Raw genomic sequence first — 72,089 nt, 5'->3', positions numbered from 1 at the left:
TAGCCGGCCCCCATGACATACGTATCCCTAAACTCATCCAACCCCTTTAGCATGGTCTTTTGGGTGGAAAGGGAGATGTGTGAGAAGTAGGGGGTGTAATCATCTTGAAGAGAAGAGGACGCCTCACCTTGACCCCTTTCAGGGGAAGCGGCCCCCTTGTCAGGCTTTTCAGACGGCCCCTGTTCAGATTTAGAGCCGTCTGAGGAAGAATTTGAGGATGAAAGGGAAAAATATTGGGAAGAGTCCTGGTCAGATTCAGCCTCATGCTGACCAGGCGGTAAGTCCAAGATAGAATCATCCGGAGTACTCGGGGTTCCAGGCCTGTCATAATAAACCTCGTTTCGAGGTACCCTGATAGAGTCATCCCCCTCATCCCTCCTTGCGGTTCTTTTCGTTATGGCCATAGTGTCCTGCAAAGACACAGAGTCGGTCGGATTCGGGGACGAAGGAAGGGTGGGGCAAACGGCACCCCTAGTCCTAGATTCAGCCGTCCCTGGTGACCGGCTAATAACTACTCTTGGCCGTGTCGAATGTGTTTGAGAAACCATTTTATTGAAAAAAACAAACATAGGCGGAAAAATTTTAAAAGAACAAACAAAAGAAAGTCAGACGGTTACCTTTAGAAAGGTACGGTTGACTTGGAAACGAGCCGGTTGGTGCAGTCGGACAGTAACAAACAGCAGAGTACACACTTTTTTGTGAAAAATTCTCTAGAAAATCCTCTCAAATTTCAACGCAAGATGCGTGAAAAATGAGGGTGGACTTTCCTTTTATAGAGGGGTAATTTTTTAGGGGTTGCCTTGATATTACCCCAGAGGGTGAACAGTAACTTCACTTCGCCAAATGAGACGCTGACATATGTCACAGACGCCCCGTGGCGTGCCACGTCACCTCTGTGACAGGGGCAAATGTTTTGGGTAAAATTACCCTGCCACATAGCGGCCTGAGAGCGCGACACGTGTCTACCCATTATTAGGACACTTGTCCTTGCCATGTAGGTCTATGCAAAGGCCAATTAAGAAGTGACACGTGGACACCACTGTCACCCCAAGGAATGACGGCTTTCAAAGCCCAATTCCCCATGACTTGTCATAACCCACCAAATCTAGGTCACATGACCTAGAGTAAGGGAACATTTTCCCATGACCCTATAAATAGGGAGAGATTCCCCATTTTGGGGACTAGTTGATTCAATCATTTATTACATCACCTGCATTCTCTCAAACATCAGAGAAAGCACCTGATCTCGGGATCTATAAAGATCTCACCTTTATTTCTGCACCTTTTTACTCTCCTACACGTTCTAACTTGACCGTCGGAGGCGGAACTCCAACCAAGAGGAGTTTCCGTTGTTTTGCAGGTACAGGCCGCGCCGGACCAATCTTCGAGCTGTAACTCTCCCGAGGGACTAAAAATACCCAAAACAAGGCCATTGCAATATACAAAAATTTCTGAGCGCATACAACCTTATCAGGTAGAAAATATCAACTAAAAATCACCAACATTCACCAATTGCAAACACTCATTAACAGAGTACTAGCCTAGCAAAGGACATGGAAGATTTATGCAAAAACAATTACAATGATAGAATGTAGAAGATTTAAACACAAAATTAAGAAAAGATGTTCAACAGAATAGTACCGGAGCCAATTCGACTGCAGAAAAGGGGTGATTGTTAATGATGTTTATCAACTCATCTTTAGGTAGCTGATACTCTTTAAATTTCTCTATAAGATCATTGATACTTTCTCTAGTCTGATCACAAGCAGCACTCTCAACCAAATAATCATAAACCTAATCACAAATTGTAAAAACAAACATCAACTGTAGGTATAATTGTCTCCATGTCACGAAATCAAAAACACGTCATTCTGCTTACAAAAAAAGGAAACGAACAAAGCTAAAGTATCAACCTTGAATTTACACGATTTTAACAAACCCATGACCCGGGTAGGTTCCTTGGCAGCCCCTCTCGTATGTAATAAATCAAGTACTTCGAAATTAGTAAGAATGCCAGCATTGCAGAGGTTGCGTAAAACAAAACCTAACATGAAGAGGCCACTGCAGTATACAAAAATTTCTGAGCGCATGTAACCTTATCAGGTAGAAAACATCAACTAAAAATCACCAACATTCACCAATTGTAGATTAAAGCACCAAAGAATGCAGAAAGAAAGAACCTTGCATAGAGAATCAACAACCAATGCCCAAATTCTCAATTCATTAAACAGATTAACAGAGATTATATACCAACAACCCATAAATTACCACTAAAAATGAACGAATTAGGGATAAATTGATCGATTTCGGGAAAGAAATCGAAGAACCCTAGAATTAATCAACTTGCCATATCAGGTTTCTTAATTCTCTCTATAAACAAAAAAAAATTACAAAAAAATTCGGCAATCAGGTATTAATCGACAAAGATGAACTAAATTCACTACTATTTGCATGTATTACTCGTTTCAACTAAAGAACATATGTTTTTTTAGATTTATTATTCGTTTAGTCATACAAAAGATAACCGAACCATATAAATGCCAAAAATTCATCAAATACAAAATGCATGTAGAAAAAAATAAAGCAAATTAGAATTCACAAGAACAAATTCAAGAATTTAAACAATTAGATGCCCAGAAATCAATTCAAGAAAGGAAAAAACAATTGAAGGATTTCTTACCTCACGATCTAATATAGTTGAAGTTTTTGGCAAAAATATCCTAAATTATCTAAGAATTGTTCATCAGTGGTTAGGTTTAGAGATCTTCACTTGTTGTTAAGGGGAAGATTGATGGAGGAGAGGAGAGAGGGCCTTAGTTTGAAATGAGAGAAAGAGGTGAATGACGGGGAGGAGAGGAGAGGAGAGAGAGAGGTAGTGAGGGATTGATGAGAGAGAGAGAGAGGTGAATGACGGCTGTGAAACCCTAAAAAGCCAAGTATTGGGCTCCTCTCATCAGTTGGGCCAAGTTTAGGCATTTGTATCGGGCACAATACGCCTGTTACGTGTAATATAGTATTCGTAGCGGGCAAAATAGTGTCCATTACGAATACTTATTTATTCGTAACGGGCACTGAATTGTCCGTTACGAATACTTATTTATTCGTAACGGGCACTAATTTGTCCGTTACGAATACATATGTATTCGTTACGGACATTATTTTGCCCGTTACGAATAAATAAGTATTCGTAACAGAAACTATTTTTCCCGTTACGAATATCTTAATTATAACGGGCAAAGCTTTGCCCGTTACAAATAGCCTGTTACGAATGAGATTTTTTCCACTAGTGATTCCATTTCTTCATCAACCACTTTGAGCCTCGTCTAACGTTTAGCTTTCATTTCTTCAACCCACATTCACTTAACCCTGGGATTGGAATATGTGTAATTGTATAACATTCAAAAAGCAAGTAAAAAAAAAAAAAGCAGCAAAGCAACAATAAAACAATGTCTAAAGGCAAATGTTCCAATGTCTTTGATATGAACACGTCTCAAATTGCATCTCTCATCGAGTGCTTGGTACCGTGCCTGAGAAACATAAATGTTAAGTGACTGATGGACCGCATGATCTAAGATTGCCTACATTGATTCAGAAGAATAAAAAAAAAGAAATTCAAAACAAAAAAAAAATGAAAATAAACTTGCAAAATTCAAAATTTTCAAATTCACAATTACACATCTTGGGGGCTTCTCTCGGGTCTTGAGCCTTTTACCCCTTTCTTCCTTAAACCTTCAGCTTAACCACCTTACAACCCTTGAAAGACCTCTTTGAGGAGTACACACACTTGTGAAAAGTTCGGTTAGAGCTACGTTCGGCCTGATTCCTTACGGATACGTAGGCAACCTCACATTGAGGTGCGGCCACATTCATATGCATGATCGAGTCAAATAATATCCAATGCTTAATCCTATGACCCTATCCATTTATAGCTAGACTTGGGGGCTTGAACCCACATTGTTTAGCCTACCTATCCTAAAGAGTCACCATCTTGACTCTTCTCACATCTATTCCCCTCACCATAGCCATTGCAACCTCACCTAGTATCACTTTCACACACGTCTTTCACACATACATAGCCATATCAGCTTTCCCTTAGGAACCTTTTATCATGAAATCTTGTTTCCCTACCGTGCATGCTTCATCATTTTCAAGACAACATTCATTAGAAGAAACGTTGTATACTTGCTTAGCTTCCTGACCTGAGCAATGTTCATTGTTTCATGCATCGCATAATGTGTTGAGCAACATTTATATATCAATGATTTGTAATCATACAAAGCATATCGTTCTTAGCTCCTTGACCTAAGCAACGTTCATTATGCAATAATCACTTCATAGCTTCAAGACCTAAGTGACGTTCAAGATCGTTTCTTTACACCATATATGATGCTTAGCTCCATGACCTAAGTTCATCTATCGTGTCACATGATGTAATTGTCCTTAGCCTCCTAGCCTAAGAACATGCATCATGCATAAATTATTTTCAAGACAAGCAATTCAATCCATACGATTCATTTCGTCTTGCTTAAAGAGGAAGTTCAAAACTTCTTCCCTTTTTCATTATTTTCTTTTGAGGAAGTTTAAAAACTTTTTCAAAATTTTTATCGAGGGAAGTTCGAAAACAAAACTTCATTTTTCACGTCTTTCTTTTTTAGGAGAAAGTCAGTACCTTCCACTCGTTTCATGACAAAAATGACGGAAAATTTTTGCTTTTGCATTTTCTGTTGCTTATGTGTGCACACACACTCAAACTATACGCACATAACCACAAGCTATACACATGTCATGTCGTGTCAAGTCAAAGCTTGGTCAAGTTAGTTGGTCAAGTCAATCATAATCTATACGAGTCCCTTGGCAAATCTACAGCCCACGTCTGGGGACAAGCGGACCATCTACAGCCCACGTCCGAGGACAAGTGGACCATCTATAGCCCACGTCCAGGGACAAGCGGACCACTTACAGCCCACGTTCGGGGACAAGCGGACCATCTACAGCCCATGTCCGGGGACAAGCGGACCATCTACATCCCACGTCCGGGGACAAGCGGACCATTTACAGCCCACGTCCGGGGACAAGCGGACCATTTACAGCCCATGTCAGGGGACAAGCAGACCATTTCCAGCCCATATTTGGGGACAAACGAACCATTTCCAGCCCACATTCAAGGACAAGCGAACCAACTACAACCCACATTCGGGACAATCGAACCTACCAAAATCAGACAAGTCTTTCCTTAAGCATGGAAAGTGTTATCTGGTGGATTTCTTCAAGCATAGAAACCTGCCAAAATCATCTGTCAACTTTCCTCAAGCATGGAGAGCATTGTCGGTGGATTTCTTCACGCATAGAAAAACACCAAATTCATGTGTCGACTTTCCTCAAGCATGGAAAGTACCATCCGGTAGGTTTCTTCAGGCTTAGAAAGCTACCAAACTCGTCAGTCGTCTTTCCTCGGGTATGGAAAGCATTTCAACAAACGTCATTTGCTGGATTCCTTCAAGCATAGGAAGCTCTCAAGCTCATTTGCCACCGATACACTAGTGTTAGATAAGCATTCTATCCCTTTACTCTTTTATCTGTAGAACTAACATTTTTCTACAGGTATCGGCGTATACAGAGTGATTTAGTATCGTCGAACGTCTTAAATCATTCTCCGTCCCTATTAACCACTTTGACTATCGTTTTCGAAACAAACGTTTCTACAAATTCAATCAAAGTGGGGGCTTCTGTAGACACCTAAAAATGTCTCCCCAAAACCAAACCCGATGATGAACACCTTTCACCGCCATTATTGGCCAGGTTGAGTATTTAATCTTTTGAGTTCTTAAATCCATGTTCTATCCAATATATTTCATGAACCAATCCAATTTCTAGCTCATTTCCCTAAACCATAACCTATTTTCCACTTTTCGTGTCCACATCGCAAAACCGAGAGAAAATGATTTTATGGATATATAATTTTGATCCAATTATTATTTTGTTAGATAGGCTTTGAAATAAGCCTTCCAACCATATATCATAAGCCCAATTCCGATTTAAAACGAAGAAGATATGATGAAAACACTAAACTCGGCACAAAATCGACACCCTTCTACTAAAACGGTCATATCTTCAAATATAAAAATTATTTTGACCTGATTTCAATTGGGTTAGAAATTAGACTTGATAAGGTTTCTAATTTTATATTATATGCCTTATTTTGAGTTACGGATCGAAAGTTATGACTATGTTAAAAACAGGTAAAAAACTGGAACTACGCAAATAGCATAACTTCCGCGTCGCGGGAGAGAGTGACGTTGCACGGGGCTTTGTACCGTATCACGGAAGTTTGTACCGTGACACGGTGCTTTTCTGCACCATTTCCGCATGCTTATTCCACCGTTACACGGTGTATTTTACCGAGCCGCGGTGGACTTTGCCGTGTCACGGTGAGCATTTCCTTGTCGCGGTATTCTTTGCCGTGTCGCGGTACAACGGATTTTCTCGTGTCTTTTCCGCGTAAACCCTTCACGTGTTGTCACTTCCTGCAGGTCAAATATGTCTCGCGTCACACTAATTTCCCCCGTAACACGGTAGAATCTGCCGTGTCGCGGTAGAATCTACCGTGTAGCGATAACCTTTTTTAAGGTTTTTATCCTCTTTTTAGGGTTCCGTATTTCCCGTGTTTTATCCGCGTTATTTTTTCACGCGCAAACCCCCCGCGTCACACAAGTTTCCCCCGTGTCACGGTAGGGTTTTTATCCATTTTTTAGGGTTCCGTGTGTTCCCTACTCATTTTCCCTATAAATACCCCCTCCTCTCTATAGTTCGGGGCACCAATAATCATTCTCTCTCACCTTACACCAAATATAATTCTCTTCTCCCTCTTTAACCTAATTTCTAGCCTCCTTATTCATCCATAATAATTCCCCTAAGCGCTCCAAGGAGTCCATACTTAACTCGAGGTTCCGTCCTTAAACCAAGGCGTGAATGGTACAAATAATTGAGGGTTTGGACCTAAACAACTCTACTTAAACGCGGAAAGTGAGTAATTAATCACTTAATTACTCTTATTATTATTCTTATTGCTAGTATCATGATTAAGATTATTATTTGATTTGACTAACACTATTATTGTTGAATTGCTTCCAATATTGATGTTATTCTATTATATTTATTGATCACCATATTGCATGTTCAAAAGGGAATATGTAATTGAAAATCACGCCTAATAAGATAATTTGGACAACCGGTTTAGGTTCCTTTAATCTTGTTATTTAATTCAAGTGATCATTAATATTTTAGAATAATGTGTGTAGGGAATAATTCAAGCGTTAACCCCCTAGCTTGAACCCCACTGTGATCATACACTAAAGTACGGTGGCGTCCAAAAGGGAAGAAGATAGAGCAAAAGAGTCGCCAACAAGTTTTAGGAACTTGTAAACCGCTCACATGGTGAAGGTTACACCCCTTAACGATCCAAGAAGTCGTCAACTCCATAAGGTTTTGAACCAAATAAGGGTTCGGGGATGAAGGTACAAATCCAACCTAAAAGAGATTGAACCTGCCCTAATAATAGGCCTCTACTTTATTCAGATCGTATTCATGTGCACTTTTTGACTAACATGCAATCAATAGGATTAACCCTAAACCTGTTTATCTATGTTGGTTGAATTTAATGCACAAATATGCTATTATTGGCGATCACTTGAATTATAATCAAATTAACCCTAAACAAGATTATTAATTATCTTATTAAGCGTGATTACAAGTACAAATTCCCTTTAAGCATGCATAAAAGGTGTGATCAAGCAATAAAAATAAATATTCAAGCAACATAATAATAAAAATAAAACTATAGTCATAACAATCATAATCAAAATAATCAAAGTATAATCATCATAAATTATAACAATCATATTAATAATAATAATCATGTTAAAGCATAGCAAGATCCTAGGCATGATACTAACAAGATTAATAACAAACCCTAACATGTCACTAAACATTAAAAATCAAATCTTTAACCCTAACATGATACTAACAATCATAAATATTAGGAAGAACATAGGAAGCATCATACTTTTAATCATACTTGATATTAAAGTTACGCTAGACATGATACTAGGAATCGTAATAACAATCTAAACATGATTTCTACATAATAAAATCAATAAAAAACCATTAAAGTACTTACTTTGATGCCTCGTACCTCTTTCTAATAACAAAATACACATGTTAGTAACTTCAAGGAAAATAATAAACAAAACAATTAAATTAAATAATGGAAATAGAGATTTGGGACCGAACCCTTAGAAATTAAACCTTTCACGTCTAGGGCGAAGGCAACTTCGAATATGGCTAGGTGTTTCTAGATCTTGCAAATGCGGAATTTTGTATTTAAAAAGCTAGTTTAGAAAAAGAGAGAGAGAGAGTAATCAAGAGAATCTTGATGAGAGTTGGTGAATGATTATTGAAGAGAAAACTGGTTGTAGGTGAATGAAAACGGAGTTTTTACGACGTTATTTATAAAAAAAAATCAGCCAAAAAGATAAAATTATCAAAACAGAGTCTGGCGCACAAAAAAACGAACCAGCGCAAACGCTGGCTGTTGGCGCCAAGCGCCAATACAAGCGCTAGGCGCCATTGCTGGCGCCAGGCGCTACAGCTGGCGTTTGGCACTGATTCAGAAAATCACGCGTTTTCTTAAAATCAGATAAAAATTGCCGTACAGGAGGATAAAATCGTATTTTCCTCAAAATTGCTCTCTGATTTTAATTAAAACTCTGAAAAATCAACAAAAGTCAACTTATCAATGCTAATTGAATTAGGAATGAAAAAAACCTTCTAGAAGAATCTAGAAGACTAAAACCATTCCTAATTGCATTAGGAATGATAAATCTATATTAGGCCCTCCCCTAGTCATTGGGCCGCATATAAGGCTCAAAACGGGCCCAGTTGAGTAAATTGGCCATAACTTCCTCAATATTCATCGGAATTGGGCTTATAATATGTCGTTGGAAAGCTCTTGTCAAGCCCCATCCAACTACACTACTATTGGACCATATCATGGACCAACCAAACTGGATTGGATGTTTTCTTAAAATAAGTTTTCAAAAACAGAGAGAAGAGAAAAGAAATTAAAATTATCCGCAACACAAAACTTTCCACACTTTCACTTCATTCGATTATGATTCGACGTGAAAGGTAATCATCAATAAGTTTGTAGAAACGCGAGTTTCGAAAACAAAAGTCAAAGTAGCGATAGGGGCGGAGAATGATTCTGAACGTTCTGCGATCCTAAATCACTCTTGTAACGCAAATACCTGCAAACTAGCATTAGTTAAACAGATAAAAGAGTCAAGAAACACGTATCTTGCACCGTCGAGCACACGTCTTTGAAAGTAATCGATTTGCTGCTGCTTTACTGTTTCGATGACCTCCTGCCAAGAGAATGTCATCCCGCTTGAAAACCGCTACGCTTGTAACTGCTTCCAATATAGAAGACTGCTTCGCCTGAAACGATCCTCCTCCGCTATGATAATACTCCACATCCAAGGGAATACTATCGAAGATTGCTTCACTTGAAACAATCCTCAATTGTTTGTGACAACTCTCCATAATCTAGGGAACGCCACCTTGTTGTTTCGATGTTCACTCGTCTCTGAACAAAGAGCTTCTTTTTTTTGGATATGTTCACGCGTCTCTGAACAAAGAGCTTCTTTTATTTCTTTAATATGAATTTCTTAATGATGTGTCCACACGTCTCTGAACGAAGAGCTTGATAATAGGATGCCCACGCGTCTCTGAGCAAAAGAGCTTGATAATAGGATGCCCACGCGTCTCTGATCAAAAGAGCTTGATAATAGGAAATGTTCACGCGTCTCTAGAGAAAAGATCTTTGATAGAAGTGTCCACGCGTCTCTGAACGAAGAGCTTGATAATAGGATGCCCACGCATCTCTGAGCAAAAGAGCTTTGATGGAATAAATGTTCACGCGTCTCTGAACAAAAGAGCTTGAAAAATAATATTCCGAAGAAAAATTTCTGAAGACCAACGTTTGCCGATCTCTAAAGCTCGCTTGAACTTTGCTTCCGCTAAAACCAGTACGTCGGTGTCTCCATGATTAGGCGCTTTAAGCTAAGTGAGACGATCTTTCGTCAGGTCGATCACTTAGACTGTAATCAAACCGACTACTTAATCATGTCAAATTGCTTATAGGGGCTAACTGGCGTACCAAGAAACACTACAAGAATCAGGTCGAATTCCGACGGATTAGTTCCGACGGACAGGTAATTCCGTCGGAAATACCAAAATTTCCGACGGATTTTTATTCCGTCGGATATTTCCGACGAATTTAAAATTTTCGTCGCCAATCCGTCGGAATATATGTACTTTCCGACGGAATTTTCCGTCGAAAATTACTATTTCCGACGGAATTTTCCGTCGAAAATTACTATTTCCGACGGATTTTTCAGGCGGAATATAATTTATAAAAAAAAAAACAAACAGCCCATTTAAAAGTAAACCCTAAAGCCCATTTTCCTCCTTCCCCTTTTAATCTTTCCGCCTCTCTTAGCTTTCTCCTTATTCCCCTTTCTCTTTCTCTCTCTTTCCCCTTTTTCTCTCCTCTTTCTCCTTATTCCCCTTTCTCTCTCCTCTTCTCTTCCAGATCTTCTACTCTATTTCTCTTCCTTCTCTTCTCTTCTTTCCCTTGTTTCTTACCACCGCAACAAAAACCACCACCAGCCTTAAAATGCAGGAGAGCACCCTTCACTAACCAAGCTTTTTTGGATTTCAAAATCATCTCAGCTAGGTGATTTCAAAGTCGCGTTTGGTTACATCGCCACGGATTCCTCGATCAAGCTTGCATCTGCCCAACAACAACCACCGCAAACAACAGCAACCGTCCCAGCAACACCACCGCAAAAAAAAACCCACCGTCGCGAGCATTTAACGTTTTTTTTGTAGATCTAGTTTTAACTTAAACTAAATTTTAGATCTTGTTTTAATTTTGATTAAATTTTAGATCTTGTTTTATTTTTGAACATTTATGATTATAGTTAATTATTTATGTAAATGTTAGTTTATGAATTATTAAATAATTGTAATTATCATAGTTAATTGTCAGTTATTCTTTTTATTGAAATTTCTATCAAATATGTGGATTTTTTGTGGGTTTTTTTTCGCTTTTTTGTATTTTTTTTCTTATTTATTATTGTTTATTATTTTGGTGTTGTGGGTGGGCGACTGGGCGGATTAAAGTGGTGGTGTGAGGTGGTAGGGCGTGTTATGGTGAAGTGCATGTGTGGGGCTGGTGGCGGTGGTGCCACCAAATTTTTTTTTTATTTTTTTAAATGCATTTTCCGACGGAAATTCCGTCGTAACTTTCCGACGACCGGTAATTCCGTCGGGAATTTACGACGGATTTTTCCGGACCAGAAAACCTCTCCCGACACACTGATTTCCGTCGTAATTTCTGTCGGAAAGGTGGTTCTGACGGAAATTCCGTCGGAAAAGGTCCTATTTCCTACGAATTGTTTTCCGACAACCGCTTCCGACGGAATTCCGTCGGAAACGGTTTTTCCGACGGAAAACAGGGTGTTTCCGACGGAATTTTTCCGTCGGAATTTAGCTTTTTTCTAGTAATGGAACCCGAAATTGTTGTATGAGGTCGAAATCACCTTTCTGAGAGGCTTCGAGCTCTGTAGCTGCTGAAATATCTCTGGCGCCAAGAATTGACTCTGTCGCCAGACACTGGGGTCTAGCGCCAGGCGCTTAAAACTGTTGCCAGACGCTAGATATTTTCGTCTGGCGCTGGGGTAGGGTCTTCCCTATTCTGCTGCACCTGTATTTATTTTTGAAAATAGAACTTTGCTAATCTCTTTAATTATCTTAGGGTTGACCTAAGGTTTAACGTCGCTTAACTCATTGACTTGACACGACTCAAGGTATAAACTTGACTCGTTATGATTGACTCGAGGTTGACTCGACTCGAAGTGAAAGAACACGTGTGACTCATGACCCGTGTGTGCATTGTATTATGATTGTGCGACACGAAAATGCAAAAAAGCAAAAAATTTCCGTCATTCTTGTGGAGGGTACCGACTTTCTCCCGAAAAAAAAAGACGCGAAAAAAGAATCGACGGTTTTGAAGGTGCATGTTGAATGAGCTTTGTCAAATGTTGTTTCTCACAGTACAAGGATTGTAACATCTTAGACTATCCTAGTTGACTTGATAATGAAAGTACTTAGGTAGCTTAGGCACGGAGGCTAAGCACTTCATACTTCGATGCAATGATGATTATGATTGATGAGTGATGTGACAAGGCATGCTTCAGCGTTATGTTAAGATTTCATGACAAAGGGTTCCTAAGGGAAGTATATTTGGTCATGTATCTGTGCAGTGTGTGAAAGTGACACTAAAGCTAGGCCGCAAGAGCTAAGTGTGTGGAAAGATATTATTTGTTAAAAGAGTCAAATGGTGGTGACTCTTAGGCTAGGTAAGCTAATAATGTAGGGATCAAGCCCCCAAGTCTAGCTCTAAATGAAAAGGGATGAGCATAGGAAATCCCTTGATATGGTGTAAGTGTGTGATTGTGAATATGAATGCATTTTTATTACGGCCGCACTCGATGTGAGGTTGCCTACGTATCCTTTAGGAATCAGGCCGAACGTAGCTCTAGCCGAACCTCGCACAAGTATGTGTATACTTCAAAAAAGTCTTTTTAAGGGTTGTAACGTGGTTAGGCTAAAGGTTATAGAAGAAGGGGATAAAGGCTCAAGACCCTAGATAAGCCCCCAAGGTGTGCAACCTTGCTTTTGAAATCTTTATATTTTTATGCTTGAGTTTCTATTCTTTTTTAGCTCTTTCTTTTGCTTTATTTATTTTGTTTTAATAAGTGTGGGCAATCCCGATCATGCGGTCTATCACTCACTTGGCCTTCATGTTTCTCAGGCACGGTACCGAGCACTCGATAAGAGACGCAATCTGAGACGTGTTCATATCAAAGATATTTTCATATCAAAGACATTGGAACACTTGTCCTTTTGTACACATTTATTTTTTTGCTTTTGCTTATTTTTGCTATTTTAATTTTTTTGAATTCACTCAAGCCTTTTTGAAATTGCATAAGTTACACACCATCCCATCCCAAGGTTAGGTAGATGTAGGTTGAAGAAAGAAGGGTCCATCATTAGACGAGGCTCAAAGTGGTTTATGAAGAAATGATTGTAAATTTGAAAGGTGAAAGGATATATGATGTGGTTACAAGGGGTGCTCAAATCATTGGTATACCTTGTGCTTAGTTCGACATGGATTTTTTTTTTTAATGCAATATAATGAAATGATCATATATAAGGAAATAAATGCTCATTTTATTAAAAGAAAATGTATAATGATCCTACAAAATAGATTTAAGGAGAATAAAAAGGTGCCTATGCTAGACTTATTGGGGAAAGGGTAAGTAAAAAAGAAATAGAAAAAAAGGGGTCACGAAATCTTGTCGTTGAAGCTCGCCTCTTGTCTTTTGTTGTTTCCTTTATCATCACTCGCTCTTCTTATTGACTGGAGGTATGGGAAGCTTGTTATTATCAATCAAATGTTGGATAGCCTCCTTTAGCTTCCAATAGCTCTCAGTAGCATGACCCCTACCTTTATGGTACTTGCAGTGTTCGTTTGGATTGCAACTAGGCACTCTCTTCCCAGGCAGGGGGATCTTGAAGAGGTCCAATAGGAGTAATGATTCCCTTGGCACGGAGTCAATCGAAAGCATCATCGTAGCTAATTCCAATAGGGGTAAATTCCCTTTTTGGTTGCTTTCAATTACCCATGGCTAGGATCTCACTAAGGTCGAAAGTACCAACACTATTACTAGAGTAGGTGTTTTCGGAAGAAGAAGGATAGTCGTTCTTCTTCCCTTTACAGCCACTATTACTATCGTTACTAATCTTGGCCTTCTTGTCGCATGGAGGAACATGAAGGAGATTTAAAACAATGGAGTCTTGAACACGATCCTTGAGGGCGAGACACTTTTCGGTAGTGTGACCGCGACCTTTATGGTATCGACAATAGGAATTTGGATCCCAATTGGGAAAACGTTTTTCAGATGGAGGGTCTTGACTGGGGCCAATGGAGTGAATATGACCTTGATCATGAAGACAGTCAAAAGCTTCATTGTAAGTTGTTCCTATTGGTTAGTATTCTTCAATGGTCCGTTTTTCCCGTGGCTTAGGAGCATTGAGTTCTTCATTTAACTCTTGGTGAGAATTTTGTTCGATGACCATCACCCGATTTGCTAATCCTTCTACCACATTCAAGAGCATGGCAACGACATCTTGCAATTTTCGAACGTCCTCTTTTAGACTTGATGAGTCTTCCCTGGTATTATTTAAGAAAAGACTGCCATCCTCCCTAATCATGGCCACTTCATCGAGAGAGGTCATATAAGTTGTCTCGATCATGGGCTCTCCTACAGGTGTGATAAGAAGTGATGTATCGAAGGATGCTTGGTCATCTTCGATGGCTAGAATCTCGGAAGTTTCATTGTTATCGATTAGATCTTGAATAGCTTCTTTGAGTTTCCAACACTCCTCAGACCTTTCCTTGGTGATATTTGCAGTGCTTATTAGGGTCCCACTTAGGTGGCCTGGCTTCTGGAACTGGATCTTTGATGGGCTCTATGGGCATGACTAGTCCTTTGTGGTGTAACTTCTCGAAAGCTATTTCAAAACTCATACCAAGTGGAGTGAACACCCTTTTTTATCTTTGGATTCGTGGTTTAGAGGCGTTCATGGCATGTACCTCATTAATGGGAGAGGAAGAAGAAGGATGGTCGTTCTTCTTTCCTCTCGCACTATTATCTTTCAGAAGGTCATCTTCAATGTCAATGCCTATATTATAGACAGCCTTGAAAGTATTCAAGTTGTGTTGGTACTTTAAGTGCTTTGAATACTTCCCTTGGAGGTTCTTGATAAACATCCTCACAGATTCTTTTTTGGTAGGAGCCTTGACCATATTAGCGGAAGTTTCCCTCCATTTATTGAAGAAAGACGTGAACCCTTCGTTTTCTTTTTGTTTTAACATCTCGAGTTGTCTACAGTCTTTTTCATCTTGGATGTTGCACTTATATCTATCTATGAAAGCGTTTGTTACCGACTCCCAAGAAGAGGTTTTTTCTTTCTTGAGAGAAAAGAACCATTGTTGACAAACGGTTTCGAGAGATAGTAGGAACAGAGAGGGGAAAACCTTCTTATCGATACCCTTAATGCTCATTATAGTTTCAAAAGCTCTTAGATGAAAGTAAGAGTTATCTGTTGCCTTGAATTTTGGGATGTCAGTGATGTCGAACTTATGCGGAAGAAATTCCTTGTCCAGCGAGACCCCTTGTGAACTCATGCCCTGAAATTTATAGTCACTAGATAGCTTTCTCAAACTTTCTTGCATGAGTTTCATTTGTTGTTGCTTCAAAGGGGCATCAATTTTGAAGGTTAAAGCCTTTAACACCTCAATCACATCATTCAATTAATTCCTAAGTTCATTAACTTCCTCTTGAGTTGCCATTATCTTTTTAGCCTTTCTCTTTTGACGAATCGGTTTATCAAAAAGTAAGACTTGAATAAAGAGGTTATCCTTGACTAATCGCCCTTCTCTCCTCAACCAAGTACTGTGGAAAGGGAAATTAGGGATATTCATTGTTAATTGTTTGACTCAAACTTTATTCAACATGCAATGGATAGAAGAAGTGAAGAAAAATAGGAATAGAACGTGAAGAAAAATGATGTAGATGGAGGGATATGAAGAATTAGGAATAGAATGTACCCCCAACTCAAATGAAGGAAAAGACCGACTCATGCATGAACCTAAAACATGGTCATGGTGACATATACTCGAAGTGTGTGCTACGACTAGTGAGTGTAGGTGATATGTTAAGACTCGTGGCTAGACTATGTGACTGGAATCAATTAGTGACTTAACCAAGTACTATTGACAGAGAAAATTAACCGAATTAATTAGCAAACTGGTTAATTAGACACTAGATGATGACTCGATCAATAATCCGAACTGTCGGCAAAACGACAGGACTAACGCCGCGCTGTGTAGTGTAGCGCCAAACGACAGAGCTGTCGCCAGGCGCCACACTCCACAAAGTGGCGCTACAGTCCAGACTTTGGCGCCAATGCTGGAGCTTCAATCTAGGACTGTTTTCGGTGTTATTAATCAACAGGGGTATGCCTAAAGCCACACTAGGTCAATTCTGATTAAAATATTAGACTTTATTGACTCTAATTAATTAATTAATTAGGCAAAGTTCTTTAAGTCATTAATTTATTCAATCTCAACACAAGTCAAACAAATGGTTAAGAAAACATAGAATATATGAACAACAAATAATGCACAATTAGTCAAGTAGGCACAATATGATGCAATGAGTTTGCAACCTAACCATGGCTCTAGTTCTATAAAGTTTGGGATATGGTTTAGTCAAAGAGGGTCCATGGTTAATTGTCCGGATGCACCGCGCTGAAGCCTAACCGTGAAGGGTTGGCGCGAGTGGATGGGACATCGCGAGTTTTAGAAAAACTCGCTTCCATGGTCTGGTGAATTCAACATTCTCGGATGTACCCTTTGTTGCTCAGAGCGTTCAATCAGGTAGATGGAGCGTGAATTCCCAGAGGGTTATGTCCATATGTATAACACATATGGGTTTTAAAAAAGTGAGAAAAAATTCAATCAGGAAGTAGGATCGAGCAAACAATACGAAAAACTGGTCGAAATTAGAACGCATATTTCTGGCTCGGTATTGGAAGAATTTGGCGCCAGAAAACCGATACTAGTGCCAGTTTTTAGCTATAGCGCCTGGCGCCAATGCTGGCATCTGGCGCTACAGTTAAAAATCTGGCGCTAATGCTTTGGCCCCTGGCGCTAATTCCTACATGCCTCAGCAGCAATCTGTGCTCGATAAAATTTTCCAGTTTTGCGCAGTGTTATTTCAGTCCTAGCTGTGAAAGATATTTCTCAAATTTCCTACGTGTAAATTCCTATGTTTTTAACTCATTACGGATGGTCTTTCCAATGAGATCTTTTTTATGCTTATGACAATAATGTTAATCAAAATTACGCACATGAAATACTTAGAACGTTTCGAGTCTCATCCACTCATTCTAAATCATTGCCGAAACAAATTCAGGAATTAAAATAGAAATCCTCCCCAGCGGAGTCGCCAAAAAACTGTAGGGAATAATTTGAAGCGTTAACCCCCTAGCTTGAACCCCACTGTGATCATACACTAAAGTACGGTGGCGTCTAAAAGGAAAGAAGATAGAGCAAAAGAGTCGCCAACAAGTTTTAGGAACTTGTAAACCGTTCACAGGGTGAAGGTTACACCGCTTAACGATCGAAGAGATCGTCAACTCCATAAGGTCATGACCAAATAAGGGTTCGGGGATGAAGGTACAAATTCAACCTAAAAGAGATTGAACCTGCCCTAATAATAGGCCTCTACATTATTCAGATCGTATTCATGTGCGCTTTCTTACTAACATGCAATCAATAGGATTAACCCTAAACCTGTTTATCTATGTTGGTTGAATCTAATGCACAAATAAGCTATTATTGGCGATCACTTGAATTATAATCAAATTAACCCTAAACAAGATTATTAATTATCTTATTAAGCGTGATTACAAGTACAAATTCCCTTTAAGCATGCATAAAAGGTGTGATCAAGCAATAAAAATAAATAATCATGCAACATAATAATAAAAAAAAATATATATAGTCATAACAATCATAATCAAAATATAATCATCATAAATTATAACAATCATATTAATAATAATAATCATGTTAAAGCATAGCAAGATCCTAGGCATGATACTAACAAGATTAATAACAAATCCTAACATGTCACTAAACATTAAAAATCAAATCTTTAACCCTAACATGATACTAACAATCATAAATATTAGGAAGAACATAGGAAGTATCATACTTTTAATCATACTTGATATTAAAGTTACCCTAGACATGATACTAGGAATCATAATAACAATCTAAACATGATTTCTACATAATAACATCAATAAAAAAAACCATTAAAGTACTTACTTTGATGCCTCGTACCTCTTTCTAATAACAAAATACACACGTTAGTAACTTCAAGGAAAATAATAAACAAAACAATTAAATTAAATAATGGAAATAGAGATTTGGGACCGAACCCTCAGAAATTAAACCTTTCACGTCTAGGGCGAAGGCAACTTCGAATATGGCTAGGTGTTTCTAGATCTTGCGAATGCGGAATTTTGTATTTAAAAAGCTAGTTTAGAAAAAGAGAGAGAGAGAGAGTAATCAAGAGAATCTTGATGAGAGTTGGTGAATGATTATAGAAGGGAAAACTGGTTTTAGGTGAATGAAAACGGAGTTTTTACGACGTTATTTATAAAGAAAATCAGCCAAAAAGATAAAATTATCAAAACAAAGTCTGGCGCACAAAAAAACGAACCAGCGCCAACGCTGGCTGTTGGCGCCAGGCGCTAAAGCGTAGTGCCAAGCGCTACAGCTGGCGTTTGGCGCTGATTCAGAAAATCACACGTTTTCTTAAAATCAGATAAAAATTGTCGTACAGGAGGATAAAATCATATTTTCCTCAAAAATGCTCTTTGATTATAATTAAAACTCTGAAAAGTCAACAAAAGTCAATTTATCAATGCTAATTGAATTGGGAATGAAAAGAACCTTCTAGAAGAATCTAGAAGACTAAAACCATTCCTAATTGCATTAGGAATGATAAATCTATATTAGGCCCTCCCCTAGATCATTGGGCCGCATATAAGGCTCAAAACGGGCCTAGTTCAGTAAATTGGCCATAACTTCCTCAATATTCATCGGAATTTGGCTTATAATATATCGTTGGAAAGCTCTTGTCAAGCCCCATACAACTACTTTACTATTGGACCCATATCATGGACCAACCAAACTGGATTGGATGTTTTCTTAAAATAAGTTTTCAAAAACTGAGAGAAGAGAAAAGAAATTAAAACTATCCGCAACACTAAACTTTCCACACTTTCACTTCATTCGATTATGATTCGACGTGAAAGGTACTCATCACTGGGTTTGGTTTTTGGGGAGACACAAATGGGTGTCTAAAATGTGTTGCATTAATATTAAACCAATTTAGCCTAATAATAGTTTGGAGCAAATTGAATCTTTGTTTGAATGCCTTTGAGATCGCAGGAATCATTTTTCACTATAAGAATCGAGTAGAGGCCAATATGGGCGAATGTGACTCCATGACTCACTTCGTACTATCATCCTCGATCCTCCTTTCGTTGTTTCGAACCATATGGAGTTAGTAATCTCATGGATTATGAATGGGGTGTAACCTTCACGGGTCAATCGTTGTTGCCTATCGTTGTCCCTTTTTGTGGTTGCCTTATAATGATCCATGAACGGTTTACAGGTTCCTTAAAAACTTGTTGGCGGCTCCCTACTTTCCTTGTCCCTAATCGTGTCCCTTATCGTATATGTCAATTCCCACTTCCTATGAGTGTCAAACATATTCACACATGCTTTAATGTAGGCGCACTTCGAGCGACGCCTACACGTACGAGGCAGCTTCGAACCATTTGCTGAAATAGTCGATTGCTAAAAGGATAAATTCATGCCTTCCTTGTCCTGGTGGCGTTATCTTTCCAATGATGTCGATACCCCAAGTAGAGAAAGGCCATGGAGAAGTATATGTGTATAGAAGCAAAGGTGGAACGTGCTGTAAATTTGCATAGACTTGACATTTGACAATCTCTCTCCATGGTAGTCTAATAATAACCTTGTCGTTGAATCTTCTGGACTAACATCTTAGCATTCATATGCGTTCCACATATGCTTGCATGAAGATTTTCCATGGTTTTGTGTGCTTCTTTCTTGGCTATGCATAAGAGATTTCTCCCTAGTGAAGTCCTCTTGTGGAGTTCTCCCCTGATGAGCACATACTGTGAGGCCAGGAGCCTCAAAGCACGGCGTGCCCTTTTATCAGTATTAGGAGGGTATTCTCCTTTTGTCACGTAGTTAAGGATATTTGTATACCATGACTCTTCATCTTCTTCTTGTGATTCTTGTTCATCATCAAGTGCGTGAACATAAGCAGGCTCATATCTTCTTTCCATGGTCAACGACATTCTGATTGTATCCGTTGGAATTTGCACCATTGATGCTAATTTAGCCAGTGTGTCGGCAAACTGGTTTTCTTCTCTAGGCAAGTACGTATATTCCACTTCATCTATTTGCTCCTTGAGAGTTTCTAGATGAGCTTGATACGTAGCGAGACTTTCACTTTTCACCTTTCATCTCTTGGAGATCTGGTTAATGATTAGTGATGAATCACCGTAGATTCTGAGCTTCTTAATTCCCAAGGCCACAGCTGTTTCTAATCCCAAAATGCATGCCTCATACTCCGCAGCGTTGTTGGTGACATCAAAATAGAGCTTCATGGAAATTGGGATATGCTCTTCATTGGGTGATACGAGCAAGACCCCTACACCACAACCTTTTTGGTTTGAAGCTCCGTCGAAATAGAGCGTCCAGCTATCATCTTCGGTCATGAGTAAATCTTTGTCAGGGAAATCGTACTCATCTTCTTCTTTCTCAACTTCTAAGAAGTCAGAAACTGCAGAACCTTTGATGGCTTTTTGTGGTACAAATTTCAAGTCAAACTGAGCAAGGTTGACTATCCACCTTGATAATTTTCCATTGAGTGTTGCTTTTTTGAACAAGTACTTGAGAGGATCCATCTTGGAAACGACATGCACTATATGAGTGAGCATGTAATGTTTTAGTTTTCTGTGCGGCCCACACAAGTACGAGGCACAACTTTTCAAGCGGTGTGTATCGTGTCTCAAATCCTTGAAGCTTCTTGATCAAATAGTAAATTTCATTCTCCTTGCTTTCGATATATTGTGCTAGCATTTCCCCCATCGTTTCTCTTGTGACCGTAAGGTAAAGTCGAAGAGGAAAGTCAGGCATTGCTGGTGCTAGCACGGGTGGATTTTCCAGCTACTCTTTGATTATGTCGAAAGCTTTTTGGCAATCATCATCCCATGTGACTGGGACATTTTTCTTAAGCTTCTTTAATATAGGTTCACATATCGCCGTGAGTTTTTATATGAACCTGCTTATATATTGCAGCCTTCCAATGAAGCCTCGAATTTCTTTCTCATTCTTTAGTGAAGGCATGGCCATGATCACTTTGACTTTTGTGGTATCAATTTCAATCCCCCGAGAATAGATCACATATCCAAGTAGTTTGCCTGACGTGACCCCAACTGCACACTTTGCTGGATTTAATCTCATGTTGTACTTGCGGAGTCTTTCAAAGAACTTGCAAAGTGCAATGATGTGGACTGGGCAATCTTTTGACTAACGATCATATCATCGACATAGACCTCCACCTCTTTGTGCATCATATCATGTAACAATGTTGTGGCTGCTATTTGGTAGGTGGCACCCGTGTTTTTCAACCCGAATGGCATTACCGTATAGCAATATGTACCCCATTGTGTGATGAATGTGGTTTTCTCTATATCTTCCTCGGCCATTAATACTTGATTATATTCGGCGTAGCCGTCCATGAACGATAGGAGTGCATGGTTTGATGTGTTATCGACCAGAATGTCAATGTGAGGTAGAGGGAACCCATCTTTCGGGCTTGCCTTATTGAGGTCCCTATAATCAAAACACATTATGACCCTTTCATCCTTCTTTGGAACTGGAACCACATTTGCTATCCACTCTGGATACTTGGATACGTTGATAAAACCTGCAGCCAATTGCTTTCTGGTTTCTTCTTTGATTTTGAGGGCCACATCCGGTTTCGTACGACGCAGTTTTTATTTGACGGGCTTCATACCTGGAATGAGTGGTATCGTATGCAGAGCTATATCCCTGCCAATTCCTGACATATCTTGGTATGACCAAGCAAATACATCAACAAATTCACTAAGCAAGTTAATTAGCTCTTTGTGTTTGTCTTGACTTAGTGTTAATCCAATTTTTACTTCTTTGATAGTCGTGTCATTGAAAATATTGTTGTTTTATTTTCGTATTCCTCCATTGCTTTTATTACTTCTTTGTCATTTTTATCATTAGCAAAGCAATATTGATCAGGGTTAGGGGAATGACACGCATCGTAAGCAAAGGTATTCATTTTATTGAATTCATTGGTCATTACATCAAGGAGGGCAAGGTCAGCAGCGACCTCGCCGGAATTATTTGGGACAGAAAGAGAAGACTCAATAAGAGACTCAGGATTGGACTCTATAGCGGAAAGAGGGTTGGCCTCAGATCCTAAAGACTCGTCTACAGACTTAGACTCAAACTCGGACTCGGACCCAGACGACTCAGATTCGTCAAACATAGGACCTTCTCCAGCGGTTATCTCCATTTTCTCTCCGCTTGGCGTAGTGATATTCACCGTCTTGCGCCATCCCTTTGAAACATTATCAGCTTGGACAATTAACTTAGAGGGGTCAAAATCCTTGCTTGATATAACAGCTTGAATGAGCTTGGAATCATCATTGCAGACAGGCTTGGATTCATTCTTTTCTAGTCCAAAAGGAAGGTTAATGTTCAGATCATCAAAGCTTGGACTAGCTGGTTTCTCAGTTGTGAAGAGTTCTTTGCCTTCATCGACGAAGTCACAATCAAGGAACATCTCGAACCCTGGCTCACGCCTCCCATCGTGGGTGAAAGGCTCAGGGAATTCATAACATGGGAAGTCTTCCCCTTCTTTGATATATTGGTCATTGAGGGTGAATGGATATGGATCCATGGCCATTTCCGTCTTCATGATTCGAGCATTATTGCGAGCCTTGATTTTCAAGAGGGCTTGTTTCCCATCTTCTTTTGTTGTCTTGAATCCCAAGCCAAAGGTATCTTTCTTAATTGCACCAGGATGGCCCTAAAGTTCAGCCATTTTCTTTTTGAGTCCGAGGGTTATTCTAGGGAAATGCCCTTGCTTCTTCATAATGGCATTAACATTGGTATTTGAATAAGGATCGAAGTCGAGATGACACTTCTCCTCTTCTTCGATCATGAGAACATCATCAAGCGAAAACCCCCAAAGATCTTCATCTTCTTCGTCATGTTCGACATGGATGATGGGAGTATCGATAACTTGAATGCGCGTGGGGGAGGCATCAATGGTAATTGGAACCCCTCCAACTATGGATTTCACTTTTTGGTGCAACGACGATAGGATCGCCTTTAGCTCATAAAGCCAAGGACGTCCTAACAACAGATTGAAAAAAGCCTTAATGTCCACCGCCTGAAACTTGGTGGGACATTCAACGGCTCCAGTAGTTATGTTTAGCATGATAGTACCCACGGATTGACGGCGAGTATTATCATAAGCACAAATCCCTTGAGTAGAAGGAATCAATTCTTCATTTTTTATGACCAACTTCTTTGCAGTGCAGAGTGGGCATACATTGATTGCAGAGCCATTATCAACCAGGCTCATAAGAACATTTATCTGCCTACATACCACAGTGAGGTGTAAGTCCTTGTTATGTTGGTCCCCTTCCGGAGGCAGATCTTTGTCAGAGAAGGAAATTAGATTTCTAGTACTTGGCAATTCAGTAGTGAGAAAGTTGACCAGTCCTTGAGGATTCATATCATCATCAACTCTTATCTTCACCAAAGCATTCATCATAGCCTTTCGATGCTCATGAGAGGTGACTAAAAGTTTCAATACCTTCATTTCCACCTTGGTCTTTTGTAATTGTTTGACCACCTCGCTGTTCAAAGGGTCGATGGGATCAACTATTGGTTGTGATTGCGGTGGAGGTGGAGGTGGACTAGGCTGTTGCAACCGTCCACTTCTGGTGAGAACCTTGACCTCAAGGTCTCCCCAAACATCTTCACTTGTTCCAAGAGACGAACAAGTTATATCTTTGAGATAGACGTCTTCATCGTCACTATCCCAAATTCCATTTATTTCTTCATAGCTCGAGACAAATACAACTTTCGGTAAAGGTTCATTCATAGGTTGAATGAGTATTAACGGATCAAAGGAGACTTCATCTCCCATGATAGCCAAAGCATCAAAAAGAGGACCTGTTTGAATGTTAGGCTTCTTGCTCCCTGGAGGGACAGGAAGTTGATTAGCGTCAATCAGGTCTTGGATCGCAACTTTCAACCTCCAACACTTCTCAGTATTATGACCCTTGACTTGATGAAACTTGCAATGAGCATTGGGGTCATAGCTAGAAGTTCTGTTCTCTGGTCGGGGTTCTGGAAAAGGTCCAATTGGCATGATCAATCCTTGACTATGCAAGCGATCAAAAGCAGCATCATAAGTCATTCCCAAAGGCGTGTAAACCCTCCTTTGCCTTTGGAATCTTCGAGGAGGAGCATTAAGGGTCAGCACATCATTGATATTGACATTGTTGGTAGCATTATTGGGCTTAGAAGACGAAGAAGAAGGAGTGTCGTTCTTCTTGTTTTTCCAAGTGTTGTTATTATTGTTGGTACCAGCAGTCTTCATCAGTTAATCTTTGATATTCATTCCAATATCGTATACAGCTTCGAAGGTACTCAAAGGCAGAAACTTCAAATGTTGCTTGTACTTATGAGTCAAATTTGCAATAAACAGGCGAACCATCTCTTTTTCCTTGGGAGGATCCACCAAGAGCGCAGTTGTTTCCCTCCACCTGCTTAAGTAAGAAGTGAAGCCTTCATTCTCCTTCTGTTTAATAATGGAGAGTTCACGTTTAAAAGTCTTGGCTTGGATGTTACACTTGTAACGATTCATAAAGCTTTCAGTAACGTCCTCCCAGGTCGCAACATGTTTGGATTCCAGAGAGTAGAACCACTGTTGACAGGCATGCTCCAAGGAAAGAGGGAACACAGTAGGGAAGAGTGTTACATCTACTCCCTTAAGAGCCATGGTCGCAGAAAAGGCTTTCAAGTGGAAAAGCGGATTATCAGTAGGCTTGAACTTGGGAATGTTAGCGGTGGAAAATTTCTCGGGAAGTTTGTCCCTTATGGACGAAGAGGTGACAGGTTGTTCCATATAAGTGAACTCTTCAGAGATCTTACTCATCTGTTCCTTGATCTTGTCCATTGCAGCGGCAGTGACATTGTTTTGATTGTCTTTCTCTACCGTGTTGACCCTAGTGGTGAGTGTTTGCATCATGTTAGACAACATCTCAATTGTCTTGTTGATGTTCTCGATATCTTCCTTAGTAGCCATAGGTTGAAAGTAGACTGGAGATGGATCTTGTGGAGATGATTGTGGTGGTTTCCTTGTACGCCTCTTTGGTATAAGAGGTTGTTGAGGTATTGACTCGAACCATAACAATCTACCCCTGCTTCTTGACCAAGTGCTGTGACACCGAAACAAACACACCTTTAATGACCAAACTTAACCTTAACCCATCCGGAAATATAAAAAAAATATTTTGAAATTTGAAATTCTCATTTTTTATTTTTTTTAAAAAAATATATATGGGAGGATACCATCCGACTTACTCCGAAAAAAAAAACCGACACAAAAAAAAGACACAAGACTACCCTAAAATACGGTCATGAAATGGTGCACGACTAACGGAAAAAGTGTGTGAACACGACATGTGAGTGATTAAGTGAAGGTTATGGACACGTGTTATGACCGTACAGCTAGATGGGACACCAAACCAGACATACAAACCACATAAGCATGCACGAAGACCAAAAAAAACTGACTGGACAAACCTCCTGGGCACCGTGTCACGGTGCTGACTGTCGTGACACGGTACAGAGCACCGTCAGACGGAGCAATGCACCGTGCCATGGCATTGCACACCGTGGCGCGGCAGACCTACCGTGACACGGTGTGCAATTCCAATCCTAAATTTTCATATTTTACAGATTTTAATCAGTTTTAGTCCGTACTAATTACTATGTGGAAATAAAAACCCTCGGTCATGGGTTAAAAAAACAGAGCAAACACATGAGTATTAGCACCAAACAAACCATGTAGCATTTAGTCACAATGATGTAAAAAAAGAGTTTGCAACCTAAGGTCAAGATCTATGTTCAACTATTGGTCAAGCTTTGGGTGTTAAAAGGGTACCATGGTTAAGATTTTGGACGCGTTAGCAAGGCAGCCTCCCTTAAGGGTGTATGCCAACGAGCGGCTCCGCGAGTTCGTGCTGAAATCGAACTCAACTCCATGGTTTGGGTGGATTTAATAACTCGGATGAACCCTTATTGCCATGAGCGTTTTTAGGTTGATAGAGCTTAAATCCCCCGGGGCTAAGACGCATGTAGAACACATACGTTTTTTTCAGAAAAATCGAAGGAAGTTGACTGTGAGAAGAGAAAACAAGCCACCAGACTGATTTTAGGACTGCCGTGACACGACAGATAGCATCGTGCCACGGTGCAGCCCACCGTCAGACGGTGAACTGCACCGTGACACGGAAGATTCTGACGTGGCACGGCAATCAGAAGATCTGAGTGGTGCCCTGTTTTCCTTCGTACGCAATCAAGTTATTCAATTTTTCCTACGAGACAGACCTAAATGCGACGTTAAAACGTCTATGCTTATGCAAAAATGCCAAATTAATCACAGGAATATTTTTCAAGAATCTTTCAAGTCTCATCCACTCATCTTAATTAAATATCGATCACTCAAATCGATAAATAACCAAGAATCCTCCCAAGTGGAGTCGCCAACTTATAGGCGTCGTTTGAAGTGCGCCTACATTAAGCATGTTGTGAATATGCTTAACACTCTTAGGAAGTGGGAATTGACGTATAAAATTAGGGACAAGGAAAGTAGGGAGCCGCCAACAAGTTTTTACGGAACTTGTAAACCGTTCACGGATCATTATAAGGCAACCACGAGAAAGGGACAACGATAGGCAACAACGATTGACCCGTGAAGGTTACACCCCATTCATAATCCATGAGATTACTAACTCCATATGGTTCAGAACCACGAAAGGAGGATCGGGGATGATGGTACGAAGAGAGTCATGGAGTCACATTCGTCTGTATTGGCCTCTACTCGATTCTTATAGTGAAAAATGATTCATGCGATCTCAAAGGCATACAAATAGAGATTCAATTTGCTCCAAACTATTATTAAGCTAAATTGGTTTAATATTAATGCAACACATAATTCTAAAATATTGTGATCACTTGAATTAATAACCAGATTAAAAAGGAACCTAAACCGGTTGTCCAATTATCTTATTAGGCGTGATTTTCAATTACATATTCCCTTTAAACATGCAATATGGTGATCAATAATAATAATAGAATTGACATTAACATTGGAAGCAATTTAACAATAATTCCAACAATATAAATCGTTAGAAAAATAATAGAATAAACGTCTATTTCACCAGATGCCACTGAGCAATTTAAAAATTCACCAAATGCCATTGGACTTTTCAAAATTCACCAAATGCCACTGAGTTTTAAAAAAATTCACAAAGTGTCATTATTGTCTAATGGAGTTAACTACGTTAATAACTAGGGCTTAATCATGACACATGTGGACACGTGTCAGTCAGCTATTGGTTTAAAAAAAGTAGCTAAAAATAAAATTAAAAAAAAATAAAAAAACTCTAAATCTTAACCCAAACCAGCCCCCACTACCATAACCACCACCCAAAGCCAACCGACAGCCTAAATCCAACCACCGGAATCCCCTAACCTCCCGTCTGAATCCGCCGGAACCCCCTAACCTCCCTCTTGAACCAATTGACCCCACCAAAACCACTGACTCCACTTAATCCCCCTTTCCTCCTCCCAATAAACCACCCCAGCCACCGCAAGTCCACAACCGTTTCACGCAATGCCCAGTTGCCCACAATTTCGCCTGACGACTCCAGCACCTTAATGACGACCTACAGAACTTCGCTTACCCGACACCCCCGTCGTGATCCCTACCCCAGCCCCCGCAACCACCTCACGCGCCAACACGACGCATCACCATAGCCACCGAAATCGACCATGGAAACCCAAAATTAAACCCGACTATGGAAACCCTTCACCCTCAAACGGCCAAAACCGACCATGGAAATCCAGAATGGTCGATTTCTATGGCCGATTTCGTCGTTTCAAGGGTGGAGGATATGAGTGGTTTTGCGCGGTGGTCATGCTATTGTCAAAACTCGTGCTCGCAGTTGGTTTTTGGGGTCGGGGCAGTTTGTGTGGGTAGTTTTGGGGGTCGGCGGTGGGTTAGGTGGTGTGTTAAAGGGCCGGCCGGCTAATATTTGGTGGTTAATATGGTGGTCGGCCGTTTTTCGGCGAGATAAGGGGAGGAACTAAGGTTTGGCGGTGGTGGGGGTGGCTGGGAAAATTTTGGGATATTTGTTGTTTTTTTTTAATTTTTATGAATTAAGATGAATGGACCAATTATATCATGACATGTGTCATGATTAACCCCTAATGACTAACGGAGTTAACGGCTATTGGACATTAATGGCACTCGGTAAATTTTTATAAAAGTGGGTGGCATTTGGTGAATTCTAAAAAGTCCGATGGCATTTGGTGAATTTTTAAAGTGCTCAGTGGCATTTGGTGAAATAGTCGTAGAATAAAAGGGACATAATTATTACTTTGATTCTGTTTGCTTGCAACTATAAAATAATAAACGAGTTAGTAACTTCAAGGAAATAATAATAAAACGATAATTAAATTAAATTAAATAGAATTGATTTTGGGCCAAACCCTCAAACAATTCTACCTTTCACGCCTTGGCTTAAGGACAGAACCACGAGTAAAGTATGGAATCCTTGGAGTTCTTGAAGAAGGAATTTTGAAAGAAGAAGGGTAGGCTAGTGTTTAGGCTAGAGCATAGAAGAGAGAAAAATAGGGAATTAATTGATGCCCCGTACATCAGAAATGAAGGGGTATTTATAGAAAAAATGTGCTGAGGGAACACACGGGACCCTAAAAAGATAAAAAACCCTAAAAAAAAGCACCGCGACACTGCAAAGTGCACCATGACACGTGAAATTCCACCGTCAGACGGGGAACATTCCCGTGACGCGGTGAACAGTTGTGTGACGTGGGAAATATGTTAGTGTACGAGGAATAAAACGCGTGAAGGGTTAACGCGAAAAGGACGCGGAATTCCCCGTGTCACGGCAGGTGCACCGTGTCACGGGGAATCCCACTGACAGCCGGGGCATTTTCCCGTGACACGGTGGACAAATGCAGTGACGCAGAAGTCTGTAGTCTGTTTTCCGTCTAAATTCATTTTTAATCCTAATTTCATCCAGCATTTTAATTGTCGATTCATAATTTCTGGCCATTTCTTATTTATTATTATTATTTGGGCTAAAATAAATGATGAATAAAAGGTTTGGGCCAAAATAAATAAATAAATAAAATAAAATAAGGTTTGGACTGAAATTAAAAAACTATGCTTTGACTAAACATCAAGATCCATGGAATATTCAAAAATTGAATTTAATTAAATACGATTTTTTAAGCACTATCGGGATTAAATATTGAACCCGACCAATAGTGGCGGTGAAAGGTTGTTCATCATTGGGTTTGGCTTTAGGGAGACATTTTTAGATGTCTACAATACACAAAACATTTTTATGCATAAATCAATCCGATTAAAATTATGAAACATTTTAACAATTCGAATTAAATCAAAATCAAGCACAAAGATTATATTTTAGAGCTATGAATTTTCAAAAATCCGAAATTAGGGTTAGGGCGTTCGAAAATTTTGAACATTATAGGGCTTAATTCGGTCCTCTTCATTGCTATTTTGAGCATAATTAAATCATATTCAATCAATTCCAAAAGTTCAATCACATTAAAATAATAATTGAACCATAATTAAATTAATTTCTCCCTCTTAATTGATTATAAAATTAATATGGACTTTAAATGATCGTATTATTACAATCTAGCGCGTTCATGCAAGAGGCTAATTGATACCACTATAGGAGTTTATAGGTACTATAAAGCGGAAAATCATGAATCATATTTATAAAGGACCTAATCCCAAGATCACATGCATAACACACAAGACACATAATAAAACCTTTGAAGCATGAATTCCACGAAGCTATTTGATAGGAAAATCAAGGAGAGAATAGAGCCCCAAGCGTTTCTCCTCTACTTGGTCCACGGTATTCGAATGAGTAGTCCACAAATACTAGATTGGTTGAGTGTGAAGGGAAGACCCACGATAACCACCTTTAACGGACAATCGACCACCACACGAACTACCACGACCACAAAACACCACCGGCGCCGAGGAGGAGGGGAGAGTCGTGAGAGAGAGTGAGAGATTTGAGAGGGTTGGCTTCATGTTTGCTAATTCGGGTTTGATCAAACTGATCACTGAAATCAATCTATGTAAACCCTAAGCACTTATTCTATTTATAATCTCATTATAATTATAATAAGTCATGAAGCCCAAAACCCTCCTTATTCTTCCATGTAACACCCTAGAAATTTCTTTCCTTTAAATACCTATCTTACTCTTTAAAAATACGATTTAGGAATATCTAAGACATTACCGCCACTGTAAAAATGGCTAAGGCAACTATCAAAGATACACAAAGAAAGACTTAAAGTCAAAACCGTTCAAAACAAGTCAACTAAGAAGTCAACCAAACGAAAGTAAAGTTTAAAACCAAAGCAAACGAAGTCGAATAAAATCAACTTATAACTTGGAACCATTAAAGGACCTTATTCAAAACCGATCCAAAACCAAAACTTTGCGTTAGTCCACATATAAAATAACACCATGAATAGTCAATGCATAAAACACATCGTAATCTAATGGAAACTAGCATGATTCGCTCTTCACTCATGCCCCGTCATGAATATGCTTCAATACCTGAAAAGCTTATCTCTACTTGTTTCCACTACTCTTCATTAAAAATGGGTCATCATAGGGCCAAGATAAATACATGGCTAAAACACACAAACACACACAATCAGCAAAGCTGAGTACATAAGCGTAATTAAACACACCACCATGCTTTATTTCACCTATCAACACACACTTACCTCCTGTGAACAAGCACACACAACATTCAACAAGACTTTTAACTAGACACTAAATAATTTATTTAGCGTTGATTAAGCATCGAAGGGGTTTCCAACTCTACCTCCCCTAAATAAATTGAGGTTAACTGACACGGGAGCTAACCGTGCCAGCGACAAAACCACACATAGGTGGCGGAATTCCTGCGCATAATAATAAATAAAAAGGAATGTACAACGTCCTGTACTCCATTAGAAGTTATGGTTAAATATAAAACCCCATAACTCCCCCCGTATGTTCATACTCAAGGTATATATGTTCCAAGAGTTTTGGTGCGTAATCTCTTTCACTTTACGTTATTTACATATAATTGGACTTGGTGATGACTCTCAAAGCATAATAATTCAATCAACAATAATTATTCAATCAACAAACATACCAATTTAATTCTTGAATATTTAGTGACCACATAATATTTAATGTTGAACCCTTTTTAATTCTACCTCAGTGTCAAAGACACCTTAAACGCATAAAGCGCGAAAAATCCTATCCCTCGGTGTTAAAAACACCTTAAGTTCACAAAGGCACCAACATACAATTTATTCCTCGTGTACATAGACACTTATATATTGCTCCTTCCTCATGCTTAAAGCATCAATAAAAATTACATGAACCATAATAAAATTCTTTTCCAATATTCCAAGCCAAACTAAACATGTAGTTTAATTAAACATGCACTCCAACATGCTATAAATAAAATTGTAGTCCATATAATCATGACAAAATATAATTTTTCAATCCATAAACCATCACAAATAAATCATGCTTCACAATTCAATCACCAACACCAAGAATTCACAAATTCAATCATAGACCTTAGCATGATACTACTTGTAATTGATTTAAATCAAGCCTAGAATGATACTACATCACCAAAATATGCTAAGTACGCGTACGTACCTTGAGTACGATCTTAAAATCGCCACGACTAATTGAAATTGCTTACTTCAAAGTCTCCTACACATTAAAATCATAGTAGAGTATTAAAATCCACTATAAACAAATTTCTAGCAATATATACTATTATAAAACCCCTCATAATTTAATTAAAATAAGCTGAAATTATATTTAAAACACCATACTTAAGTCCCAATTAATGGGTAATTGAAATTTCTTCAAGAAACATAATATTAAGTGCTCTACATAAAATTCCAACACTTTATTTTAATTTAAAAATTGATGTAAATTAGTCTTAAAACACTTTAATCAACGATCTGAACCATAATACATCATATTCTTTCAATTATTCATAAATCAAGAACCTAGGGTTTCAAAAATTGGGGCTTTTTAATTAAAAACATAATCTGAAAATTAATCAAAATAATACTTATAATCAAACATCAAAATTAAATCCCAAAACTCATGATTTACAATTAGATTTAGGCATAGATTAAATTAGAACATTAAAGATTAGATTTTTAAGTTTTTTTTTCCGAAAGAGGTGGCTGCAGACAGCAGGGGGCGCCACTGCCGGCTGTTGCCAACGCTGGTGGTCGTCGTTGCTGCCAGCTAGGTGGCTGGTGGTCGGCGGCCCCGGCTAGTGGTGGTTGCCGACGGCGGTGGTGGTCCGAAACAAAAAGGGGAAGGGGGAGAAGGAAAATAAAGAAGAAAAGAAGGAGAAAGGGGAGAGAAGTTTACCTTGGGTTTTCTCCACTCTGGGCAAAGTTGATTTGCCTCATTAGAAGGATATTTATACCCCTTCTCTACCACCCCTTTTTCCCTAAACTTTCCTCTTTTAGTTTTTCCTAATCCCTTCCCTAATAAAACTTGTTAAAATCATATTTTCCTAAAATAAAACCCCAACTTTTATAAAATAAATAATTAAACAAACTTTCCTTTAATAAAAATATTTCCAAACTTACATAGGATAAATAATTAAAATACAATAATTAAAATATTAAATTTATTTAAATACCTTTATAAAATACATATTTTAAATAAAATACGTATAAAAATAGGGGGTATTACATTCCATATGGGCGGCCACCTAGAGTGATAAGGGTCATGATGGGCCTCGTCCTCTAAAGTTCAATCTAAGCCCTTTGTGTGACCTTATAGGATCCGTCTAATTAGGCTTTGGCCTATTTTACTAGCCTAAAGATCGTTAATACCTCTATCTATGATATAACAACGACCCAAATGTACAAACTTAATTATTTCCATAATTTGACCCATTTATATATCTAGTAATTGCACATGATGAAGACATAATTCCTTCAATAATCCTAAAGGGCACAATTTCCCACCCTTATAAATACCCCAATCATTTATGATGGGAGGGGTGGATTGAGACATAACAGCAAATAGAGCATTAAATAGCTCCAACTTCTCTATGCTTTCTCTCTCTAGCCTTTCAGATTTTAGGTTACTAATTTAATCGACGCCGGCGAATATTTCGTCACAAGAATATTCGTGTTTTGCAGGTGTCCAAGTCTCGTTGTCGGCAGAAGCATGACCAGTATCCCAAGGGATTCCAAAACAACCCCGAAACACAATGCACGATTGTTAAATATTTATAACGACAACAAATTTGACAAAAAATAATGGTACAATATAAAAATTATAATTAGATTTATCAAAAATTAAAAAGTATAAAATATATTTTAAAAAAATAGAAATATGCGAAAGATTATAATTAAACACAAGTAATATTTATTACTCGTATGAGTTATTTGATATTTAGGGAAGTTTATTTTAGATTTTGTATAAATTAAGAGTCATAATTTAAGTACAATTGTACATACCTTTTTTTTTTACGCAACAATGAATTTTTATTATATTAAGCAAGTAATTTTAGAGGGAAAACTTTTAATAATATACTGACAATTGTCTCCCTGTTATGAAAATATCTAAATGTGGATGACTATTAACCCATGTACTATCTAGAATACTCTAGAGTTGGGTATTTGGTCTTATCCGTTGATGGAACCCTAGGTAATGTACATGTATATATATCCCGTACTAGATGGAATGTGAAATATAACGTAATAATCTTCCTTCGTCTCTCTATATTTTCTCTTCCATATTTAACACGTTATCACCATACTCTAAACAAAACTATTACATTGATCACTCCGTAAGTATAGTAGCCAAGAAAAAAATTCCAAAATGAAAAATGTCTAACCTTGCTAAGTGACAGGGTAAAGTCGTATCCCCATAATCAAAAGTAATTCCTAAATCCTCTAACTAATGTAGATATGGAAGTAGGGTCAAATGCACAGAGAAACGAGTCTTTCTATTCCTAATTAATTAAAGTAATCTAAATTATAAAGTAACCAATATATAAATTTGGATATAAAACTAAACTACGGAGATTAAGAATAAGGAGAAAACAATGAATAAAAGGCCTAGGGCATAGGTTCACCAATAAATAATATTCTAGGGTAAAACATAATAATCAATCATCAATGCTTACATTAATCAGATCATAAAGGGCTTTCGCTACGTATTACAATCACACAATTAATTTACCGGTATTAAATCTCATCTCTCGAATCTCGACTTAACCATTTATAAATTAACCTGCCTATTGAAACTAGACCTAAACTTCAATTCTCATCTGTCGAATCTCGAATCAATATTGTTAAACTCATGCATAAAAGATCTGCGCAAATCTAGTCACAGAGCATTAAATCAATCAATAGGAAATTAATCTAGTATTGATAATCAACAACAATAAATTAACCCTTCATATTATTTATGGATCCCCACAAACCCTAGAAATAAAACTACTCACACATAATTAAATCTAAACAAATCAAAGTAATAAAACAAAACATGATCAAAGGAATAAAATAAATAACTAAGATTAAGAGAAGAGAAATCGTTACCAAATAAATCTGGAATTAAGAATAAAGTTGAGAACAAAGTATTAGAGAGAGAAACTAATCTAAAAGCTAAATAGAGAGAGAAAATCTAAGAAAGAATTAAGAGACAGTAAAAGAAAATACTAAACTCGCTTAACGGAAAAGTATTTATACTCAGCAAGAATCCTAAACTAAAACAAACTTAAACGACGCTAATCGTCTCTTAATAATAACACGCGCCCGATTTTCTCCATCAGGTGCATTTCTCGCGCCCGACCGGGCGCAACTTTGGGCGCCAGCCTTGCTTCCCTCGCTCGGCCGGGCGCGCCTCCGAGCGCCAGCCTCTTTAGCCGGGCGACACTCTTGGGCCACTATTTGGACTTCGATTGGGCTTCAATTCTTCGAGCCAATCTGGATTTCCTCTTCGGGTCTTGAATACTTGGTCCAAATGCCCCGGTATCACATATACCGAGCCCTTAATCACCGGTTCGATGGCTCTAACCGGCCCTGGGCTATAAAAACTGATCGTGCTTCTTCAATGCTTGTAGTTGCTCCATAATATCTCGGGAAAATGCTCCAAAAGTGCAAATCCCTACAAAAGTTAACCAAATCTACGAAAACACTAGAAAACACCAATTTGTAATAAAAGTGGCTCTAGAGAGCCAAAAACACTACTAATTATGACTAAGGGATGGGGGTAAAATACTATATAAATTGGACATATCAAACTTCCCAAGCCAAACCTTTGCTTGTCCCTAAGCAAAGATCTCATCAATGAATAAATAAATACGCTTCACCCCATAAAGAAAATCAAGCACAAACAATTCAAGGTAAATCCAATAAACATGCTTCAAAGTCAATCAATCAAATCCATCCAATTACCCCTCCTCCCTAACAATTCTCAAATAGAGAAAACCACAAGAGCATATAGAATTCAAGACTAGTGCTCACACACTCAACTCTCATTTATGTGGCGAGTAAAAGATGTACTTGATCGCTCTCCATCCAACATCTTTATGTGAACAATTCCCTCCCAACTCACACTCTCGTGTGTTTAAAGCAATGAACTCTCAACCTACTAGTCAACTCGAAATATGTCAAATCATAACTTGCATCGATAAACAACACTTTCACATTCCAACTCTATGCACAAAGGTCGGAAGGTCTTTAAAACTTGTAATGTAAGGCTAGGGTAAGAGGGTAGGAATCATTTGGGAACAAGTGAGATAAAAACTATGCTTAAGGGAGCAAATCCTAGTAAAACCCATGATCAAAATAAATAATGACCAACATCTCCTACATAACTCAACTCTAACAAAAATCCACCAAATACAACTCCAAATAATATAAACAATCTCAACTCTTACAATTTCACTCATAAGATATAATAATAAGGAACTGGAGTGAATAAACAAACTTTATTTTCCATACTTGAATTTTTTTTTTCATTGAAGCTCAATTTTTCCTTCCTTTTGATCAACCTCCAACTACAACATTTGAACATTGAACACTTTTTTTTTCTATTGAAGTTCACTCATTTTTCTTTTCTTTTTTTTTCTTTATTCTAGAACTTCTCTTTTTTTTCATAACATCATGCTTTATTTTTTTCAAGAAAATATTACTTTCAAACTCATCAAAAATAAACACAATCAAGAATAAAATAACCTCTCAAAACCCACCCAAATTGTGCAAATAATAAGCACACTACAAATACCCTCACTTCACTCACTAATAGCTCCCCCAAGCCAAGCTTGGGACTAGTAACCAATGGGGCAAAGTAGGCTTATAATGTGGCTAATAAACAACATAAAGTCAAGGCAACAACATGGGTAGCAAGAAGGGAACAAATGTATCTACAATCATCTGAAGGCCACCTAAAAGAATGAACGCCTTCGTCCTCCACAATGTGCATAATAATGAGTCATACAAACATTACTTATAGTTGCAAATCAATACTTAAATTCATTGACATACCAGGAACTAACACACATTCCTAATCAAATAAACTAGTCAAGCACTATATTCACAAGTAGTTGGGCAAAATTGACTCATGTTAAGGTTTCAAGGCAATCAAACATCAAATTATGATCAACAAATCCACAATGCTTATCATCATATACCAAGAATCAAAACAAATTTTCTCAAGTATGGGGCACAGGGAAGCATGATTTATAATTCATTGGAACGTATTTTTGGATTTTTTTAATTTTCAACTTTTTTGTATTTTTTAATATATAAGAAAGCAATAAAACTAAACTAGTAAGAAATAAATCTAAACTAGGAAAACACACCAAAAATAAAAGAAAAGAGAGAAAGAAAGATACCAAATCCAAAATCTCCCCCAAGTCAGAATCAGACAATGTCCTCATTGGCTCGGGAACTAGCCCATCATAGCTAGTCCTGATCATCTTCATCCATGGAGCCGAACCCTGCACCTCCATTGCCACCTGCACCAGAAGAGCTACCACCAAAATAATCAGCATGAAAACTCCCCCCCACCCCGCCGGTCCCCCAAAAGGAATGTCCTGGCCGTACCCACGGAAGGCAGTATAGTCAGTATAAATGCCATGGGCAGTGGGATCCCTATCATATCCCTGGGGTGGAGGTTGAAACCAGTCAGGGTAAATAACATCGTCAGGAATGTTGCCCCTTCCGACGAGCATAATCATCGTACATAGGGTAGAGAGCTTTACTCGGGTTCCTCTCTAGGTACCCTAACCTCTGGTCTATGGAGCCTACCATCCTTCTAAGGTCAGTGTGAGAATGCTCAATACGGCCTAAAGCCTGAACTATACTCTGAAAATCCCAAACTGGGTCAGAGTCAACATGGGGGACGGAATGAGACATGCGAGGTGGAGAAAACGCCTCCTCGGGCTGAGGCTGGGGTGGTGGAACTAGTGGTGGTACTGGTGGTGCTTGCCCCCTAGCGTTGGCAACTAAAAGGTCATACGTGTAGGATGCTTTCCTGGGGGGAAAAGCGGTCAAGTCAGGACTAGGTAGGGAAAAGATGGGCAAAGGCTGCTCGGTCCAGTCCTAATACACCAGTGGGGTGTTTTCTCACTGTCCAGTCGTACCCACCCCAACTCCTCAAAATACCTAGCAGTCATATAGGTATCCGGTCCACAGTTGGTCAGTTGGTGGGGTCCACTCTCAAGAAAACCAGCCTTTTTCACTGCTATTCTAGTGATAAGGCCTCCTATACGAATGGGGGTGCGAGACTAGGTACTGGCTGTGGCATGTCTTCTCAAATGGTGGATGATGTACCTACCCATGCTCAGTTTCCCAAACCCATACACATAGTGTCCTATAACAGCTAGTTCGTTGGTTTGGGCGTTATGGGGCTCGTTCCTACCTAGAAAACACAAACCCGCAAATCTTTGCAAAATTTTTGGGATAGGGTGATGAATAAGTTTGGTACTAGCATGTTGGGGGTCGGGGGTAGGTAAACCAGTAAGAGCATGATAAATGTCACCCATTTTGTAATCAGCATGCCATTGGAATGATAATTCAGAATTTAATTCAAACAATGTACAAAATTCCACATATGTTAAACTAATATTTCTATTGTTCAACCTAAAATATAAATTCGGCCTATTTCTACTATTTACAACTTTCAAAGAAGACAAAAATTTCACAAGTTAATTCACGGTATGTAGGATAGTGCATATCAACGAATTTTCTCATTCCTATGTCATTCAAAAATCGTTAAACAGAATCATACAAACCATAAGTTTCTAAAGTAGGGTGGTGTAACCACCGTGAAGGAATTACCTCACGCCCGGCTAGGTGTTCTAGTCTTTCCTTTTGCTCTTGGCTAGCAATACGGATCGTTGGCCAGTAGGGGAGTTGTAAATCTGGATCATACTCCTCCCTCGAGCTAGAACTACTACCGAAAATAGATCGAGCCCTCTTTGAAGCCATAGTATAAAATGGGTATGAAAAATAATTTGAATGGAATTTGAAAATTTTTATATAAGATTGTAGAGGATGAAGAGAGGATTAAGAATATGTAAAAATATTTGGATTTAGGTGAGAAATGAAGAGAGAATCTTAGAGAGAAGGCAAAGGTTTTAAGGTTTTAGAGAGAGAAAGTTATGGAGGAAAAGAGAAATGAAGAAAGAAAGAAGAAGGAAGAAGAAGAAAAGGAAGTCGGGTGGCTCGCGCCCGGTCGGGCGAACCTGTCGCCCGATCGGGCAATCTGGATTTTTAAATTGCTATTCTTGCGCCCGATTGGGCGATCTAACGCCCAGATTTCTTCTTCTCTCGCGCCCGGTCGGGCGGCGTTTGCCCTATTGGGCGATCTAACACCCAAAAATTGTTTATCTCTCACGCCCGGTCGGGCGGATAAATATGTCCGTATACATCAAATCTCGCGCCCGGTCGGGTGAAAATTAAACCTTTTTTACACTTGCTCTCGCGCCCGGTCGGGCGAGCTTCGCCCGATCGGGCCCGAGGCTAATTGGACGAATTTTATTTATTTTCTTCAATTTTTTCCTAACTCTTTTCCTTCAAACCTGTACAAAAACTCATAAAACTCATTAAATTCCCTCATCTCTCCTCTTACAAGAAAAAGAAAGAAAAATTGGTCTAAAAAACATTAAAATACGGGTTGCCTCCCGCAAAGCGCTGGTTTATCTAGGTCCCGCACGACCCTCTTACCAAGTACAAGAACTAGGACCCTTGGCCTAACGCTTGGTCGGGTGGTTCCTCACCCATTCGAGCGTTGTTTAGGCTACGACGCGGCTTCCTGACATACCCTGTGGGACGCCAGTTCACTTTATCTGGTGGGTCCTCCTTGACTTGGATTGGGGGCTCTTCAATGCTATGCACTAAAGATCCTTCTTTGATCGAGGGTTGCTTCAAATTGTCATTGCATTTAGCACTTGCAACTCGATCTGGCGGAACACTCACCGTAGGCTCAATTTCCACAACTTGCTTGATTGATTCCACCTTTTTGTCCTCAAAACCAAGACCGACAGTGTAGAGGGCTCTTTCTATCGCATCAACTTCCTTCTGCAATTTGTCTATCTCATCTGAAAGGGATGCAACACAAGATACCGCCTCCAAGGGATCTTTTACAAGAGCTTGGGGCTTGTTAGAATAACTTTGAACCACATTAACACTAAAGCACTTCTCCTCTGTCATGGGGCTTTTAGGGGTATTATATAGATTAAAAATAATTTTATCGTCCCCTATTGATAGTGTTAATTTGCCACTTCTCACATCTATAGTTGCTCCTGCAGTGTTAAGGAATGGTCTACCCAAAATGATTGGAGTTTGCATATCCTCAGTCGTATCAAGAACAACAAAATCAGTAGGTATATAAAATTTACCTACTCTAACATGAACATCCTCTAAACACCTAAGGGGTATTTGAAAGAACGGTCGGCCATTTGTAGAGTAATATTAGTAGCTTTTAATTTACCCATATTTAACTTGCAACACACAGATAATGGCATGACACTAACGCTAGCATCCAAATCACACAATGCATTATCAATCATTAGATTTCCAATATGACAAGGGATAGAAAAGCTACCCGGATCTTTTAATTTAGGTGGAGATTTATTTTGAAGTATGGCACTACACTCTGCAGTGAAAGCTACTGTCTCTACCTCACTAATAGACCTTTTTCTTGTCAATATTTCCTTTATAAATTTAGCATATTCAGGAATTTGTGTGATTAGTTCAGTGAAGGGAACTGTTACCTTCAAATCTTTTACCATCTCCAGAAACTTACCAAACTGCTTGTCCAAGTTTGTCTTCAAGTGACGATTGGGGAATGGAAGTTTGATAACTAGCTTTGGAGCATTATTGCTCTTATCTGGAGTGGCCGCCTTCCCTGGAGTCGTATCCTGCAATATAGAATTAGATATATTAGTACTACTCTTTAGCTTTGCGGGCTATTAGCTACATTGTAAGGTTTAACGGAATCAAGATTAGCATTATTTAATAAAACAGGTTCATCGTCTCTGGGCATAGTCCCTTCATAGTTTGAACCACTCCTTAGAGTAATTTCATAGGCTTGATCCGTAGGCCTGGTCGGCTGTGCTGGCAGAACTCCCTGTTGGCAGGCTTGTAGAGTAGCGGAAAGTTGCGCAATTTGATTATCTACAATTTTATTATGTGCTAGAATTGAATCAATTTGGGCATCTCTACTCTCCATGTGCTTCTGCATATTAACCAGCATCGCTCTAATTTCTACCAAAGTAGGGTCGAAAGATGAGGAGGGTTGTTGTGGTTGGTTCTTCTGGCCAGCATTGGGATGGTAATATTTCTGTTGTTGTTGTTGTGGCGCTTGTGGTTCTTGTGGTGGTGGATTTTGAACATTAGTACTCCGGTAGGAAAGGTACGGATGATTTCGGTACCCAGGATTGTAGGTGTTGGGAGTATGGGTTGTTCTGCCTATAAGCTTGAAAGGCATTAACTTGCTCCACGGAACTCCTGCAATCTTGTTCCCAATGACCTAAAATTCCACAATTTTCACAGAAAGCCTCATTAGCATTATTATTAATTGCAGAAACATTAGCTACATTAGCAGTGCTAAGATTATCTAATTTCTGGCAGATAGAGGTTAATTGAGCTTGCAAAAAGGATACAAAGTCAACATTATGCTTCCCCTTGTTAGCAAAGCCTCTAGGATTCCCATATTGGGAATTATGTATCGCCATATCTTCAATAACCTGTCCTGCATCATCAACATTAAGATTCATAAACATCCCACTAGCTGTAGAATCTAAGATTATTCTAGATGAATTTCCAATGCCATTGTAAAAGGCTTGGATTAACTGCCATTGTGCCAAATTATGGTGGGGGCATTCTCTTTGTAGGTCCTTGAACCTCTCTCAAGCCTCATATAAAGTTTCATCGGCTTCTTGGGCAAAGTTCTGAATTGCACTCCGTAGTACGGCTGTTCTCTCTGCAGGATAATATTTGTTATAAAAATTCAAAACAAGAGTTTCCCAGTCAGTTATACCAAGTGCAGTTCTATTTAATCCATTAAACCATAATTTGACTTTTCCAGTTAAAGATAAAGGAAAGAGAATCTCCCTGATTTGGTCTTGTATGACCCCAGCTTGCCTGATGGTATTACAGTACTGACAATAGTCTGCGATATGAAGATTTGGGTCTTCATCCTTAGCTCCACTAAATTGCTTCCTTTCTATCATCGTTATAAATTGGGGTTTAATCTCAAACTATACCCCATCAAGAGCCGGAGTGGGAGTAAGGTGTGGAAAATATGTAAGCTTTGGTTGTGAGTAATCACTAAGCTTCTTTGGAGCCGTCATCTCTGATTATGGATCTGATGATACCTCTGAATCGCTATAATCAGTTGGAGGATCTCGGTGATTATTATTATCACCAGAATCCGCCAGAATTTGCTTGTAAAGGTTCTTCTGTCTATGGAAGGATCGTTCGATCTCGGGATCGAATGGGATGTAACCTGATCTGGAACACCTGGGCATAAAAAAAAAAAAACTAAAAGCAAATATGAGACCTGCCTCAAAGAACTAACGTTCTCTGAGACATAAAAAAAGAAATAACCTAGTTTACAAAAATAATCAGAAATAAAAATAAAACCGTTTCCCCGGCAACGACGCCAAATTTTGACAGGGTAAAGTCGTATCCCTTTAATCAAAAGTAATTCCTAAATCCTCTAACTAATGTAGATAGGGAAATAGGGTCGAATCCACAGATAAACGAGTCTTTATATTCCTAATTAATTAAAGTAATCTAAAATATAAAGTAACCAATATGTAAATTTGGATATAAAACTAAACTACGGAGATTAAGAATAAGGAGAAAACAATGAATAAAAGGCCTAGGGCATAGGTTCACCAATAAATAATATTCCAGGGTAAAACATAATAATCAATCATCAATTCTTACATTAATCAGATCATAAAGGGCTTTCGCTACATATTACAATCACACAATTAATTTACCGGTATTAAATCTCATCTCTCGAATCTCGACTTAACCATTTATAAATTAACCTGCCTATTGAAACTGGACCTAAACTTCAATTCTCCTATATCAAATCTCGAATCAATATTGTTAAACTCATGCATAAAAGATCTGCGCAAATCTAGTCACAAAACATTAAATCAATCAATAGGAAATTAATCTAGCATTGATAATCAACAACAATAAATTACCCCTTCATATTATTTATGGATCCCCACAAACCCTAGAAATAAAACTACTCACACATAATTAAATCTAAACAAATCAAAGTAATAAAACAAAACATGATCAAAGGAATAAAATAAATAACTAAGATTAAGAGAAGAGAAATCGTTACCAAATATATCCGGAATTAAGAATAAAGTTGAGAACAAAGTATCAGAGAGAGAAACTAATCTAAAAGCTAAGTAGAGAGAGAAAATCTAAGAAAGAATTAAGAGAGAATAAAAGAAGGTACTAAACTCACTTAACGGAAAAGTATTTATACTCAGCAAGAATCCTAAACTAAAACAAACTTAAACGACGCTAATCGTCTCTTAATAATAACACGCGCCCGATCGGGCGCGCCTATTCTCCATCAGGGGCCGGGCGACTTCAGGCGCCAGCCTTGCTTCCCTCGCCCGGCCGGGCGCACCTCCGGGCGCCAGCCTCTTTGGCCGGGCGACACTCTCGGGCCACTATTTGGACTTCGATTGGGCTTCAATTCTTTGGGCCAATCTGGATTTCCTCTGCGGGTCTTGAATACTTGGTCGAAATGCCCCGATATCACATATACCGAGCCCTTAATCACCGATTCGATGGCTCTAACCAACCCTGGGCTATAGAAACTGGTCGTGCTTCTCCAATGCTTGTAGTTGCTCCATAATATCTCGGGAAAATGCTCCAAAAGTGCAAATCCCTACAAAAGTCAACAAAATCTACGAAAACACTAGAAAACACCAATTAGTAATAAAAGTGGCTCTAGAGAGCCAAAAACACTACTAATTATGACCAAGAGACGAGGGTAAAATACTATATAAATTGGACATATCACCAAGCTTGAATTTGTGGCCCTTGATATTACCGGAAAGAATTATTTATCATGGGTGTTAGATGCTGAAATACACCTAAATGCTACTCCATCTGTCCCCAATTGTTTGCCCCAAACCATAAATCTACTTTATTAAGGCTTTGGGCAAAAAATGATGCACATGGGTTGACACAAATATCAATGAGGAGAGAGATAGAGAGAGTGCAAGTGGGAAAACATGCCAAAATAGTATGGAGAAATCTTTTGGGGACGCCTTAAAAAGGAAAGTGGAGCAAACAATTAGGGACAGAGGGAGTAAAAGGTTTGGTGAAACAACCAAAGAGGCTAATAAGGCAACACCTCAAGATAAGGCTAAAGCCATGGTTTTCTTTCGCCATCACCTCCATGAAGGGCTCAAAAAATGAATATTTAACTGTGAAAGACCGACAAATCCTTTGGAGTAATTAAAGGAAAGGTAGACCACCAAAAAATGTAACAATCTTCCCTCATCACTCTATATTTACTCTTCCATATTTAACACTCCCTAAGTTTTACCTTTAGTAATATGTAATTTTTTTTTTTGAATAGTTTAGTACTCCCTCCGTTTTTAAATACTTGATCCATCTCTCCATGTGCGGAGTTTTAGAAGAAATTGGAGAAAATAATAAAATATAGAGGTAGTGGGATAGTTGAGAAAATAAAAAATTGTAAAAGCAAAAGTAGTGGAAGAATAAGAGGAGAGAGAGTATTATGTTGAGTCCACTAAGTGTGAGAAATGAATTAAATATTGTAAAATTTTACCATAAAAGGAAATGAAGCAAGTATTTAAAAACAGCTGAAAAAGAAAAGTGGAGCAAGTATTTAAAAACGGAGGGAATAATATGTAATTGACTATTGATTGACAGGGCTTTTGGTATTTTCATGGGATAGGTTCTCGAAGACTCGAACCATTAGCACAGATGTACTTTTCTTTTTAAAAAAAAAAATTAATTTAAAAAAAAAAAAAAAAAAAAAAAAAAAACTTAAACCCTCCTCTGTCAAACCGTTATTCAGTGAAGTCAGTTCCCTCCAAGCTGTAAAGCCACCAATTCCATGGCGACCAAAGTCTTGAATCCTCTCCTTACTTCTCTTCCATTGTTACTCACCCGACGAAGATTCAAATTACGCACATTTTGCTGCGGAAATTCTCCTTTGAGACTTGGGACGAAGTGCCTTGAAAGTTTCAAGGAGGAATTCGAGGTTGGAAATCGCTTAACGTCCTTCGAAACTGGTAAAATTGCTCGCTTTGCTAATGGCGCTGTTGTCATGGCTATCAATGAGACCAAGTCCTCTCTACTGTTGCTTCTGCTAAAGGGGATTCTGCTCGTGATTTTCTACCTCTCACTGTAGGTGCCTGTCCCTTTTGTCTGATTATTATTGAATGTCGAAATAACTACAAATTGAAATTAATTATTTGCTTCTTTTATTGTAAAAAAAAAAAAACCAATAAAAGTAACTAATTGTTTATTTTGTTTCCTTAAGGTTGATTACCAGGAAAAGCAGTATGCGCAAGGCGTGATTCCGAACACATTTATGCGGAGAGAGGGTGCTCCGAAAGAGCGCGAACTTTTGTGTGGTCGTTTAATTGATAGACCTATTAGGCCATTGTTTCCTCATGGTTTCTACCATGAGGTTCAGGTATGATTTACTTTCATTTATTAGGCTATTGTACGCAGTGGCGGATCGGATTTTCAATTCAGGGGGACAAAATGCTTAACTTACAAAAAGCTTAACAAAAAATAAAAACAAAAAATAACTCAAACACACAAATTGGTTAATACTTAGTATTAAAATTTCAAAATAAAAAACATACTTAGTCATACAATTCAAAATGATGAAAAAAATTACATTTCTTGAACCAATGAACACTAAAGCGACGGAAACCGGACACTTGTCTTTGAGGAAAGTCATGAGTTTTTGGTTGGCAAGGTTTTTTAAGAATATAACCCCTCCTAACTGCATTTCGTTCATTTGCAGGGTAATCCATTATGTTTATTCTTTTTCCCGGATCATGAGGAAGAAGTTCAACATCGTATACCAAATTTTTCTCCAATGGTACATTACAAGTACTTGAACCACCCATTTCCATATCATCTTCTTGACTTTGAGGGGAGCTTAATGAGGGGGAGTTATTGGACTCATTTTCATGGAGTTTCTTTCTTTTAAACATGAATTGTCGAAGATCGGGTTGTTTTCTAGTAGCCTTGGATTTGTTTGAATTAGGTGAATCATTTGACATTTCCTAATTAAATTGAAAAATATATATCAATTTCCACAATTCACATCATTGCATAGAATGCATACTAATAAAACGGTAAAACCTAAGATTAAAATTGCAATTAAAATTAAAATTCAACAAAGATTGCAATTAAAATTAACAATAATTAAACAAAAATCTGGAAATTAGGGTTAACAATTGTCAATTGGGGATTTCAAATTGGGAATTTCGAATTAGGGTTAGCAAATAGCAAGACATACCATCAGTGACGGACGGCCGAGGCTCGACGGTCACACGGTGGTTGCCTGGTTGCACGCAGCTAGTGAAGAGGCTGCCGATTTGCGAAGACCGAAGTGGTGCTGTGGTGACTTGGTGAACTGGTGAGTGGTGAGGAACTGAGAGCAGCGACGCAGCAGGGCGGTGGTTGCCTGGTTGGTGGAGCAGCGACGCACGCCTCGACGGTCGATCTCAGTGGAGGCAATGGCGAATTGGAGGAGTGAAGACTGAGTGTTGTTGGCTGTTCTTCGTTCTGTAGCAGTGTCGCGTTTTGCTTTTTTTTGGTTTTTTTTCACTTTTTTTTTTTTTTTTTTAATTTTTTTTTTTAAAAATGGGGGGACAGCTGTCCCCCCATGTCACTTAATTGGGTCCGCCACTGATTGTACGTATGTTAGGTGTAAATGTATGATGGCAATGCTATTGAAATTATATGTTATATGGAGCATCATAATATGATTCTATATTTAAATCAACCATGATAGTGTTTATGAGGTATGCCAGAGGTAATGTCTGACAAATAATTACATATAAACTCCCTTTAAAGTTATGTTTTGCACTATCTTCCCGCCACCTCCTTATATGATGAGCAATAATATTTCCACTGCCCTTCAATTCTCTTCTTCGTAGGTAATGTCAAGTGTTCTCTCCTCTGATGGGGAACAAGACCCTGATGTGATGGCAGCTAACGCAACATCTGCTGCCCTTATGTTATCAGATATACCTTGGGGTGGTCCTATTGGAATGATTCGTATTGGGAGGATTAATGGTCAATTTATAATTAATCCTACCATGGATGAGGTAAGAAAATCAGATCTTTTTGATGTATATATTGTAAGTTTTGTTAGCATAGATCTATAAGGATGTTAAGTATGTTTTGCACCATATATACACACACTCTAAGATTACGTTTGAGGATGATTCTGAAGCTTTCCAATCCTTCCTTTATCTGTGTATATGGTGTATATTGATAATGTGTATTGACTTTTAGTACTCTTTTACTTACACAATGGAAAGTAATGTTTGTGAGTGGCACACTAGTTGAATGTCCAATATATTCAAATCTTCTTAGATGGATTGTAAATTGTCTTTTCTAATCTAAGCCTTCACTTAATTTTAAGGGAACTGGGAGCCCCTATTATCTGAATTAGGCCCTCTTACATCTACATGGAATGAACTACTTTAATTAACCTTCTATGCTATACTTCATTACTTCTAATTGGCATATTAGGATTCTCTAAGTAGCTGGTTTATGGTTTGGTTCTAAAATCCTTCAGCTTAGGCTTCAATAAATTTCACTTTAGTGTTTAGCCTAAGGGTTCAAAATTTTGATTTTTAAGACTTCAATCACCTAAACTCATGATTTAAGAGGGTATTTTAGGTAGATATTTTTGCTTCACGTGCTAAACAAATTAACTTTGCTAAATTTATGCTCCACATGCCTAATTTAAGTTTTACTAGGGCAACACCATAGCTAGCCATATCTAGAATCATTTTTGGTTTGGTCTTACATCACAAATTTAGTTATTAGGAGCATAATGAGAGAAAATATATAAGCAAATATTTAAAGTGTATAAATGTCCACACACTATTATTAAGAGTTAGAAAAAAAAATATTTATCATTACTGAGGGCAAATAAGTAAATGAAGTTAGATTGTATAATTGTCCAAACACTATTCATTTTTAAAAAATTGTACATATTAATGAGAGTATATATGTAAATACACATTTTGAAGGGTATAAATGGAATAACACTATAAATAAGAGTAATCTTATACTTTTTATAAGGTAGGGATATGTCTGGTTGTAAACACATTGATTAATAGGGAATATTAAGGTTCCGAATTCGAAAAGCTTGCAGGCTGAATAAACACATATTCACTAATTGTTAATGATTGTCCTACCATTACGTTGGTTATTAAGTCACACTTATTATGACTCCTTATTGCCTAAGAAAGCTCAAAACAAAAAAGGTTGAAAACAAAGTTTACAAAATAATTCTGAAAAATGATAAGAAACTCAAACGTGCTTAAAACATGATATACCTACCCTAAAAAGGGTAGTAAAAACATATAAACCAACTCTGAAATAATTATGATCTAACTAGGACCTACTAAACTAACGGCTAGGTCAGCCCAACTTGCCACCTTCTTTTTTAATCTCCAAGTAAAAGTGAACATGAAGGAAATATATGCAAGTATCACATAAGTTTGCCCTCAAATCTGATTACTTCTTGTAAAAAGTTGACATGATCTCTCTTTTAGTCATCTTGGAATGGAGTTGTTTGATTTGCTTATAGTATTTGAGCTTTGCTCTGTCAAGGAGTTTTTGCATTCACCTATGAGTGAACCATCATATGACATTGAAGTAGAATAGCTATATGTTGGTTTTATATGTCAATTTGCACATGATTTTTGCTATGCCTATAGCTATCAAATTCGTGTAAGATTTTTATGCTGAAATAACTTGGGTTTTGGGTGACTGGTGTATATGTGTTGAATACAGATCTTTATTCTGGCAAGGAATACCTTTGTGTGCAATGGTAGAGATCATATATTCTATGGAGTTTGAAGTCTTTAATTTGCTATATTGCTGTTCCTTGTTCTTTCCTATCTTGACTCACGTAATTAAAATGGACATCAGACCTTGGAATATGCTTAAAAACAAATCCAAGACACTACTTTATATGAACAAGTTGCAAGCTTAGTTAATGTTGAAACCTAGGAATTTGTTTATTAATGGCTTGGCTACCTGGAATATGTATTCTAATGGTTGACATGTCCAAAACTAATAATCGTGGGAGATTGACCAGCATCATAGATGTATGTATAAGTAAATCTTTATTGAAATTGTACCCCCTATGATGGTTCTCTAGTAAATAATTTATTTTGATGAAAACATTTGAGTCTCTGTGATGAACAAATATAGTGGTGGCCTTGCTGTGAAATACTTCAGTTATTTGAGTTGAAATTAATGTTGTAAAAGGCTTCAGGTGCATCAAGGCACTTTGGGTCTTGAAGTGTTAGTCTAAGGTTAAGCCAAGGGCATGTGCCTTGTCAAGGTGACATGCATACAAAGATTTCTATAAATATATAGTAATGTGATGCAAATTGTGTAACTGGGTAACACATTGGTGTAATATTTTTCCCATAGTTATCGAAGTCTTCTTCCTTTGTGAATTGTGATAGAATTCACCATTCTCACGATCCGCTGTCAACGCACTTGGACTGTGAAGCTTTGCCTCTCCATTTTCCTTCACCATTGATTTTCTTTGTGCAATGTGCATATATTGGCATGTTTCTTGTGCCTCATCAACCTCAAGGGAACCTTGCCTTGCATTAGAAGCACTGTGCTTGGGCTCCTAAGAGAGTATATAATCGAGCTTTGTTGCTGAGTGCCTTGGTGCACTTACAATGTTTAGAATTGTTAACTATATTGCCTTGATGTCAATGTTCTGCAGCTGAGCTCGAGCGATCTTAACCTGGTGTATGCCTGCACAAAGGATAAAACCTTGATGATAGATGTGCAAGCTTGCGAAATTTTTGAAAAGATTTAAAGGCTTGCCTGAGGCTTGCGCATCCTGAGGTCAGTTTCAAATTAGCGTTCTTTTATATTGTATGGATAATCAAGAGACTATTGGTGAACCTTGGCTTAAATTCTGCAGGCTGTTAAATATCTTGAGCCTCAAATCCGCTTGGCTTCTAAAGCTGGCAAACAGAAGAAGGAATACAGATTATCTATGATGCCAGAAACTACAATGGAAAAGATTAGGAAGTTGTCAGAATCACGTATTGAAGCTATTTTTTCTGATCCTACTTATGGCAAGGTAAACTTATTACTTTTGTAAATGTTTTCTAGTGAATGTCAGATTCTTGGTTTCATTCAGTGTTTCATAGAAGTAGAAAATTGATCCATCTTTTTTATAATTTTTATGCGTAGTTTGAAAGAGGAGAAGCTTTAGACCAAATCACCCAAGATGTAAAGAAATCCCTTGAAGAAGAATGTGATGAAGAAAGCATACAAGGACTATCCAAGGCAGTAGATACTGTGAGGAAGCAGGTAGTTTGTTTGTCTTGTTATATTCTGCATGGCATTCTTTACTAAGTTAAAATCTTGTAAGGCATACTGGTAAGTTGTTTTTTTTTTTTTTGGGGTTTTTGTTTTGGTTGTAAATCTAAGTCATGAAGTATTTTTCTTGGTGCAGTTAGGCTTACAACCACTATTTCTGCAATTTTCAAAGTCATGAATTTGGTTTACTTTCTTTTATTTTGCTCATAACTCAAGGTCAAGGATGAGCTTGAGACCAGTCTCAGCGCCCTTTTCTCACTTGATTTGTTGACTTTCTTCTGAATGTGGTCTACAGAGAAATACTCCTTGAATCCTCTAATGTAGGCAGTGCATTGTTAAATCTTCTTAATACAGTTGAAAGATGCTGACTCAACATTAGGAGTGCATTAACCATATCAGTAACTATATATTTTGCCAGCGCTAATCTTTTGTCTTTCCCTTTATCTTCCACCTTTTGTGCTCATGGAACATTAATTCCATACATGTGTGAATGTTGGGAATAATAGTTAGAATGATGTCTTGTCAGATTGTTCGAAGAAGAATTCTTAAAGAAGGTGCGAGAGTTGATGGACGGCGCCTTGACGAAGTGAGGCCAGTTTACTGTGAATCTGGTAACTTGCCTGCTTTGCATGGATCTTCCCTCTTCTCACGTGGAGATACTCAGGTTAGTGTATCTATCTATATATTTTCATTGGAAGCAGGACAAAAAATTTGAAATGGGATGAAGTTCTATTCATGTCACTTGCCATGATACAGTACATGTAATAATTCGTATAATATCTTTAGAAACAGGACAAAAAGATTTATATGGGATGCTTTGAAGCTCTATTCATGTCGCTTTGTTAAACTTCAGGTACTATGTACTGTTACTCTTGGAGCACCTGGTGATGCACAACACTTGGAATCTGTAGTGGGCCCTTCAAGTAAACGGTTCATGCTTCATTATAGTTTTCCTCCATTTTCAATCAATGAAGTGGGGAAAAGAGCTGGCCTTAATAGGCGAGAAGTTGGGCATGGTATGGTAGTAATATTTACTGTTTGACTGTGCCTTGTTTGAATTTTCTTCTGACCCTTCGAACTCTAGAGAATGACATGTGACTATAGCGTTTTTGCTAGCCTAGGGCCAGTGGTTTACTATGGAAACAGGCAAGTGCACACTAGAAGCACATAACAAGATTGTAAAGCAGAAAGAAAACTTAGAAGACATTAAACCAGAGAGCATCCAATTAAGAAACCTGCAAGCAAGACAGTGTTAGAGAAAGTACAAGAATAATGAAGTGCATATCAGTCTGCACAGTTTGAGTGTAGTCTAAATTAGAAAAAGGCATAGAAAAAATAAATTAGAATTCACTTTAATTGAGTGTTATATGAAGACATGAGCTAATATATGAAGAAAAGTAAATCACTAGATGGCAAAATCTTAATATATTTTATTTACTTAAATTTTTGTTTTTGCAAACCACATAATTTGTTGGAGGGGGTTCTGGTAATTTACCTTTTTACTAATATGATACCTTCGTGTCATATTAATAATTTTGAAGCCCATTTATTAATATCTACATTTGAAATATAAACCTAGAAACATTATTTTTACTATTTCAACAAAGCAAAGGATAAATAATGTCTATGTTTTCGATTGGTACTTCCACTTGTAATGACACAAATTAAAGAAAAAGGAGAGAGGGAGAGAAGATTTATTGCATTGTGAATATATGAAGGCTAACGAAAGACAAAAAACGAGTCTAATTTTTTAGGTGGGTGGAGTCAATTATTTGTGGGGTTGGATCTATTATAAATGGAAAATTTGCCAAAAATAACACCACCTTTCAGCGTTCTTCCGAGAATAAAACGACCTTTGGATTATTCTAAAATAGAATGACCTTTGATGTATATCTGCCAAAAATAGAACATGACCGACACGTGTCACACAATCATTGGTTAATTTTTTTAACAATTTTTTTTAAAAAAAACCTTAAAATTTCAAAAAAAAAGAAAAAAATTTGGAAAAGAATAGAAAAAAAAAAGAAAATCCCTACCACCGCTGCCACCATCGCTGGCGACTGAAACCCCTTCCCCGTGCCGGCTTAGCCATTTCGCCGGTTATCTGCACCATTAGAAAGTCGAAAACCCCTAAAACCACTTGATCGATTTTGGGGTTTTAGGGTTTTTGCATGGTGGTTCAAAAGGGGGAAGGAGGTGGAGACGGCCGGTAGAGGGGTGAAATGGGTTCGCCGCCACATGGGGGAGAGGGTTTGGTCGGTTGTCGCTGAGGGGAGGGAGAAGGGTTTTAGGTGGAGGAAGGTGGTTCGGGGAGGAAGAAGGTAGGTTTTTTTTTTTTTTTTTTATTTTTTTTTTTTATTTTAGATTTTTTTAAATTTTTTTTATTTAAGTTTGTTTTTTTAAAAACATTATAATAAAAAAAGATGTTAAAATAAAAAAAAATTTAATCGATCACACATGTGACGTGTCAAATGTAACCTGTAGTTACAGGTTTTTTGTTCTATTTTTGGCTGATGTGTGTCAAAGGTCGTTCTATTTTGGAATAATCTAAAGGTTGTTTTATTCTCGGAAGATCGCTGAAAGGTGGTGTTATTTTTGGCAAATTTTCCATTATAAATTGGGCAAACAACGTAGATATGTGAACTTTTATTTGTGTATATGTGGTAAACCAAGGTCAACTTTGAGTCCTTGGTATTTGATTTATAGAGAAATAGCTTATGTGTATATCAACATAATTTAAAGCTATCTTAACAATTCATACGGTGGTTGTGGATGACTTTATTTTAATGCACCATATGAGTCATTTTGTTTATGAAGTTCTAAAAATTTCAAGAATCTTTTGGATGATATAGAATTTGACCACAAAAACAAAGTAACTAATAATCAAATCACACAACTTAAAGAAACTCCTTGGATCTTGAATCCCTTAAATCATTCTTAAATGGGAACACAATAAATAAATAGCTCATTCTTGAATAAAGAGTTTAGTTTGTGTATTACACCTAAAACATAATTAAATGATTAATGCCACAAAGGAGAATTAACTCCTCATACACTCTAATATAACAATAACAATTGTTTCCTTATATAGTATTATTCTTAACTCCTAAAAATGATAAAGTTCTATCAAATAATAATCAACTAATAATGCTTTGCTTGCGTGAATGCCTTAATCCCATAAGAGGGGTCGACTACATGAATCAACACGAGGACTTCCTAGGAGATCACCCATCCTAGTACTACTCAATCATTGTGGTTCATGTCACGTGATATGACGGAATTTTTTTACACTGGGTGTCACTAGCCTACCTAACCTTCCTCCTTCATATTGGGACTCGTAGTGGGTTTGGCGGAGTAAATAATCAACTAATAATAGAAAATAAATTGTTAATTGCTTTGTTACTTTAAGTTAAATTCTAGGTCTTCACATATTTGCATCATTTGGAGTCTAAAGTGTCAAGTATAGTAGGTCTAGATAGTGATCTCTCTATTACTTTAAGTTAGATTTGTTCAGAATCTATAAGATTTTAATGCAAATAGAATCTAATACTCCCTTAATTGGGGAACACATATTCATATTGTCAATGTGTTTCAAAATATAAACAAATTCTATTTAAGGGAATTTAATACACTTTTGACGATATTTATGCATAAATGTGTATTGAAAAGTGATGAATATTAACTTCTTGAATAAACATCAAAGAAGTAAGTCCCATTAAAGAGTTTCAAGAAAAATTCAAAAACCTTGTTCCTAGATTGAAATTATCAAAGTGACGAACAATAGAGAAAAATAAATAAATCGGGTTGCTTTCCTATGTATCCTAAAGGGCTGGCTTCAATTGATCTAACCCATGGCAGTGGTGGATCTAGGCATAGTATGTAACAATAAATTTTAATGGGGTCATTTAATTAAAAATGTAAGCAATTTTTATATATATAAAAAATTAATATGATAAGATATTTTTTTCTTTTTACATTCAAGTAGGGTCAAGGGACCCCTCTAAAAGCCTTGCATCCGCGTCTTACTTATGGTGAATTTAAGGGGGATGGTTATCAATATGGTGAAATGTGTCCATATCAACCCTAGAATGACTTTTACTAAGCTCTTTATACAAGTGCAAAGCTATACAATAATAAATTACATGCAATGTGTACAACTCAAAGCATATCCATACGACACGTGACATTCTTTCAACCCTCCTATTTTGTTTATTGTTCCATGTAATCATAAAAAATATATATATATATATATAAAAGTAGATACATGATTGTACAAAAATTAAACTCTTAATGTTAAGGTTAAACATTATAACTTAAACATTAAGCTATATCTTATTATATGTCAATTATTGCAAACAAAATACATATAACTTATAAGACAACATAATAAATAAATATTATATTAAAGTGTATCGATTATCGAATCATGGATTCTATGCATACTTATTATTATGCTAGTTTTCATTATTAAAGGTTTATATTTGGTGAATTACATAAATTATTAAATCAGATAAAGGACTTAGAATAAATATATCCTATTGATTATTTTATTTTTTGATTTATATATATATATTTTTAATACCTTGCACTTTTGAGTTTATGATAATAATATCTAGCCTTTTCCAAAATGCAACGTTATTCCTTTCATCGTGGATTGGGGTGGGTTAGGGTAAGGGGTTTATAGTTGGTATGTATGTGAAATCAGTATCGAGGTAAATGCTTTACTAGAATGAACTTATGTCTTACACTAAAGGACAATAGGGAAAGTGGAACATCGTGCTTCATGTAAATAACCTCAGGAATGCTTAAACTACTTCATTGAAAGAGTAATTTTATTATTATAGTGGCTTTTTTGGACCTTGTACTCTATAAGAGAAAACCAAAATAACGTGTGGAATTTTTTTTCTTTTATTTTTGTTTGTTATTTTAAAATTTAGGGTATTAAGTGTAAGCCATATTCTAAAGGCTTTGCTACCTTCACATAGTAGGTGATCTAATATGAATTTATTAATGTTTTATTTGATCCCATAACTAGTGTGTGAATTATTAATTTGAGTTGGGGGTTTTATCTTTTTGCATTTGAAAGATGGAGCTGAGATTGTTTCCTTGTAACAATTTTGGAGGTCATTGAATTACCGTAAATTATTAAAGGTTTTTTTTAGATTGTCCTGCATAAAACATTCACTTTAAAAGTAATTGTTGAATCTTTTGAAGACTTTGACTTTGTAACATAATTAAGATGACATTTCTATCTTTTTTCTTGGACGAAATATGTAGTTTTCTCCCTTTTATAGTTTAGTTCCTCACTACTCTTTTGTCCCTGTAGGCAGCAATACAAGTGAAATACATTAATTGTTAAGTCATTATTTATTTGTGATTGTTGTGTAGATAATATGTGAAGAGTTTTCTTACACTTCATCTTTGTTACCATTTGTTGTCTGTCCTTTTCATTTTAGTATATGGAGGGGCTTCATCTTGATCAAGTTGCTTACTTAGCTTCTTTTTGCGTCTGTGTTTTCTTCCTACAGTTGTTTTTCCATCTTTTGTAATTTAACCAATTAATTACACGGTTAATTGTACGTTAAAGACTTTCCTAAAAATTTCTCTAGTTTTACCAAAAGAGATAATGGTATGCAATAAAATGTTATTCATGAATAAAAATTCAGATTATCATGCAAAACAATAAGCCATAATCAAACCATTCTAAATAATTGAATACAAAATCATGCAACTTGCCAATTTTGTTTCACCAAGTCATTTTCGATCTCCCTCTCAACTTGGCCTTCACAATGATGTATTTTATTTTGGTTTTTTATATATTTATCTTATGGTATATTTTTTCTTACTCCATAAGAAAAATTATATAAAAACCAAAATAAATACATCATTATGAAGGCCAAGTTGAGAGGGAGACCGAAAAGATTTGGTTAGGAGTTAGGAAGGATATGAATTATATGGATTTGCATGAGGATGAAACATTGGATCGTTTGGGATGGAAGAGGAAGATTTATGTTGATGACTACGCGTAATAATCAAGTTTGGTTCATGTTAGTCGACCCCACTTATGGGATTAAGGCTTTGATTGATTTATTGACAATTGACAATGATTGGTGAACTGTAATACACCATAAGAAAAATTAGATAAAAACCAAAATAAAATACATCATTGTGAAGGCTAAGTTCTCGAAGGCAATTAGATATGAAAGGGTATAAAAAGTAAGTGATGATAAAGTTGCATCAAGAAAAATAGCAAGCCGTCGGAGATGAAGAGTTTAGTAGAGTTACATAGGGATAGATGGCTAATTGAAAACTACAATTCGAAATCTTTGTGGGTTTAATTACATGCAATTTTGGTTACAAACTAAAGTGAATTATTGATAACTCAAATAAAAAGTGAATGAATGTAAATTAAAGAGAAATGAATGAATTTGAATGATAAAAGAATACAATATATAGTGAAATGAATTGGATTTGAAGAGAAATGAATGTAATTTAATATGAAATGAAAAAAATATAAAAAGATGAAATGAGTGGGATTATATGAAGAGATTTAGAATTGATTGTGAATAAGGAATACTCCGTAATAATTTTTTATTCCTTATGTTTTTATTTTTTTTTAATTATTGACTTTTTTTTAGTTAATATATGGCTTGCAAATTATTTCTTATTGTGTTGAACATTCATAAAAATTAAAGTGTACGGATCAAACCTTTAATTAACCCAACAATTTTTTAAACAATATTTATGCAATGTCATTGCTCATGTGTCAACACCTCATATTAAGGAAGAGGTGACACATGTCAATCACATGTTGTTCCTTTGAATTTTAAAAATAATATAGAATTATAGATTCTCATCTGATTTGCAGATTACTGAACTTTTACAATATATATATATACACAAATACATGTGGAAAGCCAATATCAAATAAGGTGTTAGATTTATCTTATTGCGTATTTTTTTAATAGATATTTTATATTAATAATTTTGACTAATACACAATTACAGATATTTGATCACATGACAAGATCCTAATGTAAGGTGAAGAGACTAACGCCTAAGTCATTGACTAATTGATGTCATGTGCTAGTTTTCTATGTAAGCATTACAATGTGTAGTGATGTAGGTTGTTTTTGTTGTCCTATGCATTTTCATAAACGTAAAAGATTTATGGTGGGTATCTAAGATGTGAAAGGTCAAACTTGGACATTTTAAAACCTTTAGATATTGGCATCCAAATGCATTAGTGAGATGTAAGGAGAGTAGAGAAATACTCTAGCATAGGCAACTAGGCATAGCCATTTCAGCCCCATATATGTATCATTTTGTCTTCTATCAACCAATTGCAATAATCCAGAACATGCTGATTGGAGGCTTTGTTTATTTACTAAAAGGCAAAGTACGGTTGTTTTGTTCAGCAGACATAGTTGATTATGTAGATCTTTCTTGCTGCTTCAGGAAGCTCTATGAATGAGGTTAATATGGGTTTAAAATCTTGGCTTTTGCCTTTAAGGTTTTATTTTATGTTTGTGCCGTAAAATTGATGACATTGTGGGAGACATTGTTGTTTATGAGTAACTTATGATTTTCTTAATATTCTGTTTATGTGTTAAAAATTTATTGAATCTATGGTACATTTATTTATTCTAAATGCTATGGCTTAAAGGCCAATTCTTCAATGTCTCACACAATTGATGGTTTTAAAATATAATTTGTTGTGATGTAGGAACACTTGCTGAGAAAGCTCTTCTTGCTGTATTGCCTCCAGAACATGATTTTCCTTATACAGTGCGTGTAAATTCAGAAGTCATGGCTTCTGATGGCTCCACCTCAATGGCAAGTGTTTGTGGAGGTATTTCTCATACATTATTTGCATCAGTTCCATTCTGTCTAACTTTCCATAATAATATTCCATCCGTTCCATAATAATAGACAGTCAAAATAAGACACTTGCCAATGCACTAGCTTGACCCTAAACATAAATTATTAAAGATTAATAAAATTACAAAAAAGTTGATACAATGAAAGTTTATATAATTATCTAATTTAACATGTATATAATGCTTTTAATTTTTGATTTTTTTTATTATAATTATAATACATTAATAAAAAACCATTGCCAAAGTTAATGTATGGATATTGAAAAAAAGTAAAGTGTGTCAATATTATTATGGAATGGAGGGAGCGACTATTTGGTCTCTAACTTTGTCTTATATCTTGTACATCTAAGTTAAATGCTTTATACTGCATCATTTGTTCTCTTTTTATTCTCGTACATATTTGAAAGGATTTTTATTTTTATTTTTTATTTTATTTTTATACGTCTCCACCCCTCCCCCCCCCCCCATGGAAGGAGCTATAAGGTGGCTGGTGGAGTATGGCACCCTCGAGCCCAATTAGTTGTCTTTTTTATATTTCATTTTCAGCTCCCATACCTATAAGTCAATATTTTAGAGTGTTAAACACGCTTCAGCCTTGTACATGTTTGCAGTGAGTCCCAACCTCCTATGTTCAAACCCAAAATCTTTGGTTGTTTAATATTTTCCCTTTGTTCATACTTCATTCCTTTTTCAGTAATCAACAAGGTATGATCACCGGTCTAAAATCAGACCAAAGACTGCTGAAGGAATATTTTTGATTCTCTATTTATAAAAATATCCGCATAGTAATATGGAAGTTTTGTTTATTATAGAAAGCTACTCCCTCTGTCCCATAATTAAGTGCTTGTTTATCACATAGTACGAATATTAAGGAAAAGTGAGATTCCTTTATTTGTAATTAACGGTAAGTAAATCTGCTAGTACTTTTGCATTTAATGAGAGAGAAAGTGATGGTTTGAAATTTGAATGAATGGGAATTAGGTGAAATGGTACAAATATGGCACTTTTGGGTACAAAAAGGTAGGACAAGTTTTTACAAAGGTAAATTTGTCCAAACTTATATGATAGATTGGCAAGGTTTCAAATGAGTACGGATTTTTGGGACACCTAAAATGGAATATGAGCACTTTATTATGGGACAACCAGAATAATCATTAAATGCATTTTTGATAACCTTATGTTAAATAACTCCCGGTAAGCGAGTAGTAGACTAGTCGCAGGGTAGGTGCAAGGAGGCCTCATTGCTCAAGTAGTCTAACCTCCGAAGCGATATTGAGTATAGAGAAATGGTCTTTTCACCCTTATAAGGCCTATTCCCACTAGGGTTTTCTATCGCTCGAAAATGTAAGAAAGAAATGGGTTAATCCGGTAAAGTATTTAACCTACCTTGTTACCTGTAATGCTTGCTCATCTTTCGGACAATTGTCTTGATGTTCTTATTTGCCGCCTCCACTGCCCCATTCATTTGTGGCCTTTATGGAGAGGACTTGTGGTGTTGAATCTTGTATTTTTCCGGTAAGTCTTTGCATTCTGCTTTAAAATGGGTTCCTTGGTCACTGATTGTCCTCATGGGGGACCCCATAACGACAGAAGATGGTTTTTTCCGGGAACTTTACCACATGCTTTGTAATATTAAGTTCTTCTAAGGATATTGAAGAAAGTTAGTCAATTTAGAGGGTTATATACATAATTTCAAATTAAATACAAATGTGGTCTACTAGACTAGAGAACTAATTGGTTTATTAACACCCCAAGCGATAACTTTCATTTGAATGGCTTACTTATTACTTTCGTTTTTTATAATTATCTTTTGTTTTTAATGTTTTTTCACTAATTATTCCTATTTTTCACTCTATTAAAATTACATAACTTACCTTTACAACTTTTAGAATTTTGTCTTTTTTTTACGACAAACAAAAATTTAGGATAAACTATCTTTTTAAGATAGAATTTATAATTTACACAAGTATAAATTTGTTACTTTAATCATCTAATTTGATGTTATGTTAACCTATTAGTTGTTGGTGTAGTGGTGATTGGGACTACACTTGGTAGGAAGGACCCGTGTTCGATCCCCCGCAACAACAATTGGGAGGGAACTGGAACCTAACCAACCACAATTGGTCTCCGAATCCGGATTAGCCCAAAGGGTGAACCAGGTGGAACACCAAAAAAAAAAAAAAAATCTAATTTGTTATTATGTTTGTGAGTTTGATAGGCAATGCCAAAAGTTACTTAAATTAAAATACAATAAAGTTTATAGTTATAAACAATGATGATCTGAGTGGCAGATCCATTATGGGTATGGGTTCAGTTGAACCTGTACCGGATCCAAAAATAACTGATCGGTTATGTATACATACCAGTGTTGATAATGGGTTATATGAAAAAAAGCACTATGTTTCAGTAAACGTCACTGCCAGCGGTAAGGGAGTCTCTCTTAATACATGTGGTCATGGCATCGAATATGCCCCCTTCCTTTTTTTTTATTGTTTTTTTTTTTTTTTTTTGGTACCTATTTCCCAAACAAACCAAAGCATTAGGCATTGACTACCTCACTTTTATTTGAAGTGATTTTTGTTTTCTATAATCAATTCAAGCAGTTTTTTTATTTCAGATTTTAGGGTTGAATTAGAATAATAATTTACAATTTTACTTGTTGTCAAGAGGCTATGATTTAGGGTTTGATGTAAAATTAGTGTTAATTAGTTTTGAATATGTGAAGAGTATTCTCTTCAATGACTTATGTAAAGAAGTAAAAAAAAAATTGTTCAACAAGATGAGTGATCAACTATGGAATGATATTTAGTCATATGCATTGAGAATTTTTTATTTCTAGTTAAGGATGATGATGTAATAAATATCTTTCAAACATGAAGACTCGTCTAAATTGGATTTTTTTTTTTTTCTTTTTTTTAAAAAAAAAATGTGCACACCCGAATCATGATTTGTAATTTATATTTTAAATTGTACTATTGGATTTTATTATACTCCCTCCGTGTTTTGATAAGTGTTACAATTACCAAATGCGGTTGTGTTTTAATAAGTGTTACATTTCCTTTATTGGCAAAAAACTACATTTTAACATTACGCCATTCTCCTTTCATGGTCCCTACCCAACCCGCTACTTTTTTTTTTTTAATTATTTATTTCTTCTCACATTCATTACTTTTCAATAAACTATTAACCCCATTATCTTTCTTTTACAATTTTTTAATACTCCAACTAGCCCAGTTACCTCTTTTTTTTTTTTTTTTTTTTTTTTTTTTTTTTTAATTTATTTAAGTCAATTAAATTGCCTGAACTATGTACCAATCAAATTGTAACACTTATAAATACATGGAAGGATTATGTTCTTTAGAACCCTAAACCCATTAGGAATTTTTTTTCGGATCCACCACTGTTCTGTTGTAACACTAAACTAATTATTTATGTGCAAGACATTATTAAGTTTACAATTTTTCTATAGAAATATGACCTCTTTCCCTCAAAATCATGGATTTTCCAATGATGCCATCCTCCCCCCCCCCCCTCTCTTTTCTGAATGATACAAGGACAACTTTTCTATGTGAGTGCTCTATGAATTTTCATGGGTTATTATTGATGCATTTGTAGTTCTACTTAAATTCCGTTCTCCTCCCTTCGCTTACTACGTTTTTCTGGTAGGTAGCATGGCTCTGATGGATGCAGGAATTCCTGTAAGAGAACATGTAGCAGGTGTATCTGTAGGCCTTGTTAGTGAGGTTGACCCAATAACTGGCATGATAACGGATTATCGCATTCTGACTGACATTTTGGTGAGACACTTACTTATCATCATTCATCTAATAATGCCTGATATTTGTGGAGTTAATTGAGGTAAAGATTGTGGAAGAAGCCCTCATTCATTATTGCTACACTTGTAATTATGATCCTATAAAGAAAGTTCTTGGGGGGAATGAGGGGGGGGGGGGGGGTTATCATCAAGCATATCATCTTTTAAAGGTCCTAGAAAATTACGCAGAGCATTATTAAAGGTGCCAATGTTTCTTTTTAACCTCAATCCAAATTAAGCTAAACACTCTTATCTTTAATTTTGATTTTCTCATTTCATTCTTCCCAACTTATACAAGAAACCTACATATGTGATTTAGATGGAAGGAGAAAATAATCGAGATTCCAAATTCTAAAGATATGCATCAACTTAGAGTGCTAGAGGACTCTAGTCATTCTAGCAATATGAAACAACTCCTAATTTGTCGCCGACATAATATGTTGTCCACATAAAGGCTAATGAACATTTTTTTTATAGCTTAGATTTCCAAATGTAGGCCACTAAAAGACTAGATGATGCACAAAAGGATTTTTGTTAGTGAGCATAGATATACTCCCTTTGGCCCTTAACATTTACCCTAATTTCCTTTTTAGTCTATCCTTTTTAAATTGCCCCATAATAGTTTTGGTTAGGTGACCACACTTTTATCTTCACAACCACTATCCTTGGTCCCAAAAAAATTCTCTAACATAAATTTCTTCCAACCAAGGTTAGGGGATCACACTTATATCTTCACAACCACTATACTTGGTCCCAAAACTTTTCTCTTTAATAAATTTCTTCCAACCAAAAATAAAAAAGAAAATGACCATAATTCTATGGAGCAAACAAAAGGGGAAGAAGGGAGTATAGTCAAAATGGTAGAAGAGTCCCTGATTATATCCTTTTGCTTATGAATTTTAAGGAAGCACCCAACTTAAACTCAAAAATCAAACTATTTTTACTTAAAATTTCTCTTACGTGGATTTCTTCCGCAGTGGAATTCTAAGAAACAATATCAGCCTTTAGATTTATGTTGACGACTACACAGAATTATCACTTTTGGTTCATGTATCTGACCCCACTTATGGGATTTAGGCTTTGATTGATTGATTGAATATCCCCTTAGTGGAAAATTGTTAGTGGAATGAATTAGAAAATTGATGCTCTTGTGCCTCAGTCTCATTCTAAGCTCTCATTTTAGCCACTAATTTTAATTATGCCTTCACTCTACTATTGATTGATCATTACTATAATAATTTTGGGCTGCTGTTATACGTGAACTATAGTAGGAAATTTGTTGCACACAAGTGCATCACTCAACTTTTAACCATTAACTGTTGCTCATGAACTTTTTAAGATGTGGTCGTGCCACGATGAGCTCTAGTATTTTGAGCCTTCAATAGAATTTTGATTGAGTCCTTATATGCATATAATCGAGCATCATGTAGGGTTTTAATTTAAAGTGTTATGGGAAAGAAGTAAAAATTGATGCTCTTGTGCCTTGGTCTCATTCGCATTCATTTTAGCCACTAATCTTATTTATGCCTTCACTTTACTATTGATTGTATCATTACTGTAATAAACTTGGGCTGCTGTTATAGGTGAACTATAGTAGGAAATTTTGTGCTCACAAATGCATCACATTACTTTTACTCTTTGTCATTCAATGTATTTCATGAACTTTTTAAGAAGTGGTCATGTCACAATGAGCTCTAGTCTTTTGAGCCTATAATTGTGGTTTGATTGAGTCCTTACATGCAGAATTGGAAGCTTCTTATAACAAAGATAAGTGTAGAAACTTCTGTTGTTTCATTTGATTTCATATATAAATGTGAAGATTTGAATTAGCATCAGCGTGATAGACAGTTCTTTTTTCTCATCTATTGTCTGTTATTTAACTACTATTACTGTGGGAGCTGCCAGATATATGTTTTATAGCTCATTAGCTACTTCAGCGCAACTTTTTTTCTAAGGCACCCGTTGCCCGTCCGAGCTAAATCACATACTCTTCAGTTTTTTTATTTTTGTGATTGGCCAGACTATCATAGTGTAATGCTTTCATTGATCAAATTTTTCAGGGGCTGGAAGATCATCTCGGAGATATGGACTTCAAGATATCCGGGACACGTAATGGAATAACAGCAATTCAGTTAGACATAAAACCAGCTGGAATTCCGTTGGATATAATTTGTGAAAGCTTGGACCCTGCTTTTAGAGGCCGTCTCCAGATTCTTGATCATATGCAGCGTGCAATTAATGCACCTCGTACTGAAGATGATAGAAACTCCCCTCGATTAGGTAATTATTGATGACATCCGCACTACTCTGTCACCGTTGTGATGCACCTTTACTAATTCTTGTTACTTTCCTTGCTGCAGCTACCTTGAAGTACCACAATGACTCTATTCGCCGATTGGTTGGACCTTTAGGTGCCCTGAAAAAAAGGATTGAAGAAGAAACAGGTTTATTTATAATCTAATGCGGTTTATTTTGTTGGACCTAGTTTTCGAAAATTTAACTGTGGATCAGCAAATTTCAGTATGAGCATTATTGATCCAAATATGTAAGAACAGGAATTGTGTAAAGCAAACTTTTTTTTAAAAAAAAAAAAAGTGTTCTGTAGGTTATCTATATTTAAACTTCAAATATAAGATTATTGAGATTGGAAAACTAATAACACAATCTACTGCCTGTAATTCTCTGTAACAAGTGCTAATAGTTGCTACATCAATTTTCTTGTCAGGTGCACGGATTTCCGTTGGTGATGGAACACTTACTATAATTGCTAAAAATCAATCTATAATGGAAAAAGCACAGAAGAAGGTGCCCCATCTAGGCTCCTCTGTTTATAATTATAATTATTTTTAAACCCTATTGTTCAGTCCTTTGAGTTGCTTGTAGTTCCATTGTACTCCAATACAAATATTCTTATGATTTGTTGAGTTATAGGAATACTAATTCTCTATTTTCAGATTGAATTTATCATAGGTCGTGATATTGAAGTTGGAAAGGTCTATAAAGGTATTGTAACGTCAATCAAAGAGTATGGTGCTTTTGTGGAATTTAATGGAGGTCAGCAAGGTCTTCTGCACAAGTCTGAGCTGTCTCATGAACCTGTAAGTGAGATTGTTGTGATATCTTTAATTCAAACTTACAACTTATATCCCATTTAATCCCACAACCCAAAAAAAGAAGTAAAAAGGATGGAAAAAAAAGGCTATGAGAGCATGTACTTATTCCTCTTGAACTTCAAAGGAATATTGAAATGGTTGTCACTTTTTCAATGTTAAATTTTTTTTTTTATTTTTTTTTTCCATTGTAATTTTGTTGATTTTCTATTGTAGTCATGACTTGTATCTTTGTAATTTATTTGATTTTTTTTCTTTTCTCAAACTGCTTTAGGTAATAAAGCAAATAGCTTATAATGGTTATTAGTGAAAAAATCATGTGTGCGTGTCTGTGCGTGTGTGTTATACTTTTCAGAGTATGTTTTGGTGGTTCTTCAGTGTTTTTCTTTCCCCTCTTTTTTAGAGAGCAAATTAACAAAAGACAGAATCCAAAACAAATAGCATAGGGACTGCAACTGCCGATTGGTTACTGCTAGTCTCCAAAAATGCTATGCCTTTCCACCTACAATGTTTGTATTAATGGCTAAGATCTCACTTAAGGTGGAAGTTTTTGTTTAACACACTAACTTTGTGCAGGATCAATACCAATTATATGCTCCGAAAAGTAGGTCACAACTTGCTTTGCTAAGTTAACAGTGAGTCTTGTTCACATGTTTTCCTTCACGGTATTTTTGGAGGGATAAGAGAAGAGAGATAGGGATAAGAAGGAAAAGGATCTGAGAATTCTTTTGTTTGTTTAGTGAAATGAGGATAAGGATAAGAAAACTACATATGGGGGGGGGTGTTTATAAGGGATGGGGATAAAAATGAGTCAGTAATAGACTTTTTACCCGTAATAAATAGGGAAAGAGGAGGGGAGAGGAGAAGGTTAAGGGTAAAGTAGTTCTGTAACTTATCCCAATCTGATTCCTAAGCTATACCAATAAAGGGAAATCATCATTTTTATCTTACAACTCCTTATCCCTGTCCCTATCATTGTAAGTGGTTTTATTTCTTCAGAGAAAATTCTTATAATGCATAAAGTGGCCTTGGCTTTGGGCCCAAATTTAGCAGATTGGCTGATGATGATTTAGCTTGTGGGGTTTGGTAAGGAAAGAGATTATGTTGCTTTGGAGGAAAATGCTGTTGAGCATTTGTCTGGAGAGGAATGGATTGAATTTTTTTGTTCTTATCCGCATAGTAGCCATCTAATTGGATTGATATCAAAGGAAACTACTTTCTTAGAAACTAGCTTCTGATAATCTGAAGTAACATTATGAATATAAGAGTTTCACATTTTCCAGTATAAAATATGCTTGCTGATACTGGCGTCATGCTTCTGCCAACACTAACCTACTGACCTTTCTGTATCTTCGTTGGCAGTTATAGTTAAGCAAATTTACTTAATAAAGTAATCTAACTTTTGTCTTTGTAAGAATCACCTTCCTTAATAACGATGAACCTTCTTTCAAATTGAAGAGACCTTTTGCTCTTCCTGACATGTTCCAGCTCATATTTTCCCTCAGAATTTTGCCCTTAATTAGTATTTCTGTGGCCTTATGAAAGTTATGGACGGCATCCAAAAAAGAATCTAAGGTCCAAGTAGTTTACGCTCTTTTTACAGAGCTTGATATTCTCATGCTCAAATTTTTGAACAGAACATCAACATCTTGCTTTACTATATTTCTGAAGTTTACATAATAGTGGCACACAAATTGAAAGAAATAGCAAACAAAGTCGTAAAATTGCCTTTTGTCTATTTTATTTTTGTGTGTTTCATTTGTTCCTATCTATTAAAGTTAAACACCCAATGACAAGTCAAGAGATATCAATTCAGCAAATCTTGCATCAGCAGCATGTGAATAATTAGTAATCCCCTGCTTTAGCACATAATTTCTTTCCAGTTTCAACCATTGGACACGTACAAGCATTTTACAGGACCCTCTAGGCCTCTAAATTGACATTTGCTTAATTTCAACAACATGAAGGTGGTTCTATGTAGTAATCATAGGAGAATTGGGAAATAAGAACATCAAAACTAAATGCATCCATCTCAAATCTAAAGCAATAGATTTATACCATGCCTTTGCACTATAAGTCTCATATATCTGAGATCATTGACAACCCTTGATACTGTGCTGATCAGTTTGGCGGTGGTTTTATTCTCTTCTAGAAGATTTATTTTCAGGTCTCGTTTGTTTTGAGCTGTCAAATCAAGTGACCTTGACCAAATTATGTTTTTAGTTTAGTTTTTGGAGTCTACAGTTCAAGCAGGTCAACTGAATCAGCTAAATGTTTTTAACTTCCCGTGTCTGTTTTTCCCATCAGGTCTCTCGAGTTTCAGATGTAGTGTCTATTGGTCAGCAGCTTTCTTTGATGTGTATAGAGCAGGATGTTCGTGGTAATATTAAACTATCCCTTAAAGCGAATAAGAGCTCTTCTGCTGATAAAGGATTTGCTGGAACAAAAAAAGGTGCATCTCAAGTATGGGCATCAATTGGAGATAAAACTAATGGTCAAGAGAAGAATAGTGGTAAAAAGGACCCAGTTGTAACTAAATATGCAGCTGTTGAAGTCGCAACCTCTGCTGTTTCAGATAGTTCTTTTTTTATTCGAAGTGTTGCAGAGTGTGATGAAGAGGAAGAAAAGTTAGCTACTTTAAGTCAAAATAAGACACTCGGTACTTTTGCTTCCTCTGATCAACTAATTCTAGATCAAAGTGTCAATGACTCTGGTGGAGCAAAATCTGCTAGTCTGAATAAAGTGTGTAAAGATAAGAAGTCGGAATTGGGATCTGGTATTTGTGCAAAAGACCTGAAATTTGGCACAGTAGTCACAGCTAAAGTATATCAAATACGTACACGGGGGTTAGTCCTCGATTTGGGGGGCGGACTTAAAGGAATGTATCGTTACGAGGTATGTTTCCTTTTTACATCTCATCCTTTTCTGAATTGACTCTGTTATAGGAGTTTTGTATTCTCAGGCCTCCATGTCAACTTGAAAAATTTTATGTGTTAGGAGATCTTTTACGAAGTATCAATTATCTTTAATATGATTTAAATTATTGATCTATCATCCAAGAATTATGAGCAAGCTATTCATTAAGAAACTGTATGCATGGATGCTCAAAATTGGTTGCCTATTTTAATGGCTTTTGCAGACTCTGTACACCTGTGACCTGTGTGCTACATTTTGTTGTCATTCTTGTTAACTTTGTAGAATCTGTAGTCACCATTACATTTAATATGCTCTCTTCCCCTCCCTCTCTCAAATTCCCCTTTAAGGTAGGAGATCAATGAGGACACTGCCCTTCAGATTTTAAATATCTTTGTTGTATTCTGTCACTGACTGGAATATTGAGGAAGCTGTTAAAATGGTTTCAATCTCATGTTAACGTGTAATTATGTTTCTTATTGCCTATCCTGCCATTTCAGTCTGGAAGGTAATGGTCCCTCTATTCCAAGATAAATGCTTCACTTAGGGCCTGTTCTCATGCGTTTATTTTCAGTTCAATTCAGCTCTAATCAGTTCAGTTCAGCTCTTATCAGTTCAGTTCAGTTTAGCTCTAGTCAGTTCATTTCAGTTTATGTCTAATGATATTGCTAATGATATAAAGCCAAATTTCATTCTTTTAAGCTCTTATTACAACAACGAATACACATTTTTACTGTTAAACTCATTGACAAAATGAGAGTACTACACAACTTAAACTAATTTTATTTTTTAATTAAATAGTATATGTTTTTAAAATGTTTTGGGGTTTCATGTTATTACTATATTTTCCATAAATGTTTTAATTATATAGTATATTTTTCTTAAATATTTTAATATGTATATTTGTATATACACATATGTATAATAATAAATAATCAAAGAACACTAATCCGTAGTTAAAAATCACTAATTAATAAAGTGAGTTCAGTTCAGCTCAGTTCAATTCAGCCGAGATCAGTCAATGAGAACAGACCCTTAGATGACCTTTATTTAAAATAAAAGAAATGGCTTTAGTGTTTTTGCAGCAGAGGCTTGTCACAATAACTTAGATACTACTGAGTTTTTTGTTTTCTTTCACGGTCTCATCTCTTGGATCATTTGAAATAAATTTCTTTGAGGTGTATGGAAAGAATCTTGCCTCATATTATAGACTTGGGGTCACACTAGATGTGTAGAAGTAAGGAAAGTACTTTGGGTTGCATACTGCTTTCTGTAATTGGTTTGATTAATTGAAGCAAAATTCTAGAACATTTTTAATATCACCCCAATCTGAAATACTCAGCATTCCAACTTATATATGAACTCTTGATGCTTCATTTTGCACAACAAAATGTAAACTTTGCATAAATTATTTGAGGTCAACTGGTGGTAATGATCCAGTTTGAGCAACGTAAATGAGGTAATAATTCGGTATCATAATGCTGTCATGTAAATAATACCGTTCGATGGTACAGTTATACATGATATTTTAATAGTTGCCAAAGTTGTAAATGGACATCTTATGCTAGTGTAATTCTATGCCGCCTCCAGAGAATTAATTGCTTCTTAATGGTGACATGAGGGAGGCTCTCATGCTGCCAATAGATGAATCTTCGGCAGGACACATACGAAGGAATGTGATGGTCTCAATTCTGTAAAAGATTTAATTGTTAGATAGGTTTTATGTGATTTCTTGTTAATTTAGGTTTAGTTAATTATAATGTAACCGATTGAATTGCAAAATAATTACTAAGCTGAAAACTCTGACCATTAAATGTAAATTGTTTAAGATAATTGTAAATTATAGCCTATAAAGTTTGGGTGGATAGTAGGTTTTTTTTTTTTTTTTTTTTTTTTTTTTTTTTTTTTTTTTTTTTTTTAAGTGGCTAATTCTAGATATATTATCTTGATCCTTACTTTTACCAAATCAACACTTATCTTATTTCTCTCCTCATCTTTTCATTTAATTTCCACATAAATTAATCTAGGCTTAATTGTATTCAAATTCACTTAATTAATCAAACTTATCTTAATTCTACGATTCCTTGAACCCTATCTTTTCAACCTTTAATCACCTATAAATAGACCCTTATTCCCACTCATTCACTCACATCGAAAATCAGAAAACCCTCTAACTCACACCCTTCTTTCCCCTCTCTTTCTTGCTTGATTGCTTAAACAAACGAGGAAGCCCCGGTTAATCAATTTGATAAACAAAATTTGTTTATCAAATGGCAAAATGGTAAATAAAACAACATAAATGCTCAATCATCATGGCATTTCCGTAAATATATCAACAATAGTGGGATCCAAATTTACTAAAAAGTTGTTGATTTATTTACAATTTTGCCATTTGATAAACAAATTTTGTTTATCATATTGATAAACTTGGATTTTCTCTGAACAAACACTGCAAACCGACCACCTTTTTCCTAGCTGCTACTCATATATTTGCCGCCTACTACCCTCCTTCGTACAACCTTTGCCGACTCCCATCAACTAGACACTAGCATCATCACTACTTGTAAGGTGCTACGTAGCACCCCTGATATTTTAATCCCAACATCTTTGTATGCATTGTTTTATACTATGCTTAATAATGCTACGTGTACTTTATTACTACTACTATTAATTATATTAGTATACATAATTTTCTCCAAAAGTAAAGTATGAGTCATATTATGTACTAGACTCCTACTACTAGTATGTTAGACTAATATTATTATTATGATAATACTAGTAATTAATCATAAAGGTTTGGGTTTTTAAGTTAATGTTATTTAATGCACAAATAGAGTATTATTTATAGGTTTGTGTTAATTTTGTTAATCTTATATTAATTAAGATTATTTTAATTGTGTAGATTGCTTCCCTTGATCGTGGTCAAGTTTAGTGGACGTACCTTAATTGTTCTCGTAATCAAGTTACATATAGGTTGCTAGGTCCTTGATACAACCTTGAATGCGTGTTTTGGTAAATGATTATTTTAATGATTGTTTAAATAAATGTTGCGTATGAATATTTAAACTAATGATTTTTATGATGAATTAAAAATACATAACTTACGATTTAACAATTTGATCTTTAAAAGTATTGATTGATTTAATAAAATTTGTTTTATAATTCACTTGGTTGAATTAATTGCAGCTCATTATGAGCCTGAGTATTTGAAATTTTAATTGACCCTTTACCCGGGACTGGTTAAGTAAGACCATGAGCTTTGTATGATCTGGTCTTTCCTCGAGTATAGTATAACTTGTTTGGGGGGTGTGCACACTTAGGTGAGGAAAATTAGTTTGGAAATATATCTTAAAATTAAAATTGAGAAGTTTATAAATTGGAAATTTATTGGTTTGGAAAGCTTTTATTGATGGATATTACTGCCTTAGAAGGTTTAAATTTTGTTTGGAATGTCTAATTTGAAAAATAACTTGTGACAGATTTAAATTTAAATGATTATTTCGAAAGCATGTTTGCCTGATAAAAGTATTTACATGCCTTGTACTTATACGTACTTAGCGTTTGTGCTAATCTGTTTTCCTTTTTATTTTGGTTCGCCTTGTTTACCATATTTGGTAAGCAGTCTTGATTTCAGGTGTGGAGTTGTTCGGAGTATGGAATTGGGATCACATAGTTAGAAGTTGATTTTATTTATGTGTGGAGTTTTTATTGAATTATTTTGAAACAATTATTATGGTTACTCATATTATTAATAAAAGTTATTATTTTTCCGTTGCAATTTGAGTAATTAATTAAGCCTTACGTTTTCACGTGGCGGTAATACACCCAAGTCTATCTCTACGGTATTTGTATACGTATAAATATAGTAATTACGTAGAGGGAGATTTGGGGGTGTTACAAAGCGGGACGAAACTTCTTTTAAGGAGGTAGATTGT

At 36.6% G+C, this 72,089-nt stretch overlaps 1 long non-coding RNA gene and 1 pseudogene across 1 annotated transcript in view; one reads left to right on the top strand and one right to left on the bottom strand.

Moving 5' to 3' along the window:
• The window catches only part of LOC110713217, a 14,197-nt gene extending 12,538 nt beyond the window's left edge, over window positions 1-1,659 (bottom strand). The window contains exon 1 of the long non-coding RNA XR_002509813.1: window positions 1,642-1,659. This is a non-coding gene — a long non-coding RNA (uncharacterized LOC110713217). The remainder of the gene's footprint in view (window positions 1-1,641) is intronic.
• A 42,990-nt stretch (window positions 1,660-44,649) lies between these two features.
• LOC110713154 lies at window positions 44,650-68,631 on the top strand (annotated as a pseudogene).
• The last annotated feature ends 3,458 nt before the right edge of the window (window positions 68,632-72,089 follow it).

The sequence above is a fragment of the Chenopodium quinoa genome, unplaced genomic scaffold (genome assembly GCF_001683475.1).
Source record: "Chenopodium quinoa cultivar QQ74 unplaced genomic scaffold, ASM168347v1, whole genome shotgun sequence".
In the NCBI taxonomy this organism is placed as follows: Eukaryota; Viridiplantae; Streptophyta; class Magnoliopsida; order Caryophyllales; family Amaranthaceae; genus Chenopodium; species Chenopodium quinoa.
The sequence above is the reverse complement of the archived record's forward strand: the minus strand, read 5'-3'. Positions and strand labels throughout refer to the sequence as shown.